This window comes from Nansenia antarctica, assembly GCF_963989245.1.
Source record: "Nansenia antarctica genome assembly, chromosome: 5".
Taxonomy (NCBI): Eukaryota; Metazoa; Chordata; class Actinopteri; order Argentiniformes; family Microstomatidae; genus Nansenia; species Nansenia antarctica.
The window spans coordinates 24,548,707-24,620,795 of NC_137690.1; the positions used below are offsets into that span (position 1 = coordinate 24,548,707).

At 45.3% G+C, this 72,089-nt stretch overlaps 3 protein-coding genes across 4 annotated transcripts; 1 reads left to right on the forward strand and 2 right to left on the reverse strand.

The window, feature by feature from the left end:
• Window positions 1-2,994: 2,994 nt before the first annotated feature.
• Window positions 2,995-20,419, reverse strand: LOC308157905 (protein crumbs homolog 2-like; the record flags this gene model as incomplete). Its single annotated transcript, XM_080531501.1, has 12 exons — window positions 2,995-3,219; window positions 3,474-3,597; window positions 3,746-3,862; window positions 4,024-4,879; window positions 6,681-6,846; window positions 6,998-7,548; window positions 8,063-9,043; window positions 11,107-11,220; window positions 15,526-15,708; window positions 16,630-16,769; window positions 17,523-17,721; window positions 19,876-20,419. The coding sequence occupies 12 exons, from the start codon at window positions 20,417-20,419 to the stop codon at window positions 2,995-2,997; spliced, it is 4,200 nt and encodes a 1,399-aa protein (XP_080387627.1).
• A 7,336-nt stretch (window positions 20,420-27,755) lies between these two features.
• Window positions 27,756-33,535, reverse strand: LOC308158911 (folylpolyglutamate synthase, mitochondrial-like). 2 transcript variants are annotated; one of them, XM_080532626.1, is made up of 14 exons: window positions 33,408-33,535; window positions 32,321-32,449; window positions 32,053-32,106; window positions 31,666-31,730; window positions 31,128-31,242; window positions 30,967-31,044; window positions 30,423-30,484; window positions 30,193-30,295; window positions 30,007-30,084; window positions 29,604-29,838; window positions 29,276-29,426; window positions 29,103-29,178; window positions 28,864-28,930; window positions 27,756-28,625 (listed from the first exon to the last, which is right to left on the reverse strand). In XM_080532626.1, exons 1-14 carry the CDS (start codon window positions 33,417-33,419, stop codon window positions 28,246-28,248), a joined length of 1,605 nt encoding a protein of 534 aa, XP_080388752.1. In that variant the 5' UTR covers window positions 33,420-33,535; the 3' UTR covers window positions 27,756-28,245. The 2 variants fall into 2 exon arrangements, with proteins under 2 accessions (XP_080388752.1, XP_080388751.1); XM_080532625.1 differs by lacking the exon at window positions 33,408-33,535 and adding an exon at window positions 33,063-33,210.
• A 19,951-nt stretch (window positions 33,536-53,486) lies between these two features.
• On the forward strand, window positions 53,487-56,548 carry LOC308157907 (Golgi-associated plant pathogenesis-related protein 1-like; the record flags this gene model as incomplete). Its single annotated transcript, XM_080531503.1, has 5 exons — window positions 53,487-53,493; window positions 53,656-53,865; window positions 54,035-54,112; window positions 54,338-54,484; window positions 56,523-56,548. 5 exons carry the CDS (start codon window positions 53,487-53,489, stop codon window positions 56,546-56,548), a joined length of 468 nt encoding a protein of 155 aa, XP_080387629.1.
• Between the last annotated feature and the right edge of the window lie 15,541 nt (window positions 56,549-72,089).

Here is a 72,089-nt window from a genome sequence, read left to right on the forward strand (position 1 = left end):
CTGATATTGCACTGTTGAAAGGAAGCTTGCAAAAAATAACCATTTCATTGTAGAATTGACATCCTTTATCCTGTGCATATATGATCCATAAATAACCTTTGACTTGACTTGTTGTTGATGAGCCCATGCAGCGTCTAGCTGCTGTACCTGTGTCTCTGCCCTGGTCTCCCCTGGCCGTGCTCCTTTGTGAGACAGCCCCATCCCTGGGAGAGGACAGTGAGGGGTCTGTCTTGCCTCCACTGCAGAGAATGAGAGATTAGTGACATCATTTCAGCCAGTTGCCCTCCAGCGGAAGGGGAAGAAAATTCATTTAGAATTTTCATCTCAGACCGGAAGGGTCCCTCAGTTTCAATATCAGAGGCAAGGTCCTGTCACCCCCTCACGGATCAAGCAAGCGTTTGGAGCTGAGAACCCTATTCTTCTTCTCATTCGGGATGAGAGAATCATTTCCAAGTCAAGTCTAAGGGGTCTTCTCTGTCCTGGTGTTTCCAGCCCATGCCCAGACCCTTTTTGGGTGCATTTTGAGAAGAAATGGATACTGCTCATCAGTTCTTATGATTCCATTTATTTTTCAATCATATACGGAGGTTACAACCATACAGTTTGCAGATCTACCCCCCCCCCTCTCTTCTCAACGGTACACAGAGCTCTCCTGAGGTTACAACCATACAGTTTGCAGATCTACCCCCCCTCTCTTCTCAACGGTACACAGAGCTCTCCTGAGGTTACAACCATCCAGTTTGCAGATCTACCCCCCCTCTCTTCTCAACGGTACACAGAGCTCTCCTGAGGTTACAACCATCCAGTTTGCAGATCTACCCCCCCCCTCTCTTCACAACGGTACACAGAGCTCTCCTGCTGCACAGCAGGAGGGGACCCCCACAGCGACAGATCACACTCACGTAAAGAAAACAGTCATATAGGATTTGAATTGCAAATACTATGGGACGAACAAGCGCTCGAACCCTTGTTGAATATCTGTTGATGTCAGTTATCAACTGTGTTTGTATTGTATTACATTAGAGGTATAAAAATAAAATGAAGCCATATACTTAACGGCATGACTGTACTTTATGATGATTCTATTATTATTATTCTTTACATTATGATAGTGATGACCTCGCCTGTATCCGTTCAGCTCTGGAAAGCAAAAATACAAACCGCTTGAAACAGATTCCATTTTTCACATTGACATGACGTTACATTACAATGCTGCTATCCAATTGGATTGAATGTACAGTAGCCTATACACAGTATCATCATCATCATCATCATCATCACATCTGTACAGATTATCACAGTGTATACACAGTACCAGTGTACCCAGCGTCACATGATCTACAGCACTTTGTTCACAGTACCGCATGAGTAGAGATGAGTCCAGTGTAAAATCACTACCATACTGTACAGAGCTGTCATATCAACATCAGTCTACATTGTTGTTGTAGAGGTGAATCCAGTGCCGGGGAGGCTGGCGGAGGTAGAAATCGGAGGACAGGCTCATTGTAATGCATGGAATGGAATGAGATCAAACACGCGTGTTTGATACCATTCCTAATTCCATTCCATGCATTACAATGAGCCTGTCCTCCGATTTCTACCTCCACCAGCCTCCCCCAATCCAGTGTTTTTCTCTGTAGGCCTATAGCCCTAATACAGCCACTGGAGCAGAGATGATGTCAGTGTTGTAACATTTCTTTTTCCCTGTTATGCCCAGCCCTGCAGGAGTGGGAGGAGGCCTAGAGTTGGAACAGGCAACGTGGTCCCTCATACCGTTCCACAGCATGTCAGACACAGATCCTCATTTTACAATCAATCATCACAGTGAGTTTCCCTTTGAAACATTCTACAGTCGACGTACAAACAGATACAGAGTCCAAATGTGGGGTTTGTTAGTGTTGCATGGGTTCAGGTAAATGTAAGCAAGGCACACTAAAAGTAACTCATAGCATTTACATTTCCCAGACTTAGTCTTCAATAAGCCAATTGGATAATCACATCTTTTAACAATTATGTTCAGCAGGTACATGTCTTGCATTAGCTTGATATCAAGCTAATCTGTCTTAAAATTAAGATTGTGCCTTACTTATGTTTACCTCAGTCGGTGGTGCAGCGCAGCAGGCATCGTCACAGAGAAGAACTAGAGTACAGTGAAATAACTAGAGCTTCAGCACCTTCGGTGGACTGTGAAAGAAAACATGTCCATTGATCACTTGGATTAAAGACAGGAATGGTTTTAGAGTACTGTGTTTTTCTGATCTCTTCTATTGAGTTTGAGAATGATTTTAAGTGGTCTCTCAATCCACTTTATATGGGTTTTAATTTTTCAGAGCACCTTACACATTTGCACGATACAATAAGACTAGACAAAAATAGATAGGCCTACAGTAGATGAGGACATTTGAAAAAATATATTTACACCAAGATGAAAATAGCATGGGTGTAGCGGTTTTCCTGTTAATTAACTTACACCTTAGTGCACACCCAGAGGAAAAATATAATATTATCTACAATCAAAACCAGCATTGGTGTGAACCCACACATAATTAACATGGGGTACAGTTTTAGATTGGTGTCCTTCGGGTCCTGTAGGGTTCAGCACTCCAGGGAGACCAGCAAGCTTAGCACACTCACTGAGGAGACTCAACCCAGCACGGGCGTCTGAGTCTTGGGGAAAATGCAGGCTTCCCCAGCCTCTATTCTAGCTTCCATGTGTCTCCAGCTCAGACCCAGTCCTCTCTCTCCCTGAAGGGATCAGCTCTTGGTTTACTCCGCCGCCCCCCGCCTCCCTCCACCCCCATCCCCCAGGACCCAGCAGCGCTGTGTGGCTCCACTGTGAGGGCATATGTCCACACCACTGGTGGCCTTTTGTCCCCTAGACACCTCATTAACAAGTCTGCTCGGTCTTTATGTCTGTGGCTGAGCCAAGGCCGGTGCGTGTGTGTGTGTGTGCGTATGTGTGTGTGTGTGTGTGCGTGTGCATGTGTAGGGTAGTTATATCAGCCTCTCCTCAGGGGGCACTTTGAGCACGCTGCCCATCTCCAGCCGAGCCCCCGCGACCTCCTGGGAGCTGGGGCTGTAGGTGCCCTCTGACTGGCGCTTCTTGCGGGCGGTCAACACCATGAACAAGAGAGCCATGATGGCCAGCAGCACACAGAGAGAGGCCAGGGGGATGGCTATCACCACCCAGGGGATGATCTCCCTCTGGAGAGCCAGCTTCTACAGAGGGGAGAGAGAGGAGGACCACAGGGTTTTAGTACTGACTCCGGGTCTCTTTTTGTCTAATCGTCATGTTTGTGTAAAGGCCTTTGATGCTCAACTTACATCATTAGGATCTTTTGTTGGCCTTTAGCATTTTACACACTCTTTACTTACAGTAGTTTCCCCTCTCTAGATACAGTTACAGTAGGCTACGTAGTGTTAGGGTGTTAGTCGATGTGTGTACATTACAAGGGGATTTGGAAGTTACTTACATTGCTACACAGTGTGCCACTAAACCCCGGAGCACACACACACTGGAAGCTGTCGAGGATGTCCACACAGCTGGCACCATGGAGACACGGGCCAGACTCACACTCATCTATCTCTGCCTCACACCTGAGAGAGAACATAGAGGGTTAAACATCACACTGGTACAAGACCAGCAGTACTACATCACAGCCTACATTACACTGCCCAGACACTTATGAATATGTTTAGAAAGATACATCAAATGTAGGTTTGCGTATATAGGTAGTGATCTGACCTGTCCCCAATGAAGCCAGGCTTGCAAGTGCAGTTAGCCCCCCACTTCAAGTTAGTGCAGAACCCTCCGTTAATACACTGTACATCCACATCACACCGCTCAGGAGGGAATCTCCACCTGTGGAACACACAGATCATCCGGTCATGACCACTCACATCTATAGACATTAGAAACACACACACATAGAGAGATTATCGGTTATTAAAACTTCTGCACAGACTGTACACACACACACACACATTCCACACACACACAGCACTTCCTGGTCCTACACTCACTGGCAGAGCAGGCCGGAATATTCTGGCGGGCACATGCAGCTGAAGCTTCCCGTGGTGTTTAGGCAGGACCCCCCGTTCCTACAACTCTGCTCCAGGCACATGTCCAGCTCCTCCTGGCAGCTCTGGCCCCTGTACCCTGGATGGCACTCACACCGGTAGTCTGCCAGCAGGTCTGTGCAGGTGCCGTGGCCACAGGGGCCTGAGGCACACTCATCTACGTCTGTCTGGCAGGACTGGCCCTCCCAGCCCGGGGCACAGCTGCAGTTGAAGAGGTTGAAGAGGTCCTGGCAGGCTCCTCCGTTGAGACAGGGCTGGGGCTCACACACAGGGGCACCGGTGCACCCCGCGTCGGGGACCCGGCCACCCTGCCGGACGAAGCGCGACGACTGGGGGGGGGCCTCCTGGTGGTCCGCCAGCGGCAGGTAGACGTCCCCCACCCTCACCTCCCCCAGGCACCCGGTGAAGTTCTCCGCCAGCCACACGGTGGAGTGGTTGAGGAAGTTGAGGTTTCCGCCTGCGACCCAGCTGCTGCCCGCTCTCTGGCCGTCCACAGTGAGGTGCCAGCGGGAAGCGGCCTGGAGGGGGTCGGCCATGGCCAAGTGGAGGTGGTGCCAGGCACCGTCGGAGATGGGCAGCTCGCTGGTGAAGGCCACTAGCTCCAGGCTGTTGCCACTGTATAACTTGACCAGCAGGGAGGAGTTGAGCAGGCCCAGACAGAAGACCTCTGGTCCGCTCGTGAGAATGCCGTCCTCCTCCCGCGTACGCAGCTGCATGGAGACACTGGTCACTGCTACCACCAGCGAGCCGTTGGCCCTGTACTGCAGAGCGTTGTCCTCAAAGGTGGCGTTAGTGAGGCCTGAATGTTGACACACACAGAGAGAGAGAGAGAGTTGAGTCACACTTCATTTTACATCACAGGAATTACAATTTCCAGTGTAAACACGAGCCTGTTACTGTAATATATAAACTCTGATTATATTGTCTATTGTTATTTGTACATTTGTATTTTAATATAATGTAATATAATGTGTTATATTGTAGTGATGTATTGATGTTGATTGTTTTCTGCGCAGGGACTACAGATGAAGATTTGCTATGTAGCCTACTATCTGCTAGTTTAATCTGGTGCAATGACATTTTGTACATGGTCCCTGACAAATAAACAAATAGGGGAGAGTGGGGTAAGATGAGCCAGTGGTTAGGAGGCACCCATCATTTCTATCTGGCTGTGATGGAGAGAAGCACATGGTAAAGTGGTACATGTTTTTTTACAAGAAAGCTTGTCAAAGTACATTTTCTACATGTCAGGTATAATGATTGTTATGCAAAAGCAAATGTATCCATGTCTAAAAATATACATCATACATGTTGGTGATTTGCCAATGTATACAACCATGTAAATCATTTAGCTAAAGATTTGCCTGAATTGCTAAGCTAAGCAGTTCTTTCCAGAATAGTGGCTGTGGGGAAAAGTGAGCCAAATGCTGTGGGTTAAATTGAGCCAGTGGTTACCCCACCATGAGGCACTGAAGTTAAGTTAAGTCTCTTAAGTATAACGTGGTATTTCAATGTAGTATTACACAACTGATTTGGTTTTACATAGTTTAAACATTGTACAAAAGCCATCATGCCAAGAAAGTACAAGGGAAAGGCTGACACCCACTCAACACTCCTTAAGGAGATAGAGAGAGCAGCCACTGATGTCAAGGGTGGAAAATATTCTGTGGTGTCATCGCTGACATGAATGAGGCTTTCATGTAAGTAATGACACCACAGAATATCACTTCTGGATTCAGGTTCACATGGATTTTCCCTTACAACAGAGACAGTTTCTCTGAGTTTGAGCCACCCATGGTATCAGACAGGGCAAACCCTGAGCTTGTTATAGTTAACTTCCAAACCAAATGCAGGAGCTACTATTACATTGGCTTGGTTGAGAAACTTGAGGGTGACGAAGTGAGAGCAAGATTTCTCAGAAGAATCCGGGGTAGTACCAGCAATGAGAAACCCACTTATGTATTCAAAGAAAATGATGTGGCATTTTTCCTACAAAGTGAGGAAGTGCTGAAGAAGCTACCTCAACCTCAAAAGGCTGGGGGAACTGCAAGGAAGGAGCAACACTTCATATGAATGTTGAAGAGTCGTTGAAATGTCAAACAGATTATGTATGAAAATTGTTTCACTACTTTCAAATGTTAAAAGATTCTGAATAATACACTTTATTTGGTTGCTTTTATATTGTTTAAAGTTACCTTTAAGAAAATAAATACGACTATTTGGAAAAGGACCATGTGTTATGTCTGTAAATATCTTTTTAAAAGTTATGCTCAGGCTTAAACTTGAAAACGTCAATTGGTAAATTTACCCCCAAATGGCTCAATTTACCCATTGACTAAGATCAACTTACCCCTAAGCTGGGGCAAGTTGAGCCACAAGATCACTTTTTTTAAGTACAATTTTCACAGTCCTTTGTCATAGATGCATTCTTATAATTTCGATTGACATCCTGAAATAAAAGTAGATCTTTTCATTTGACTTCTGTCTCATTTTCCCTTGCCTAGAGGACAACATAAGTAAAAAATTAGCTCATCTTACCCCACTCTCCCCAACATAAACAATAGAGAGAGAATGGATACACTTAAGACAAGTCAACTCACACTCATAACCATCAGGTAGGTCCAGACACTGGCTACCCATCACACAAGGGTCGCTGACACACCAAATGTGTGTGTCACATGTCCTGCCTGAGAAGTTCAGAGGACAGCCACACTGAAAGTCATTCCAGGTGACCGTGCACTCCCCTCCATTCAGACAGGGTCCCCCCTGGAGAGGAACAGAGGTAGAAGTGTACCTGATATTAATCCAGCATTAGTTTATTCAAACAGTTAGACGCATACCAAGGTCTACAGTTACAGTACACAATTACATCTGTCCTTTTATATCTCACTTATGTTTCACCTGTCTTTGACTTTACCTTGCATGCGTTATCACTGACACAGCCATCTGATACATTCTGAGCTGTGCGTAAGGCATATTCCTTGTCTTTATTGTGGTATCCCTCTTTGGGTTCCAGGTGCATGTGGTCCAGACGGACATCCTGGAGGCAGCCCTTGAAGTTCCCCCCCCAGTAGGAAGCATTGTTTTCCCCAGTTGGGAGGCCCCCTACGTAAGCGACGTCCCCTGCCTCCACGCTCACACTGCCCAGGTAGCGCTGTGTACCAGCCTGGGGGAACACCACGTGACCCTGACGCACCACCACGGTCACCAGCTCCTTCTGGCCCGTGGTGAGGATCCTGGGCTCGGGGAGCAGCAGAGTGGTGGGCGGGCTGTTGAACGCCATGGCTCCCTCGCGCAGGTAGAGGGTGAAGTAGGCCCGCTGCTGTCTCGTCAGCTGGAAGAGTACGCCGCTGGGCTTGAGGGAGCGTAGGAAGAAGGAGATGTTGAAATTCTGCCCGTGGCTCTGGTCGATGTTGTAGGAGGCGTAGCTGTCTGCGTCCTCGTGGCCGAATGTCGATGAGATGTACTCTGGGGGGGAGGGGGGGGAACAAAGGTCATGCTCTCTGTGTGAATAACAGACTCTGCGGTTGCCTGAAACCACAGTATATGTGACAGCAGCTGGTGAAACCGGGAACAAGTCGCCAACCGACAGACCGTTCAGACTTTTATTCTGAAAAAAGTGTAGAGTAGTGGGGATTACTCACTGAATCCATTGCTTTGGCTTGACTGGTCATTGATTTTCAACAACGCTGAAATGTATTTAACATTTTCTGAATAAAGGTCTGAACATTTCGATTGGTTGGCGACTTCTTCCCGGTTTCACCAGCTGCTGCCACATATAGTTGAAAATGTCACAAATGTGGCCCTTTGAATGATCTTCTCAGTGAACGGTTCCTATTTTCTCAATAAAAAATCAATATGAGAGAACTACGTTACATTTTGTTCCACGTAGGTTGCTAGAGTTGTGATAGCAGAGACATACAGCCCTGCTATTGCTCTAATGAACGGATGAGTTTGTTCTCTTTGACGTGAGATCTCTTACCTTCTTCACAGCTGTCGTTGTAGAAGGGCCGGTGACAGTCGCAGCGGAAGCTGGTCCACAGGTCAACGCAGCTGCCGTGCTGGGAGCAGGCGTGAGACTGGCACCACTCTGTCTTGTTACAGCCTAGCTCCATGTCGCCGGCCTTGTCTGGGGAGAGGTCCTGTGGCAGCACCAGCTCGTGGTCCACCTGAAGGTCCTCCATGCAACCAATAAAACCCTTCCTGCTTCCTGTATTGTTCAGATAGTCCTCGGGTACGCCCCCTACATACACGTTAGGGAACTCGCCTCGAAGGAGCAACGTCCGTCGATCGCGTCCTTTGTCCTCCACCGTGCATCCCGCATCTCCGCCACAACCCGCCCCCTTCACCGCCATCGCCAGCTTCCCGTCCAAGGTCACGACGGCCTCGTTCCAGTTTCCGTCAGTGACCGGGTGTGGATGGGCGACCTTCAAGACGTTCCCTGATATGACTCCTCGAGCCTGCAGGAGACCCCCCACGATCTCGAGGGAGACGAAGCGGTCATCGTCCCCCCGGTAGAACAGCAGCATGTCAGGCAGCGTGGTCCTGAAGCGCAGCTGGACGTGGAGCTCGTGGCTCCATGGCCTTTGGTGGCGGGGGAGGTGGTCGGCGACGTCTCTCCTGGTCCTGTTGCCTCCAGACAGCTGGATGAAGATGTAGCCCTCAGTGGAGAAGGAGAAGGTGGTGGTGGTGTTGCAGAGTTCCCCAGCGAAGCCCGGAGGACAAAGGCAGGTTTGGCCGTGTCGGTCTCCCGTCAGCACGGGTACGCAGGTGGCTCCCTGCTCACACCGGTGCTCCCTGCAGCCGATCAGCTGGACGTCACAGTCGCGGCCACCCCACGGCTCCCCGCCAGGCTCCGCCCCCACACAGCGGCAGGTGTAGTCGTTGACGCCGTCCTCACAGGAAGCTCCGTTCTGACAGGGCTCGCTCTCACAGTCATCAATGTCCACCTCACAGTGCCCACCTGAAAGGACAACATCAGACCTCAGTGTTAGAGACAGTTTTCACAGTGTTCATGTCACCAAAAAGTATCTATCCACTGAATCTGCTTTGTGTGGTTAACGTTGCCTTTCTCAGGAACACACAGATTCATCAGGAAACTGTGGGTCTGGGTTAATCAGATTTGGAACCAAGCAGGAAGGACTTGATTAGACTGTAATTTGCCAATTAGGAAATGACTTATACAAAATGGTCTGCTAATGACTCAGTTAGTGACTAATTTAATTTAAATGTATTCCTTAACACAACCAAAGTAATGACTGTAATGACAATCGAATTGAACAGACCTGAGAGATGTTGACAACAATGTACAGTAGTCATGTGCATGCAGTCTATTTGTATTATTTTCTTTCTGCATCACAGAAAATCTAATGCTGTTTGAATAATCCAAGATTGCCTGTTTCACAAAATAAACAAGCATAGTGTGATCCACTCCTCTAACCAACCCCTGATCAATAGTGAGCTATAAGCCCAGTGAACATGTCCATCAAGAAAGCCCTCTAGAACAGGTGTCACCATACAAATGAAAGCACAGATCCCCTCCAGCCCTCCACCCCACCACACACCCAGCCTGTCCCAGCAGCCCCTCTCCCTCAGACGGTTACCTGTCGGCCCCCACGGCCCACACCCTACAGCCAGCAGCAGCAGCAGCCGCCTCATTCTCCTCACCCTCCGCAGGACAGCAGCACCAGAGAGCAGTGACCACACACACATACAGGCATACGCGCGCTCGCACAGCCGACAAGTCCAAGAGAAGTGATCCAACCGGTGCCCTCTCTCTCACACACACACACACACACGGACACACTGTCCCGGGACGCTCTCCTCCTGTCTGTACCAGGCAGAAGTGATACGAGAGGAGCCCAGCCCACCCTACTACTCTCTCCCCTCCCTCCCTCCCTCCCTCCCTCCCTCCCACCTTCCACCTCCCACCTCCTCCTTCCTCATGCCTGCAGCCTCCCCTCTGCAGCCCTGCCCTGCCCGGGCTTTAAGCCTTCCTCCCAGCTGGCTCCTGTCACTGCTGACAACAGGAATGTGGGGCTGCAGTGTCTCCCCCTGATCGATGGCTACTCTGCGGATGCCCACTAGATAGTGAGATACAGCGTTCTAATCACAGGAAATGGGCTTCTGGGGGGGCTTCTGAGCATGACTGAGCTCCACAGGGATGGTGAGGAGTGGATGAGGTGTTAGGGGGTTCATGTAATTGGCTTAGCTCGTTTGAGAGGGTGTATATTGTTTGTGTGTAAAGGAAAGTCAGTCTGTAGTATTTTGTCTTGCACATGTGTTTGCGTATGGTATTTGCTCTCACTTTCGTGGTGCGCACTGAGAAGGTACAGAATGTTTACCAAGGAAAATGCATGAGTGGCATTTTGAAACACAGTTGACAATGATTTGTGACAGGATCAGTTTTTTTCTGAGGAGAACCTTTCATGCCTGCTTTTATTCATTAATGGTTGATTAATCTTAAGAAGTTTATCCGTAATCCCCCCCGCCCGATAAATTTCAGGAGACAACCCAGTTAAATGCCGGAGCAGGACAGTGGACATAATAGCAGGTTTCAAAGGCTTTGTTGTTGTTTTTCTGCTTTGCACCTCCATATGCCCCTCCCCCCCACACACCCCCTTCCACTCCTCCCTGACTGCGGAAGACCACCCAACTGTAAGTAAATGTTTTGTTTCCACTTTGCAGTTTGTTCATTCCTGTCCGATAATCCGTAATCCGCGTTTTATGTTAACCTCTTAAGGTCAGGCTTTTAATGTGTTTTCTCTGTGTTTTGACTGATGGTTGACCAATCCTGACTAATAAGGTATCAATACCAGGGCAGACCAGGAGCAATGATCAGCAGTAACAGGATTAATTTAATTCATGTTTATGCTCAGCAAGAGAATACAGACAGCTGTAGTATCACTGTGTGGGACAGTATAGGCCGGGGATAGAGAGAGATAGAGTAGAGGCAGTATCTGCAGAAAGAGATGGGCTGTTCACACAGTGACAAACAGAGAGAGGGAGGGGGGGTGGGGGTCTTACCTGTGAACCCAGGTGGACAGACACACTGGTAGGCATTGACCAGGTCTTCACAGGTTCCTCCGTTCTGACACGGGCCAGACTCACACTCATCCACATTCAGAGAGCAGCTCTCTCCTGCAAGAGAGGAGACACACACACACTTTTACTTTATCACTTGCTCTAAACTCAAACAGAACATATGTTCTAATTATGTTATAATGTTTTAAGATGTCTACTCAATGAACATGTACAGTGCCTTGCAAAAGTATTCACCCCCCTTGGCTTTTAACCTATTTTATTACATTACAACCTGTAATTAAAAAAAAAAAAAAAAAAAAAAAAAGATGAATCTGCACAAAATAGTGTTAGTTTTTAAATGAAATGAGAAATATATATATAAAAAAAGAATAAAAAAAATAAAGAACTGAAAATTGGCATGTGCATAATTCACCCCCTTTGTTATGAAGCCCCTAAAAACTTCTGGTGCAACCAATTACCTTCAGAAGTCACATAATTAGTGAAATGAAGTCTACCTGTGTGCAATCTAAGTGTCACATGTTCTGTCAGTATATACACACCTTTTCTGAAAGGCCCCAGAGGCTGCAACACCTAAGCAAGAGGCACCACCAACCAAACACGGCCATGAAGACTAAGGAACTCTCCAAACAAGTCCGGGACAAAGTTGTTGAGAAGTACAAGTCAGGGTTGGGTTATAAAAAAATATCAAAATCTTTGATGATCCCCAGGAGCACCATCAAATCCATCATAATCAAATGGAAAGAACATGGCACCACAACAAACCTGCCAAGAGAGGGCCGCCCACCAAAACTCACGGACCGGGCAAGGGGGGCATTAATCAGAGAGGCAGCACATAGACCAAAGGTAACCCTGGAGGAGCTGCAGAGTTCCACAGCAGAGACTGGAGTATCTGTCCATAGGACCACAATTAGCCGTACACTCCATAGAGCTGGGCTTTATCGAAGAGTGGCCAGAAGAAAGCCATTACTTTCAGCTAAAAATAAGAAGGCACGTTTTGAGTTTGCAAAAAGGCATGTCGGAGACTCCCAAAATGTATGGAGGAAGGTGCTCTGGTCAGATGAGACTAAAATGTAACTTTTTGGCCATCAAGGAAAACGCTATGTCTGGCGCACACCCAACACATCCCATCACCCCAAGAACACCATCCCCACACTGAAACATGGTGGTGGCAGCATCATGCTGTGGGGCTGTTTTTCAGCAACAGGGACTGGGAAACTGGTCCGAGTCGAGGGAAAGATGGATGGTGCTTACAGTTTTTTACGATTGCTAACTCACCATGTTCAATACTGAAACCACAGTTTCACAACTCTTCATACAGTCTGCAGAGCAGAAACCCATGTGAACAAAACTGTGACTCTTTCTCTGTGATTTGTGCATTGCTTTCATACAGAATGCATTCAATGACTACGTTCTCCAAATGCCATAACACTTCTCTCATTCAAACTCCCCCACCTGCAAAATACTATGTATTTGCAACACATTTTTTCATTGCTAACATACTGTGTTCAAAACTCTGAAGAACACGTTCAAAACTGAATTATTTGGTGCAATTTTGCAGTAATCATATTCCTATCATATATGACAGAAAGCTCGCAATAAACTGTTTTTTTGCACAGTGTTTGAGTGTGCAGATGCTGTTATTGTGCACTCTATTGATACTCTTCTTCAGTTCCAGCACCTCAGCAAAGTCTGATAACGGATGAGCGTGGTATTTTCACTATTTGCAGTAATCATATTGAAATGTCTTGAAAATATTAGCAGAATATATACAATGAAATGAAATAGACTAGATGCATTGCCAGGGAAGACATTAGATGTGACCAGATGCAGACCAGAGGGTGGACCAAAACCCTCAAGAGTGAGACATTTTTGGTGTGATTGCTATTGTATTGTAGCCCTGGAATTTCTGTTTTTATTTTTTACAGTATTTGAACTTTGCATCTTCCACTTTATTTTTCACTTTTCATTTTACACAAGTAAATGTAGTGTACTTTGAAGTAAATGTACCGTAACTTACTTTCTGCAAAGATACTGAAAAAAAAGGATAAAACATAAAGGATAGAAGCAAAAGATAGAATACTGTAAAGGATAGAAGCAAATTGTGGCATTTCTGATTCATTATTGTTGCCTAATACTTTACAGTTGTACAGTCAACTATTCTGTCTATGATTACTATAAATCAAACCATTTTTATAATGAAATATTCATTCTTGTGAAAATCATTCAAACTATGTAATGCTCCCTGTTGTTAGTATTTTGTAAGTCAGAATGTTATGAATGACAGTGTATGCTTCTGAGTGAACATTGTTGACAGTGTGTGGTTGAACGAGCTTCTTTTGAGACATGAATGAAGTCATTGGCCAACATGAGTGTTACGAATGCAGACTGTATGAAGAGTTGTGAAACTGTGGTTTCAGTATTGAACATGGTGAGTTAGCAATCGTAAAAAACTGTAATACAGGGATATTCTTGAGCAAAACCTGTACCAGTCTGTAAGTGATTTGAGACTAGGATGGAGGTTCACCTTCCAGCAGGACAACAACCCCAAGCATACTGATAAAGCAACATTTTTTATAACCCAACCCTGACTTGTACTTCTCAACAACTTTGTCTCGGACTTGTTTGGAGAGTTCCTTGGTCTTCACCTTTCAGAAAATTTACATTTACATTTTTGGCATTTAGCAGACGCCTTATTCCAAAGCGACTTACAATCAATACATTTGAATACTAAGCATGTGAATCAGTAGTCCACTATTCGTTGCAGGAAGAGTACTCTAGCTCGGGCCCGGGGCCACTGATAGAAGGAAAAACCTTCTCCCTATTATCGCCTTCTACTAAATTTTTTTTTTTTTTTTTTTTTTTTTTTTGGAGAAACTGAGAAACAGTACAAGGGGGGCAGTGGAAGTTCTTAGGGACACAGTAGAGGGGAAAGCGGGTGTCTTTAGGAGACGTAGTGGTGAGGGTCAGAAGATGTCTCAGGAGGAGCAGTTAAGATGTAACCTGAAGAGATGGGTCTTCAGTCTACGACGGAAGATGGGTAGTGACTCTGCCGTTCTGACGGCCGTGGGGAGCTCAATCCACCAGCGGGGAGCCAGTGTTGTGAAGAGACGTGATCGGGCAGCCCGACTGCTGTGTAGAGGAGGTGGGGCCAGTCGGCCAGCCGAGGTGGAGGAACGGAGTGAGCGGGCAGGGGTTTGGGGGGTTACCATTTCCTTCAGGTAGGCAGGGGCTGTCCCTTTAGCTGCCTGGTATGCAAGCACCAGGGTCTTGAATCTGATGCGAGCTGCTATCGGGAGCCAGTGCAGGGTGCGAAGGAGAGGGGTGACATGCGAGTATTTGGGGAGGTTGAATACCAGCCGGGCAGCAGCATTCTGGATGAGCTGCAGAGGTCTAATGGCTGAAGCGGGGAGCCCAGCCAGGAGTACATTGCAGTAATCCAGGCGGGAGATGACCAGTGCCTGGGTCAAGAGTTGCGCTGCCTCTCTGGTAAGGAATGGTCGTATCCTTCTGATGTTGTAGAGGAGGAATCTGCAGGAGCGAGCCGTTGCTGCAATGTTCTCCGCACAGGATAGTCGGTTATCCAGGATCACTCCAAGGTTCTTGGCTGTCAGGGAGGGGGTTACAGTAGAGTTCTCCACTGTGATGGAGAAGTCTTGGAGAGGGCAGGCTTTCCCGGGGATGAAGAGGAGCTCGGTCTTGTTAAGATTGAGCTTGAGATGGTGGTCAGCCATCCAAGTTGAAATGTCAGCGAGACATGCTGAGATATGGGTTGCCACGTGTACATCAGACGGGGGGAAGGACAGGAAGAGTTGAGTGTCGTCTGCGTAGCTGTGGTAGGAGAGCCCATGTGAAGAGATTACCGAGCCAAGAGACTTGGTGTAGAGGGAGAAGAGTAGGGGCCTCAAGAAAAGGTGTGTATATACTGACAGATCATGTGACACTTAGATTGCATACAAGTGGACTTCATCTCACTAATTACGTGACTTCTGAAGGTAATTTGTTGCACCAGAAGTTTTTAGGGGTGAATACATATGCACATGCCAATTTTCAGTTCTTTATTTTGTCAAATTCTTTTTTTATATATATATTTCTCATTTCATTTAAAAACTAACACTATTTTGTGCAGATTCATCAAATACAATTCTGATTTAAAAAATGTTTAAACTACAGGTTGTAATGTAATAAAATAGGTAAAAAGCCAAGGGGGGTGAATACTTTTGCAAGGCACTGTATATGCAAATATGAGTGTTCATATACAGTATATGTTGGTTTTGGTCAAATCTATCGCAATGTTCTTTTAAAAGTGTGAATCAAAATTCTGTGCATATCTGAACATTTTTGTTTAATTTCTGAGTGGAGTTTCAATGAATTTCCTCAAGGGACTGCCAAGTTGAGTCTCACCTGTAAAGCCAGGGGGACAGTGACAGAGATACCCTGCAGCCTCGTCATAGCTGAACACCATCACCAGCTCAGGCAGAACGCCATAGAGCATCATGTCTGAACGCTGGAAACACTCCCCTCCATTCTCACAGGGCTCCAGCTCACACTCATCTATGTCCACCTGGCAGTTCTCCCCTTCATAACCTGCAACACACACACACACACACACACACACACACACACACACACACACACGCACGCACACACACACACACACACACACACACACACACACACACACACACACACACACACACACACATAGTATTATCACAACAAGAACACACCCAGAATTGCATCAACCTGTTCAACACACACAGGTCATTGATATGTTCATGTATACTGTTTACAAATCAACACAGTACAGTAGTTGCCATGCCAGTCTTTAGTGGATAACCATGCAGTTGCCCTGGTCCTACACTAGGTGGCATTGTGGTTTAATGGCATCCCATTCTCTACCCATCTCCCCAAAGACTCCCACTCATGGATTTACAAAGGAAGGACTGGTGTAAGCAATTTCATAGAAACTCTTTGTAGCTCATGTGTTACACTAATCCAATGCTTTTAAATCCATTACAGGAAGTGAAAAGGAGAGGACTGATAAGTCAACATTTATGTCTCCTGTAGTTCCCCCATGTTGGCCTCTTAACTGCAGGCCTGTAACATAACTTCACTCTTTATCTATTTGATTTATGTGTGGGGAAACTCCAAGAGCAGACTCTTTCTAAGAGCAGGGTTTTAAACGTTGGTTAAATGATCTGGAGTCTGAAGTATTTTTCATGTTGGCTCTTCATTTAGTGTGTGTGTGTGTGTGTGTGTGTGTGTGTGTGTGTGTGTGTGTGTGTGTGCGTGCGTGTGTGTGTGTGTGTGTGTGTGTGTGTGTGTGAGCGCACGGGTGCGTTCTTGAATGCATGCGTATGTGCATGCATGCTTGAGTGTGTGTGTGTGTGTGTGTGTGTGTGTGTGTGTGTGTGTGTGCCTGTGTGTGTGCATGCATACTTCAATGTATGCGTATGCGTGTGTGTGTGCTTGAGTGTATTTGTGTGTGTGTGTGTGTGTGTGTACCTGGCCAGCAGAGGCAGTTGTATTGGTTTACTCCCTCTAGGCAGGTGGCTCCATTCTGGCAGGGGTCCGAGGCACACTCTGGGATGTCCTCCTCACAGTGCTCTCCAATGAAGCCTGTCCCCCTGCAGTCACACTCATAGCTGTGGAAGAGAGGTATGATTTAACAGACACCTTCATGTCCCATAGGGACTATTGTCCTTTTTTGTTAATCTTTCTTATGTTAAAACATATGTTAGACCTCAGCACAGACAATTTCATGAAAATAAACGGTGCACAACATCAGTAGAACAGATTGTAGAATATCTCTCTTGTACGTGTTAATCGGACTTAACTGGAAATTATCTGGAATCAAATGATTCACTCTAATCGTAGGCATTGTTTTGATTCACAAAAACAATTGGTTCACTTTAAATAAAGACTTGGCCGCAGCCTTGAAGCAGCCATAAGTGCCGGAGATTACCTAAAATACTGCACTGTACAAAGAAGCAAGATATTCCACTCGTGAGTAATTCCATAGGCATCTGAACACGTGCCCACACTGTGATAGCTACGCTACCAAAAAGGCTGCCAAGTGAAACATCTCTCTTAGCGCGGTCTTCGTAAAACCGCTGAATCTACCTAATGTATCGACGCAGTCACAAATACTAACACACCCACTCATGTCTCATCAGAATCTCTTATCAGATTTCCCAAACATGTAATGACTAATCAACATGACCATAAGTGATTAATCCTTATCCTTATTCCTGATTAATCCCTATCCCTGGCCTTTAGTGTCTGAAGAATCCCTCGGCTGACGTGCTCCTGGGCGACACATTGGGGTTAATCTGAAACAGCTCATGCCTTGCCATGGAAAGAGAGAGAGAGTGTGAAGTGTGTGTGGCCTCCTTCACCTGTTCACCCGGTCTACGCAGCTGCCCTCGTTCAGACAGGGCGCACTGGCACACTCGTCCACGTCGACCTGGCAGTCATGACCTTGGAAGCCGGCCACACACTGGCAGCTGTAGCGGCCCACGTGGTCGTGGCACGTGGCTCCGTTCTTACACGGCTGCTGCTCCTCGCACTCGTCTATCTCCGCCTCGCAGTTCACCCCTGCGGGGAGAACACAAGGCCGCAGCTCATGGTGACGAGAAGGAGACAGACCGTACAGTTGGGATACTATAACGAAACACGTACAGTACTGGGACTGAGCTCAAAACCCTTCAAAAAAACAAACGTAAAAACACCTAGCCTCTCCACGTTTCTTGTGTATTGTAGATTGTGTCCAACATTGAGGCCTTGGAAGCGTCTCACTGCTCTGCCTGCAGAGTGTGTGACTCGAAAGCAAGGTGACCATGACTTTGAAGTGAGCCTGTTAGAAAGGTTCCAATATTCTAAGTTCATGATTATCAGGGCTGCCAAGTTTCACCAAAAGTTTGGAGTGAGATTTTTTGGCGGTGGAGCGACCCAAAACTGTGCACGTTTTGGCAGCGGCGGCCTCCCTCTCCCACCCAATTATTTGTGCTAGTTTCCTGCAATTTTACATGTTGTTCATAATAAACCAGCACAAGAAATGAAAATAATAAATAATAACATTTTATAAAACAAGAAAAAAAATCTGACAATATATCATATTTATGAAATCTTAATAAACAAATAGGCCTACAGTAGCCTACAGACTCTAAAAGAAAAATTGGCCCCATCAACAGGACTCAGCCCCTTGGTCAGCAGCAGAAACACCCGTGGTCATCATCTTATATACAGTGCATTGCTCATAGATGGCTATCATGTTATACAGTACATACCAGGGTTTTTCCTGGGTCAGAATGAGGGCTTGGTGGGTGATTTTGTGCGCGCACAGCGCGCCCACATTTTTTTGGAGGGACCCCCAATTGTTGTATTGTATTGTAAATTGTAATTATTAATAATAATTATTATTATTAATGTACCTGGTTATGTTACAGTAGAGAAACAAAAAACAGTTACCAAAACGGAGTATTTACTAGCTAAGATTGGCAAAAGATTGGCGTGGTGCAACCGAAATTAGTAAACAACTAGTTTGAAACTAACTAGTAACAACTAGGGGTTTAGTAACTACTTACGCCATATTGGTGCAACCCAGTCCAGTAGGCTACCAGATACGATGTTGTAATGTATGCACATATTTTGCTACCACGGTTGCCAGATGGAATTGACAATGTCCAGCCCAACCGGTCTAAAAGCTGCCGAATCCACCCGTCCAGTGTGACCAAAAGTAGCCCAATCTGGCAACCCTGCTTGCTACGTTCTTGCAGCTCGCGTGAACACAGGTTCTTCCATCAGCGCTCGCCTGCCGCTTCGATTGCAGACTCAAGTTAACGCGCGTGCAGAAAGATGCCACGAAACTCATGTCCGGTAGCTTTCTTTCAAGGAATTTCAAAAATAAAAGTCCCGTAAAAAAAATGTAAAAAAAAAAAATTCTCGCCGTGAGAAATAGAGATGCGGCGTGAGAGCGTGAGAACTGGTGGAAATGCGTGAGTCTCACGGTGTTTGCGTGAGACTTGGCAGCCCTGAATGATTATTATATTTGGTTATCATTTCCACCTTAAGAGCTAAGCTGTGCGTAATATCACCTGCCACCTTATGTGCGCAGTGCATTCTGGACCGCATTGATTCAGATCGGAGAAGAAGTTGAAAGTACCACAAGTTTCTCGTGTTACAACTCCAATCAGTTAGCATCGTTGTGCAGCATTACAGTGTCAATGTGCGTCACTGAACTACTGTAAGTACAATGTTTCACCCAGTATTTAGGTTGTACATATTTGTTGTGTTGATTTGGATACTGCCGTTTTCTGCACTCTATTAGCACTAGCAATTAGTCTGGCCATGTGCTTTCTATGGGCGCCGCTATTGCGTGCTCTTCAATGAAGCTCGTTTGGCGCAGTTCACGCCGCAGAGATTGTTATTCGAGTACTGTCTTAAGTTGGTGTTATAATTCAGATTAGTAACAACATGTGTACTGTAATACCTCTTTCTGTTTATTGCAGAACCACACATACACACTTTGTAGTGTTTGCAATCATTCTACCCATGCCTGAACTGTACCCTGCCTGAACCCACTAAAGAAACCTGAACACAAAGTCAATCTCCTGTCATGTGTGTCCTGATCGACGCCCCGGGGGCGAATGGAGCATACTCTCATTGAACTATTCACCTTATACAGTCCTTTACCATAACCTCCCTAACAGAGCCAGTAGCACTTGGTCAAAGAGAGAGAGACCGCCTTACCTTTGAACCCCAGCGCGCAGACACACCTGTACCGGTCCACCTGGTCGATGCAGGTGGCGTTGTTCTCGCAGGGCCGCGAGGAGCACTCGTTAATATCCAGGTCACAGTGGTAGCCTTGGAAACCAGGGACACAGAAGCACTGATACAGGTTGACACCGTCTTTGCAGATGGCTCCGTTATGACACGGAGCAGACCGGCACTCGTCGATGTCCTCCTCGCAGTCCGACCCCTCGTAACCCGGGGCGCACCGGCACTCGTACCCGCCGGGCGTGATCACACAGGTGGCGTCGTTGCGGCAAGGCTGCCCAGAACAGTTTGTCACCCTCTCCTGGCAGTCCCGGCCTCCGTAACCATGGGGACACTGGCAGGTGAACTGATCTGTGCCCAGGGCGCTGGTACAGTTGGCACAGGGGGCATCGATGCAGGCGTCGTACAGCTGCCCACAGTCCTCCCCCACGTACCAGACGGGCTCTCTGGGACAGACACACGTGATGTCATCGACAGAGACCTGGCATGTTCCTCCGTTGCGACAGGGGGACGACATACAGTTTTCTGCTGTGAATGGTGTCCCTGTACAAGGAAAGAGAAACCCGGCATTTTAAACATGCATGAGAGATGATGAAGAGCATTCTTGAGTCATCATAGGTCACCTTGAAGGAGGTGAGGGCATTAAGAGGCTTGACTTGAGATAATGCCGTATCCTATCCTTTGACCGTCCCTTTTGTGTTTGGAGGCGCTTAGAGAGCACTCTCTTAATGAAGCGTAGAAAGGCTCCACTTTTCGTTGTACTTAGAGTAAAACCAGATGGTGTGAGGAGTAAATGTCTTATATTCGCTGAGTGAACAGCTGTCACCCGATGAGTCTCCTTCACTTCGTCCATTGCCTGACCACTTGGTCATTGTATGACACATTGCTTCATATTGTCATTCACAATCACGGTGGCTATAGTGACATTTTCCAGGAATATAGTGGTTGAGAACACAGCACAATTTCTCTCACCCAGAATATCCCTTATGGAAAATTCCTTTGCCATAAGTAAAAATAATAAGCTTACAGTTGGACAACCTTGGTATGAAGGATAGCATGGTGGAATTTGTTCATGCTGTGTGCCCACATACTTGACTACGTGGTTCCTAATGAAAACATCATTATGATTGTGGAATGTATGCAGTCTTAAATCCTGAGTTGATTAGATTACTAAAGCTCAACTCAATGAACACACGTGTATAGCTCCTGTCTTAAGTTATTAAGTGAGCTATTAAATGTATGCATAGTGTGAATTATAAACATAACAGCATGGCTTAGCATATCTTAGTTTTGGGGGGGGATTTACATGTCTTTGCATGTCAGTTTCCATAGTGACCGCAACCTACAACATCTGCCTCCATTCATTCATTTCCCTTTATACTCAACTTATACTACAGTAACCCTTTATATCCACTTTAACACCATAACACCTACCTGCCCCTTTAACACCTCCAAATCCCCCCAGGACCATCCCTCACACCATAACCCCTACAACACCTATCTCTCTCTCTTATCTCCATGCACCCAACACCCTTATTTAACAACCATCACTGAATAGACTCTCACTTAATGTCTTGCTTCGCTTCCTCTGCTTTTATCTGACTGTTAGGAACATCCTCCCTGTGTCAATCTAAAGCCCTGACACGCTGGGACAACATTGCCCCCTTCAGTTGTATCTGCTGCTTCCTCTTCCCTTCTCTACACCTACCAGATTGTTCTTATCTCACAGTGTGTAATAGACACTGTCTAAGATTTCCTTTTAGTGATTGTGTAAGATCTAGGCCTACATAAACAGACGTGGACTCCAGTACACACATTAGCATGTTAGCATGCATTCATTGTGCTGTACTGCAGTGTATTGCCCGCTAACTGTTGGTAGTAGGCTGCACCCCGTGTTAAGAGTAGAGGAGTGGGGGGGGGCTGGGCTGAGACGTAGAGGAGGGAGGTGTTATAGGCTAACACAGTGGGGGTCTCTGACCTATCCTACCGTAGCCAGTCAGCCCTGACACATTCCAATCTGCTGATGTCACTGCCTCCCATGTCATGAAACAGTTCATAGATCATGGTTATGGGCAGATTGCGCTGATCTCTGGCACTGGCCTGTACCAGCCACTAAACCCAACAATAACAGAGACCAGAGCCAGGTGATTCTCATTGGTCCATCTGAGTGTGCAGCAGGTAGTGGAATAGAGAGCTGTTACTATTGGCAACCAGCAGAGTCTGTTCAGAGACGGTGCCCCAGCCCTCGCCTCTCAAGTCTGAGAGCTTCACAAGCATCCATCCTCTCTTTATGAGAGAGAGAGAGAGAGAGAGAGAGAGAGATAAATAGGGTAAAGGGTAGGGGTACCCTTTACCCTATTTAGAGGGTAAATAGAAGAGCTGCCTCAAAGTTGTTGTTATGTTGGACGTTTGTCAAATGAAATTGAATTTGCTGTGCCCTAATGGTACGAATTCCTAAATAGGATTACCGGTAGTCTGAGTCAAATTGCCAATTGACAATTGGGGTCTGTCGACCAGCGATGCTGTGTGTCTCCCACAGAGATGGGATGCCCCTGGCTTTCACACAAAGTTCTGGTTAGTTCTGGTTAGAGGAATTCTATTTGGTCTCCACAGGGGACTGGCAGCCATGCTAGTGTTGTTCTTTGTCCTCTGAGTGTTCATACTCTGAAGCAGCACTGCAGGGTTTCACTTCATGGCAAATATCACAAATCCTTCCCATTTCCCTCACAGTCATCCTGTGATCTTAGTCAGAGATTCGAACTCCTGTCTACCGTGTAGGGTAAGAACTGCGGAGGAGACTGCTAGTGTCAATAGTAGTGGTTCCAAAGCAGCAGATGGTTCCACTACAGTCGTAGAATTTAAAAGCACTAGGTTTGTTGCCACGCTTCTTAGAACACTCAGGGCCGCCATTCAGAGTGAAGACAAAAAGCAGTGCGGGTAGACGCCAAGCCTGTCACCATGGTGACGAGTAACAATGGCCCCTGCATGCGATCCACCCTAGCCACCCCGTCAGTCTGTCCATATTTTAACGAGGTTCAGACGCTTCCCACAAGCAGGGCTGCGGGAACAAATGAGTCAATGCTGCGTTATGTGGGGTTCAGAATACCCACCCCCCGGCGCGACCCCACCCTCTCATTGTACGTTGTATCAATGACTGTAGTCTGACTGCTCTTATTATAGACAAATCAGAGAACGATAGAAGCCAATTATCACACTGCGTGAGTTTTTTGTGAGAATCATTTATTGAATTAAATAATGATGATCACACAAGCCAATTGTCTCATTTTCTTTGATAGTTAGAGATTATTAATTACATTGTTTCTTTTTTGACACATCACTTTCAATAATAAAATAAATAAAAACGTTTTTTTTATTTAACGTATACAGTTGACCAAATGTTGATTTAATGAATATCAGAAACAGGTGGATTGCTTCCCTAACGACTTTACAAAGTTGAGTTTCCAGTTATTGCAGACATAGTGATAACAATTGCGCCCTTATTTCTCTCTCCACCTGCGGAGCTTACATATACTGAAAAATTATTCCAGATAAATCATAGATTATCTTTTGATAGAATCATCAGATTATCACCAACTACAGACAACTTGGCTGCCAGCTGGCTGCACTCCTTTTACACCTTCCCTCTCGCTGATATCCATGTACAGTACTGAACCCTGCCGCCTAGACACACACACACACACCCACACACACATCCATTCATACTCACACTCACACATACACACACAATTCACATTACCAAGGCACTCAGACAGACTGTCCAATCAACAAACACTCACACATACACTTCACACACCCTCACAGAGAACACTAACATCGGCAGTAACATGAATATACCTAGAAGTTTGAAGAAAAAAAAGCAAGCCCTACCCAATTTGAACATCATCACGGTGAGGAGCACAATCTGTTGGTACTTGGAGAGAGCCCCCCCAAGCTCCATGGCAAAGATGGGACCCGCAACTTCCAGCCTGTACAACTGCTGTCACTTCACAGGGTCCCCGTCCAGCATACTGGCCCAGCCGATCACTGTTCAGATGGAAGTTAGCTGGAAGCTAGCTTCAGACTCTCCATGCTTGGTCAGTGCTGTGTGTGTGTGTGTGTGTGTGTGTGTGTGTGTGTGTATGAGTGTGTGTGAGCTCTCTGGGGACAGCGCTTGGCTAGAGTAAGGCAGTGTAATCACCCCAGCAGAGAGGGAGGGCTGGAAAACGTGGGTCGGATGGACAGACATGGATTCTACCCTCTCTCCCTTTTCTACCCCCCTCCTCCTTCCCTTCTCTCTACTTTTCACCCCACTGACTTTCAGTCTCTCTCTCTCTCTCTCTCTCTCTCTCTCTCTCTCTCTCTCTCTCTCTCTCTCTCTCTCTCACACACACACACACTTTATCTCACTTTCTTACTCACTCCCCAAATCATTGTATAATATCAGCGGGTACCAACAGCAAATCCACCTGTTGAATCAAATGAGGACCATAAAAATGAATTGATTCTAAACCAGATTTGTTTTTTCACACAAAATGTATCCCCTGCCTCTCTTACAAGCATGGTAAGCCAGAACCCCATATCAGTGTAGTCCTGCACCAGCATTGCCACCTGCAGTCAGTCACACCAGTCCCCGGGGGTGGTGGGAGGGGAGTAGTCCAGTCCAGGTTTAGCAAGTGTGCGCGGTGTCCATCAATAGCTAGCCGGGTCCTTTGTGAGTGGGGGGCTTATCCCGCCACGCTCTAACACCTAGTGGAGTAGCGGAGCCCCCTGTCTGTGGCAGCTGGGCCGCCCCTGAGCCCCCCGCCCTGAGCCGCCAGGTTCTGAGCCCGGGCCAGGCTTAGCTATAGCGTGCTGGGATTGGAATCACAGAGTTTAATTAAAACACTTGGCATGGGCATAGAGCAGAAATAAGTCTCCTCCATTCACTCTGACCCACACACAAAACTGGCAGCCGCGTGGACTGACTGACGGACAGACGGACAGACCGACCACCGGAGAGCACTGCTCCACATTCCTGACTGACTGACTGCTGCTTTCATTAAGCACCGAGACAAAAGAGAAAAGACAGAGCACTGTCACAACAACGAGAACAAGATGGTAGACCAGCTCTAGAATAAATACAGGCCGTTGAGAAAAGTCGGAGGGAGATACTTTGTATTATTCACTATAAATTCTCTGTTTTCAGTTACAGTGGATGTTCTACTACGATATTACCAATTCATTAAATCATTGTGAGAAAAAAACGAACACATAAATACATCTTTTAAATGGCTTAATTAAACATCAAGTTCCAAGGACATCCATCTTATCTATCTAATGTTATTGTTGACAATCAGCTGCAGGCTGATCATCAGATTTAGATAGCTGTGTCTGTGGGTCCTGCTGGGTCATCTCTAGATCCCTGGACCAAGGCTTGTGTATGTGATAGTGTTCAACTATGTGTGGGCGCATGAGATTGACGAGGGGATCCCCAGCACCATTTTGTGAGTAGAAAGAGAGGAATTTTAATGAAATTAATGAAATCCAGACAAGACTAAACTTGTGAAATAAGACCCTTAAAGAAGCTGTAATGTTCACAAATCCTGATTCATCCCAGAACAGGGGTTTACCGTGATAGGGGGTAGAGTAGATAACCTATACCCTAAAAAACAAACATTCTATCCAGATTAGGGCTGGCAAAACAACAGATTATCTGTCTGCCCAGACTACCAGTGATACCATACTGGCCGAGGGTTGGGCTATTGATATAGAGGGGGGGGGGGGGGGGCTCTGGGTCCCTTCTGAGTTAAGTCTATGGGCAAACAAACATCCCCAGGAGTCCATGATTAAAACACATCCCCTTTGTCTCTCTGAGACAAGATACGGCTCTGACAGGAAGACTGCAGCACCTTATCATTGACCGTAGCATTGTGTGGAAATGTGGCGAATGACATCTTCCTCTCTACCTGAGTGTCGCCTCTTGACATGACACCATCTTGCTCTCATCCTGAACTACAGGTCTGAATGGTCACGTGCTGTGCTGTCATAACGACCAGGGTTTAACAGGGGGGTCTTTTACAGGCGGTGGGGAAAGCGAGTGAGGGGTGGTAATGGGCGACTAATGCTAATTCGACAGTTAACCAATAGAGGTTTATGGTAGTCTATCTCAGCCCCACTGGGTGTGCATCTGTTAACACTTTTACTATTACTGCCATTGAGACTGAGGCAGAGCATTCATGAGTGAGTTGGAGAGAGGGAGAGAGGGAGAGAGAGAGAGAGAGCGATGATCTCTGTGTCTTCACAGGCCCATGTGACTGACCACCTTTCTTAGAGATGGGGGACGATCAGAATTTATGAGCCTCTTTATAAAGCCCTGGTCTGAAGCTTTATCTGCCTGCTCCATCACACACTCTGCGCTGTCCTCCCTAAAGAGAACAAACACACACACACGCGCGCGCACGCACGCACGCACGCACAGACACACTCAGAAACACATTCACATGGGAACCGCCCTCTGCTGTGGAGAGACTAAACATCAATTCACGCCTGACCCTAAACAACGTTGACATCTCAAAGAGATCCAATTGCCTTGTGACCCCCCAACTCTAGTGGGCTTATAGTTTCCCACTTTTTTATTCTATCAACAAAGAATGCAGAGACAGCCATGGGCTGGAGGGCATTCAGACTTCATTTGACAGATAATCCACCATTCCCTTTGTTGCCTCAGGTTCATCTGCATCAACAACAGTTGGTGAATCGTTTTTACGGGCAATGTTTTTCTCCTCTAACAGAGACCTTTCATTGACTTCAAGACGCTGCAATGTTGCAATCTTGCCACCACCCTCCTCCAGATATAACTGGCTCTGATAACTGCAGTACAGCAGTTTACTGCAAGAGTGCTTTTGGTCAAGGACTTGAGAGGCCCTGTAATCGGATTCTAAGTAGTGCAAGCTTCTTAGAGAGCAGCAGAGCAGATACATGATCAAATCCCTGCAGTATCCCATTGAAGGAGAGAAGGAGATGTCTGCCAATAGTGGCCAGGTATCCCTGTCTGCATACTTTTTGTAATGGTTGTAAACCTAATTGACTTCATCCATCATACTTTATGTGGTTATAGTCTACCCCTTTCTTCTGTTTCCAGCTCAACATGGCTGTACTGTCTGTACTCATTTTCAAGGAGGATTTCAGTCTGTGGCAACATACAGCAGAAATATCCAATATACTGTACCTAAGAGGATGTAGCATAAGCCCCCAGGGGCACTTCTCTGACCTCAACATGAACATGTTTGCTATTTTGATTAAGAATTTTCCTAATTATATTTTCTCTGAAAGTATAAGCAGGTTGTAGACCACCAATCTGCCCTCTTCTCCTCTGACCTCCTGTTGCTGGCGTAATCTTGATGAGTGGCTAATAAGCAGAGAGAGAGAGAGGCACTGGTCGTCGCCCCCCCCCCCCCCCCCCCCAAGTGGCGCCCCTGAACCCACAGCAACATCCCAGTTTAACCCTTCCTCACCCAGTCCTGGCCATAGGGCTGCCTCCTGAAATGCTGAAGTAATGAAAGGGATTGAGCGAGTCTAAGGGGATTGGAGCAAACTTCCTTTTTGTAATATTTTGAAGGGAAGGCTAATGGCAAAATATTGCATTCCGTTTAGCTTTTAAGATTGTGTCTGTCTGTAAGCTTAGCTAAGACGTTACTGGGAATTCACTGAGGGGGCATGCAGACAGACAGACAGACAGACAGACAGACAGACAGACAGGCATGTTGTTCTGTTTAGGTCCTCCTCTGTTGACGGTCAGGGAATGTAGGTGGAAGCCTGTATGTGTGAACAGAGAGAGTGAGCATCCCTATAAAGGATAATCAAGTATCAACAGATGTATTTGCCTTTATTCATGATTAATACAATTTTTAGAACATATTTACAAGTTATTTGTCTACTTTTTCACAGTACCTTCCAGTAATTAAAAACCATGCATCCTTCAGCATTATACATTTATTTTAAAAAATATATCTAGAAATGTAAGGTACAGCAACAACGTAAATGTATAGAAGACAGAGAGATGGCCTGTATCAATGACTCATCATCCTGTACACACAGAGACAACATTAGGCTACAAAACCGATCAAATGGAGAGAGAGATTAAAACAAGCCCTGAGACAACTGAAGAACTATGTGAAATCACAGTACGTCAGCCTTGGGAATATGAAACTCTTATCTGCACTCATCCGGTGAGCAAGATCCTAATTATGTGTCAACACTCGCTAGTGTACAAACCCTGCCAGACACAGAGTCTAACTTTGTGTTTAACTGGAAACCAGCCATACTGAGGTTCTCTACAAAGAGAATCAGCTAGGCTAAGGTCCATTAGGAGGCTAGGGAGGGGTCCAGGTGTTTGAGAGCCCCTCCTACCAGGTGCAGGCTGCCTGTGACCAGCACAGAGACGTGGGCTGCTTGTCTCAGCGGTGCTGCTTTCGCTGTGACACCTGGCTGTGCTGGGAGACAGGGGCTCTTTGCAGCAGCCAGCACAGGGTCCCTTCCCTGGGTGATCCACCGGAGGGCGCTGAGGATGCAGGGGAAGACCAGGGTGTGTGTCCTGGCCTTGGCCACCAGGGGGTGCTGGCGGTTGTGAAAGAGCAGCTCGGCACCCTGCTGTTTCTCCGGCCCACTCAGACTCCGCCAGCTGCTCTGGTTGTCCAGACAACGGGTCAGTATGTTCTCCACCGACACATTGAAATTCTGCTGATCTGTCTCACACAAAGAAAGTCAAGCACCACACGTGTGTAAGACATTCCTCACAGGAGCATGTAGGTTACCAAAGTGCTAAATGAGGGGATACTTAATAGAAATGCAAATATCATCCCTCGTGGTTACTTTTGGAGTAAATATTATTGTTTATTATGCGTATATCTCAAAGGCATTAAACCTGCCTTTTGATTGATTAACAGATTAGTGAATACAGAGAAAAAAGAACTCATATCTCACCTGCATTGCTTGCTGTAATGGTTTCAGTGATGTTGGGACAGAATACAGCAAAGTCAAACTTGCAAGGCTGGGAGGTGGTGGGGGCGAGCAAAACACAGAGAAGCTGTCACTTATCCTACCCTTACGGGCTGAGATCTCAGCATTGCCTCAGAAACATCCAGTGGTGTGTAGACTGATATGGAGCTGCGGGGTATACTACAGCACCAACTGTCTGATGTCAGAGCTGTTCTACCACTCACCAGTAGGAGCTTGAGCATGGCAGCACAGTCCCTCTCCCCTGTAGCGTTGAACAACAACACTCTGACTGTCGAGCCCCTATAAGCAGAGGGACACACTGAGCACTTGACCATTAGCCACCTCACACATGGGTGGGGGGTGGGGGGTGGGGTGGGGGGGTCACACTGAGACTCACCTGTGGTCCCTCTCCGCCTGCAGTGTCTCCTGGCTGAACCAGTGGACACAGGCCTGCATGCTGCCTATGGTGTGGGCCCCATCCAGATAGTATGAGACAGGGCCGTGTCTCAGAGTCTGAGACCGACCTGGCCACTCAGTCTCCTGCAGCCCTGGAGAAAGATGGAGAGAGAGAGAGAGTGAGAGAGAGAGAGAGAGAGAGAGAGAGAGACACCCAGAGGGAGAGAGAGAGAGAGAGGCAACATGTCTATACCCACGTTTCTCTTCTATGTTTGTCAGTGGGTACAGTATACAGTACACATGAGAACGAACAAACAGCCCACACTGACCTTCAACCATGACGGCGGTGGGCTGGAAGGATGCTGCTTGGGAGGAGGCCAGTCTGTTCTCCACTACTGGAGCTGACAGGTAGCCACCAGATTGTTGGTGACGCTGTAGCCAGCCCCTGCTGAGCTGCAGGGCTAGTGAGGCATTGCAGCGCTGCTGTTGTCCTGCCAGACCCAGGCGGAGAGGACCACCCTCAGCCTTATATTCCTCCAGCTCCGGACACACCCATAGAGGGCACTACACACCACACACAGAGGGGGTAAACACAACATAGTTACACTACTTACTTAACCTCGGGCACAGTACAATGTATACACAGACACACAGGAGATGGATAGTAACTGCTCATCAACATTAGCTGTGCTATGCTAAAGCCAGGAGAGACCACTTTGTTTGTTCACTTACCCCAATCTGTTTAGCTCTGTCCTGCAGAACACTTAGGGGACTTGTAGGCTGTCTCACAGTGAATGCAGGAACCCCTGGCTGGGGGACAGAGACAGGGATCTAAACTCCTGTACATCGCAAACTCAAATACTAGGCAGGTTATTGTGAGGATAATGCCATAGGGAAGGAGCTTAAAGGATCTCTTACTTTAAATATGCCGGCTTTCTGCCAGGCTATCTCTTCTATGGTGTCTCCTAGTACACTTGTGTGATCAATTCCTAAGGAAGAGATTCCACAAACCCACGGCTTCCTGTTGACAATACATCAAAGAGAAACGAGAAGTGCCACGGGTTCGAATCAAACTTGATGTCATTGTTTCGAAATGGAGCGCGGCATACTGTATACTGTACCCACTGACAAACACACAAAGCTTTTACCTGATGATGTTTGTACAGTCATAGGCTCCACCAATCCCGACTTCAATGACAGCTAAATCCACCTGTCAGACAGAGAAAATGTCATTCAGAGAGGCATAAGGCTGTAACCTTTGGACAATTAGTGTTTGCTCTTATGTTACATGTCAGGGCAGGTAGGCGATGTTTGGTATGCTGTGGACGAGGTCTGTGGTGTGACAGGCTCAGGGATCGGAGCGTATATCTCGAGAGTATATCTCAATGGAAGCTGGTGGAGCAACACATTGTTGACACACACGCTAGTCAAGCAAGCAACATTGCAATGCAATGGTTTCGGTGGGTAATCCCCAATACTACCTTAGTTAGTGTAGCGTAGTGGGGATTACTCACTGAATCCATTGCATTGCAATATTTTGGCCTGACTAGCGAGTGGGTCATTCATTTTCAACAATGTTGAAATGTATTTTTATTAAAATGTATTATTTTTCAGAATAAAAGTCTGAACATTTTGATTGGTTGCCGACTTGTTCCCACTTTCACCAGCTGCTGTCACATATCGGAGACTCACCCTCTCCTGCAGGAAGACATGGAAGGCCAGGCCAGTGAGGAAGCAGAAGTAGGCCGGCATGCCTTCTCCATTAACATCCTATGGAGTGACACAATCACAACATGAAGCGGAGGGCTCAGTGAATTCCAGACCATATAAAAAAACTATTCATGACAACTTACTTTCGTGGCATTTAACTGAGCATAGACCTCCCAGAAGTATTTGGTAAAAAGTTCTTTGCTGATTGGCTGCCCATTGATGCGTATTCTCTCTCTGACTTGTACCAGATGTGGCGAGCTGTAAAATAAAGGGATTGTTTCCACACTGCGTACAGCAGGTAAGACACAACATCTCTTATGATAGCTACTCTAACTTACTACTTCATCTCTGGGAAGGTTACAAATGCTGTTCCCATACACTGGTTATGTCAACCTTCCCCCCAACACTACAACATACAGAGTGGAGCTATCACCAACTCGTAGATAAGCATGGTAAACAACAGACAGTTGTAACAACATTGGTTAATCATTCAATGGGCAGTGAGCCAACATGGCGCAAAGTTCAGAATTAGTCTACCAATGTTTCTGCATCCTCAGGACCCAGACTACTGTAAGTCATGAGGCAATCGGTCAAAAATCGACAAACCAAACACACTTATCTGAAAGTACATACACACTGTGGGATAATCCAGACCAACACGGGTCTTCTTCAGTGACGTACCTAAAAAATCCAGTGCGAAATCCATAGCCCCGGAGGATTCTCTCAGTAAATGCACAAGTTGATCCCTGCCAGTGCAGAATGTTTTACATGACAGTTTTATATCAGTGACAACCATTTCCATTCCATTCCAAAAATAGAATTAAATAGATAATGAATTCTTCCTTTTTTAGCATGGTAACTGCCAATGGCCCCTGGTCATAGCATAGATTACTTTTTGTTCCGATGACTGATAACATAATACTTACTTAGACATAATTCACTTACTTAGACAAATGTAAGTCTGCTAAATGCCCAAAATGTTAAATATAAATTGTTTCTCAGTAATTTTTGCCACAAAGTAAGACCTTTTCAAGGATATTAGAAGTCCAAAAACCAAATTCTCAGTACCTTGCCCTTGGTCCCTGTCACATGGATTATATTGAGCTGATCCAGGTCGTCCACCTAAAAAACATCCAATCGTGGAGTAAGAGAAAGTTGCCCCTGGCTCACATAAGTCAAAGGGCCTGAGAGATTCAGCCAACGACAGAACAGGTGACAAAAGCCACCGCAGGAAAGAGAGATTAGCACATGAACATAGTAGAGAACCACACACATAAAACCTATATGTTAGGTGTGTGATGGGACAACTGTAAATTGGAGTGTGTCTGTCACTCACTGTAAGCCCTGTGCGATGGAGGAGGCTCTGCATACCCTGGAGCAGCAGCCCAGAGGCACCCCGCTCCTTACGCGCCAGCTCCAGCACACTAGCATTGGTCTGCAGAGTGTTGAGGGCAGACACTGCTTCCTGTGCAACACACACGCACACACATGCACATAGTACATCCAGATGTATAAAGCATGCATGTTGTGTGCATGCACACACACACACTCTCACACACACACACACATGGGAACCGACACACATGGGAACCACGTTCTGCTGTGGAGAGACTTAACTTTAATTCACGCCTGACCCTAACCAACTTTGACATCAGGCAGGGTACTATATCAGTTAATGCCAGCCTCAGGACATTAGGTTGTGTTTAAATGCTGCAGATCATGCTGAGGCAGTGGCAGCCCAATAAAAAACAGATAGGCTACAACTGACATGGCATGCAACCATGTGTCAACAACTTCACCTCTGGCAAGAAGTTATAACACTGACAAATAACCTGCTACCATGTGTGAGAAAGTGAAATGGAATACAGAAAATAATCCACTCATCACTAAAGGAAAATAACTTCTCACGATCAGATCTAATACGATTCATGATTTCTAATGCTCATGTTATGAAACAGGCTAAATAGAATTATTGACTAATCTCCCTCTAAACTTGGTTACACATTCTTTCATTCATTTACGTCTGAGAAAGAAACATTGCCTGACAATTATAGCCTACTTCACAACTGTATACGCACGTAGAAACATTTAGTCCTCCTCAAAGCCACAGATATTGCCATGGTGTTCAGTTGATTTGTAAGTCACTTCTGTAGTTCCCGTTGAATTTATTTTTTTAAAAGGAAAAAAAATAGTGCCTCAAGCCATGAATAAGCGACCACTACGCTGCTATAGTACAATATAATGTGTGTGTGTATGCATGCCTCTTCAGCGAGATCCATACGAAACCGCCGTGATCTTGTTCCAGACCTTCCTCGGCATGCAGGCCAGTTGTTGATATCTGATTTATGGTTTGTCAAGCAGTGAGGTCAGAGGGGCCCCACTCACTCAGAGAGGCAACGTAAAATAAATAATAACAAACCTACCTCATAATCCATCAGGTCAAATTCTTTCAGATGAGTTTGTGAAGTGTGAACCAGGCGGGTTTGTAAGAAATGTCAGTAGTTAGACTATTGTCACCAGCAGCTGCCTTTACGCAATAGAGTGGTAGACTACTGGATCTGTCTGGACTGTCAATCATTAGAATATATTGATTTACCAGCCACTCCTTTTATATGACGTTGTAAGGCGATAAACTGTCACTTACTTCACTGGAAAATAGGATAATATCCTGGAGCAGCTGATTAGTAAGAGTAGTAGAAAGTGTCTTTTGTTTTGTTTAATAGAAAATTGTGTATTTCAGATACTGTAGTGGAAGATATTATCCTCTTTTCCAGTGAAGTAGCTGCCATCTAGTTGTGACATTGTTGTTTATCCCACCCCTTCATCACCCCGCGTTGATGACCCTGATGGTTCTGGTTACACTGGTATGAACGCGGGCTCGTTCGCCAGACAGCACCAACGTTCGGAGGTTCCCGAACGCGAACCGACGCGGTTCTTTGCCGGTGTGAAAGCCCTAAGAGATGCTTCGTTTAGCTTCGTTTACCTCAAGTAGGCTATGCTGTGTTGTCTAATCGCGAACGCCGGAGTGCTATCCGAATAGCATGCCGGCGTTCGCGATCAGACAACAATAAACAGTGGTTCTGATACATTTTGCATTTGGTGTAGGCTGCTTTGTTCTGTAGGCTACTTTCTGTAGCCTATTGTTTGTTTACTGTACTCCTTGTCACGCGAATAACCGTCGGATAACACAGTCATTATTGTTTTTGTTATTCATATATCGAAAATGGTCTGTCTGCATATCCCTAATCAAGACATACTTAACCAGGGCTGCCAAGTTTCACCAAAAGTTTGGAGTGAGATTTTTTGGCGGTGGAGCGACCCAAAACTGTGCGCGTTTTGGCAGCGGCGGCCCCTCTCTCCCACTCTCTCTAGTTTCCTGCAATTTTACATGTTGTTCATAATAAACCAGCACAAGAAATGAAAATAATTAACATTTTATAAAACGAAGAAAGAAAAGAATTCAGACAATATATCATATTTATGAAATCTTAATAAACAAATACAGATAAACAAATACAAACTTGTAAGGTTTGGGGGGTCGCTCTTATTGTGGAGCGACCCTTTGGCGTCCTCTGGTGTTTATGTATGTATTTTTGTCTGTCCTAATTACGTTAATTGCTACCTGGTGTGTCTTGTTTAGCTGTGGCTATTTCTATCCCTCTGTTTCCTCTTGTTGTCGGTTGTTCACTATTTGTTGTGTTCATTATGTGTGTACGGGTCTTCGTAGCCTTATCGTTCCTCGCCTGATTAGGAAATAAGTATCGTTTGACTTTTGTAAGTACATTGTCCTGCCTTGTTCTATTGACTGCGTTTTTGGGAGACTAAAGCCATCTCCCCTTTTGTTTTGTTGTTTTGTTTCCTATTATGATTTAAACGTTTATCTGAGACTTGATTTCTCCTCTTTTGTTTCACCGCTTACTGAACGGTTATTATTAATTCCTGTTTGCTCAAAATAAAGAGTACCTTTATTTTTGAATTATACTCCTAATATACAAATACAATTTGATTTGATTTGATTTGATTTGAATTATACTCCTGCATCCGTCTACTCTGTTCTACTCTGCACCTGGGTCCAAATACATTATCCCATCGTAACAGAACAACCGACCACTATGGACCCAGCAGAGGCAGATCAGATTCGCACGGTGCTGAATACCCAGGGGGCTATGGTAGCCCAGCAGGAGCGGAACCAGCTGGCGATGTTAGCTGAGATCCAAACGCTGACCATCGCCGTGAATAGCCTGGTGGCCGCTCAGGCCAACCCCACTCCACCAGCGGCAGTAGCAGCAGCTGTGCCTCCTCTACCTCCGGTGACCACTCGGGAACCCCGACTACCTCCTCCCGAACGCTATGATGGACGTCCAGAGGGCTGCAGAGAGTTCCTGACTCAGTGTTCATTGATCTTCAGCCTGCAGCCCCTGTCCTTCCCCACGAGCAGTCCCGAGTGGCCTACATCATCACCCTGTTGACGGGCCGTGCCCTTTCCTGGGCCACGGCCGAGTGGGAGAGTCAGTCGCCGGCGTGCTCTGACGCTACAGCATTCACCCGGGAGTTATGCAAAATATTCGACACCTCCCGGGTGATATCGGGGCACAAAGCCGGTCGGCGGCTCACGGCGTGTCGACAGGGGGATCGCTCGGTGGCGGATTATTCCATCGAGTTCCGCACTCTAGCTAGGGAGGCTGGGTGGGCGGAGAATGCCCTGGTCGTACTCTATACCCAGGGGCTCTCGGAGGCGATGAAGGACCAACTTGCCCTCCGGGAGCTCCCAGAGCGGCTAGACGGCGTAGTGGAGCTCTCGGTGCGTGTGGACAATCGGCGCCGAGAGCGATCACGTGAGAGGGGCTCGTCGAGGGGCGCTCCGTCCCAACCTCCTCCTGCTAGGGAGGCGGCTCGGTGGTTCCCGGAGGAGACCACGGAGGAGGAGGAGGCCATGCAGCTGGGCGCAGCACACCTCTCCAGCACAGAGAGGCGGCGTCGGCTGGACGAGCGGCGCGGCGTCGGCTGGACGAGCGGCGCTGCTTCCGTTGCGGTCGCAAGGGTCACCGCTACAGTGCCTGTCCAGGGACCTCGGGAAACGGGGCAGCCCGCTAGTGTCGGGAGGGGTACTAGCGGGTGGGGACATACCCTCGGGTTTTAATGACCCACAAACTTTTTTTTTTGTTAAGGTGCGGTGGGGACACTGTACCCAGCGAGTTCGGGCTCTGGTGGACTCAGGGGCAGCGGGGAATTTAATGCACGAAGGCCTGGCATGGGGTTGGGGGGTTCCTTTGGAAGAATTGAAGGAACCGGTTCCTGTTCGAGCCCTAGACGGTCGGCCATTGGGGTCGGGGACCATTACCCAGCGCACTATGCCAGTACATATCCAGGTGGGAGGGGGTCGTTGGGAACTCATTTTTTTTTTTATTGTGGCCTCTCCTGATTGCCCTATTGTGTTAGGTCACCCCTGGTTAGCTTCTCGCAACCCCCGCATAGACTGGTCCACAGGTCGACTCTCCCTTGAAGCAGGCTCCGTCACGGTGCGTACTGAGTCTCCGCCCACGACTCTCGCATCCCCGTTGCAGTCCCAGTTCTCGCCTCTCTCCCATTCCACCCCTCTTCCTAATTCCCCTGGCCCTTCTTCCCTTTCCAGCCCCGACCTGACAGGTGTGCCTCAGATGTATTGGGACCTGGGGGAAGTTTTTAGTAAATCTCGGGCCGAGAAATTACCTCCCCATAGACCCTATGACTGTGCCATCGATCTGCTGCCGGGTACTGTGCCGCCGCGGGGACGCCTGTTTTCCCTCTCCCGCCCGGAGACCCTCTCCATGAACAAATACATAGAGGAAGCACTGGCCGCGGGTCATATCCGTCCTTCCACCTCGCCCGCTGGCGCAGGCTTCTTCTTTGTGGCGAAGAAAGACGGGGGACAGCGTCCCTGCATCGATTACCGCGGACTTAATGAAATTTCCATCAAAAATCACTATCCCCTTCCCCTCATGGATACCGCCTTTGAGTCACTGCAAGGAGCAAGGGTGTTTACCAAATTGGATTTACGGAATGCATACAACCTGGTGAGGATTAGGGAGGGGGATGAGTGGAAGACGGCTTTTAACACGCCTAACGGACACTATGAATACATGGTCATGCCCTTTGGTCTCGCCAATGCACCCGCAGTTTTTCAGGCCCTTGTCAACGACGTACTGCGGGATTTGATTGGTCATTCTGTGTTTGTTTATCTTGACGATATCCTTATTTTTTCTAAGGACAATACACTTCATCAACATCATGTACGTCAAGTCCTCCAGCGCCTCCTCCACCACCAGTTATTTGTCAAGGCAGTGAAATGTGTCTTTCACGCCGACACAGTGTCATTCCTGGGGTTCATTATAACACGGGGGGATTTACACATGGACCCTGCCAAGGTTAGTGCCGTGTTAGACTGGCCCCGCCCCTCCTCCTTTAAACAGTTACAGCGGTTCCTAGGGTTTGCTAATTTTTATAGACGTTTCATTCGCAATTTTAGCGCCCTAGCTGCCCCTTTAACTGCCCTTACTAGCTCCACCCTCTGTACGTTCGCCTGGTCCTCGGAGGCGGAGGGCGCCTTCATGGACCTCAAGCAACGGTTCACCTCTGCTCCGGTCCTAGTCCATCCGGACTCGGAAGTGCCATTCCTGGTGGAGGTGGACGCCTCCGATGTCGCGGTGGGGGCGGTGCTCTCCCAGAGGTGCAGGAAGGATGGGAAGGTACATCCCTGCGCCTTTTTCTCACGTCGGCTGTCCTCGGCAGAGCGTAATTGCCTGTCCATTTCTCCATCTCCTTTAGGCCGGGGTCCAAAAACGTCAAGCCGGACGCCCTGTCCCGGCAGTTCGATCCGGCGGACCGGGAGGAAAAACCCCACCCCATTGTTCCGGAGGCCCTTATTGTTGCCCCTGTGTCGTGGGGGATCGATAAAGTGGTGAGAGCGGCGCTCAGGCGGGAGCCTGATCCGGGGGGAGGACCCCCAGGGAGGTTGTATGTGCCCAAGACTGCGCGCTCACGGCTGCTGCAATGGGCGCATGCGTCGTCCCTCACTGGCCACGCCGGGGCTGCCAGAACCCTGGACTTTATTCGCAGGAGGTTCTGGTGGCCCACAGCGGAGAGGGATACGCGCGCCTTTGTGGCAGCCTGTCCTGTGTGTGCGCACAGCAAGACCTCTCGCCAGCCTTCAGCGGGGCTACTCCGACCCCTCCCCATCCCCAAACGCCCCTGGTCCCACATCTCTCTTGACTTCATTTCAGGTCTCCCTCCCTCTGACGGGTTCACTACCATCTTGGTGGTAGTGGACCGTTTCTCCAAGGCGGCCCACTTCATCCCCCTCCTCAAACTCCCCTCGGCCCGAGAGACGGCCGACCTGGTGGTGCAGCACGTCTTTCGGGTGCATGGTCTCCCGCAGGACATGGTGTCGGATCGGGGTCCTCAGTTCGCTTCCAGGTTCTGGAAGGCGTTCGCGACCATGTCCGGTAGCTTTCAAAAATAAAAGTCTCGTAAAACAATTGTTATTTCTCGCCGTGAGAAAGAGAGGTGCGGCGTGAGAGCGTGAGAACTGGTTGAAATGCGTGAGTCTCACGGCGATTGCGTGAGACTTGGCAGCTCTGTTAATTATGCTGCAACTCAAGCAAATAAAGCAAAGGCTTAACAGAAGTTTTAGTAGCCTACCCAACCGTACTTCAATAATGTTGTCGTCAACTTTACCTTAAGTACAGAGCTGCCAAGTCTCACGCAATCGCCGTGAGACTCACGCATTTCAACCAGTTCTCACGCTCTCACGCCGCACCTCTCTTTCTCACGGCGAGAAATAACAATTGTTTTACGGGACTTTTATTTTTGAAAGCTACCGGACATGAGTTTCGTGGCATCTTTCTGCACGCGCGTTAAGTTGAGTCTGCATCGAAGCGGCAGGCGAGCGCTGATGGAAGAACCTGTGTTCACGCGAGCTGCAAGAACGTAGCAAGCAGTGTTGCCAGATTGGGCTATTTTTGGTCACACTGGACGGGTGGATTCAGCAGCTTTTAGACCGGTTGGGCTGGACATTGTCAATTCCGTCTGGCAACCGTGGTAGCAAAATATGTGCATACATTACAACATCGTATCTGGTAGCCTACTGGAGGTAGGACTGGGTTGTAGGACTGGGTTGCACCAATTTGGCGTAAGTCATTACTAAATGCAGGCATTTAGTAGTTACTAAACCCCTAGTTGTTACTAGCTACTAGTAGCTAGTTAGTTGTTTACTAATTTCGGTTGCACCAGGCCAATCTTAGCTAGTAAATACTCCGTTTTGGTAACTGTTTTTTGTTTCTCTACTGTAACATAACCAGGTACATTAATAATAATAATAATTAATAATAATTACAATTTACAATACAAATACAACAATTGGGGGTCCCTCAAATGTTTGGGGGGATCAACAAGATCACAAGATCAACCATCAAGCCCTCATTCTGACCCAGGAAAAACCCTGGTATGTACTGTATAACATGATAGCCATCTATGAGCAATGCACTGTATATAAGATGATGACCAAGGGTCTTTCTGCTGCTGACCAAGGGGCTGAGTCCTGTTGATGGGGCCCATTTTTCTTTTAGAGTCTGTAGTTTGTATTTGTTTATCTGTATTTGTTTATTAAGATTTCATAAATATGATATATTGTCTGAATTTTTTTCTTGTTTTATAAAATGTTAATTATTTTCATTTCTTGTGCTGGTTTATTATGAACAACATGTAAAATTGCAGGAAACTAGCACAAATAATTGGGTGGGAGAGAGGGGCCACCGCTGCCAAAACGCGCACAGTTTTGGGTCGCTCCATCGCCAAAAAATCTCACTCCAAACTTTTGGTGAAACTTGGCAGCCCTGATAAATAATGTCACAGTCCAATCATACTTTGTCTTACTTTGATAATCCCAATAAACCGCCATGCCATGTCATTCAATAAACCCAGACAAGCCAAACAAAAAAGTAATCTCAGAACTTTGATCTGTGTGTAGCCTACAGAGCATGCCTTCATCTTGCAAGTGCAAGTTCTTTTAGCCGACTACATAACTAACAGCACATTTCTGTTTCTGTTGCTTTTCTTTAGATACTTTGGTGGTCCTAGCCATAGACCAGGCTGCAGAGAAAGAACCCCAAACACCCACCCTATTGTTGACCCAACCCAAACAATTGGAATTCCACAAAATGTAAGTTAATAAGTTTATCAGACACTTAACTACTCTACCTAACCATACATTTTGATACTGTTTAATTTACAATCCCCCCACTCTCACTTCTTACAGAGTCCTGAGGACGACTTAACACTCTCTCAGCTCCTCTCCGACACCTTTCACACACCAGCCACACACAGACACACAGAGGACATGATCTCCGTCCAGCAGGAGCTACTACATGAGATCAGAATGCTGAGGAATGTCCAAGAGCAGCTCCTGCAGGTGGAGAAGGAGAAGCTGCTCATCGAGACAGAGAAGCTTAATCTTGCCAGAGCAAAGATTTTCTTTTTAAAAAGAGAAGAATTTTGAAACTATAATAAAATACGAATTGCTCACATAGTTTTTTCATGTGTTGTTTATTATGTTACACGAATCTCCTCCTTATGAGGTCTTGTCTCACTTGTATGCCAGAATTACATGGGGTGGGGACTGGGCCTGGGATATCTCCCTCAGGGTCATGGTCATCTGGGATGTGAGAAAGTGGCAAGCGGTACACGATGCAAATGTTGTGGAGGATGAATGCACAGGTGAGGATTTTACACGCCCTTTCAGGAGTATTGGAGCACTCCACCAGAACGGTCAATGCATCTGAATCGGGATTTTACTACCCCAATGCACCTCTCCACAACACCCTGGGTTTAGCGTTCTATCTTAGGAAAAAGCGTAAGAATAAAGTTAAGAAAAAACTAAAGAAAAGATAAGAATTTCTTCATGAATACCAAATCTTCTTACATTTGCATTTGATGTAGGCTGCTTTGTTCTGTAGGCTACTTTAGGTTAAGAAAAAGTGGCACTTAAGAAAAATATTATTCTTAAGAACGCTTTGTGAATCCGGCCCCTGAACCTTTTTTATCAGAATAAAAGTCTGAAGAAAAAAATATCTGAATAAAGGTCTGAACCTTTTTTTTCAGAATAAAAGTCTGAAAACCTTTTTTTGATAGAAATTTGATCTATATTTGACCTATATTTGACCTAGGCCTACATTGACTCCGATGTGAACATTCCACGGCCCTGAACAGACCCGCATGTGCAGAAGGACAGGGCACTGTTTACAATAATAATAATACTAGCGCTTTTCTAGACACTCAAAGACGCTTTACAAACTGAAAAGATCGAGTAGTAAAATAAAAAGAAACGTTTTTTTTAATAAAAGAAAGTATAGGGGCCTAATTAATTTGTAGATTACTAAATCTAAATCTAAGTGTCTTTGTAGGATACAGGTCTACTCTGTATACTGTCTGCAAGTATATCTAGATTCATGAAATATAATATATATGATAACATGATAACATATATAGGATAACATGATAACGTTACAACCGGATTAATTTTCAAGTTTTTGTGCAGCGGAAGCCGGCAAAGATATGAGCAAGTGGGTCTAGAGTGCAGGGTTGCCAAATGGGGTGGGTTACCGCCGAATGGGCTACTGGATTTATCGGTTATAGACTGATTAGTCTGTAAATTGTCAATCCCATCTGGCAACCCTGCTAGAGTGACGTAAAAGTCGCATTAAAAGCGACTTGACAATTCAGACGGCGGGCGCGTTGCTAAATATCAGATATGTATCCGATGTAATACCACCTCTGAACGCGACCCAGGTCAGATTTTAAAAAGTCAGATTTCATGTGACTTGCGCTGTTCCTTCATGCATAAATCAGACCTGAGTCGCGTGTCGGCAAAAAAATCGGATTTGGGTCACATTTCACTGCAGTGTGAACGTAGCCCAAGTGGGACGGCTTGACACACCATTAAACACAACAATCCTCGTGCGGAGAGCGCAACGCCTCCCGCTCAGTGGATCACGCCACCTGCGGCAGCTGCAGCAGAGGCACAGGGGAGGTCCCGACTACCTGCCTTCACACTGCTGGCTCCGGCCCACCCTGTGACGATGGACCGGGCAGCCCTGGAGGCAGACCCCGGGACCAAGTGCACCCTTCAGGAGTTCAGGGGGAAGGGTCATCTGTGAGGGTCATCTCCCCTGTATGGAGCCCTTCAGGACGGGGGGTAGAGGGCAGGTGGAGAGTGTCCAACTACAGTCCAGAGGGCAAGCAGATGCTGTCTGTGTTGTGTAAGATCACCATGGACAGGGAGGCCCAGGGTGGTGAGGAGACTAGGGGGTCTGGGAGGCCCCAGGGCCAGGGGAAAAGGAAGGCCTGTGAGGAGAGCAGCAGCTCAGAGTACGGCCCTCCTTCATCCAAGAGGCCGATGAGACTATGAAGGAGTCATATTATTAGTATTTGAAATAGTATTGATGTAAATAATATTTAAATAGTATAGATGATAAGAAAGGTAAGCTTTGAATAATACATTATTATCAATAAGAACTATACAACTTTGTCACCTTGTCATTACTATAGGATAGAATAGAATAACTTAATTTTTCCCAGAAAGGAAGTTTGATTGTAATTGCACATTAGTTCCTACATTAGTAGTTACAATGAAATTACATAGAATATAAAAAAAATATTGATATAAAAAAAACATTTAAAGTAATATAGCCTATGTGTGCGTGTCTGTGTGAAGGGACGTTTAGTTGTAGTTGACAACAATCAAATGATATAGACAGTAGGGGCGAATTGTCATTGTGGACTTCAGGAAAACTAGGGGCTGCACATGTAGAAACATTTAGTCCTCCTCAAAGCCACAGATATTGCCATGGCGATCAATTGGTCTGTAAGTCACTTGTAGTACCTCGTATGCACACCTATTTTTATTTGATTTTTATTCTGTGTGGTCACTCCAGGGCTCCGTACTTATGTAATTCCCGTTTAATTATATATAGGAAAAAAAACTCAAGCCATGAATAGGCGACGACTACGCTGCTATAGTACAATATAATGTGTGTGTGTACGCATGCCTCTTCAGCGAGATCCATACGAAACCGCCGTGATCGTGTTCCAGACCTTCCGCGGCATGCATGCCAGTTGTTGATATCTGATTTATGGTTTGTCAAGCAGTGAGGTCAGAGGGGGCCCACTCACTCAGAGAGTTAACGTAAAATAAATAATAACAAACCTACCTCATAATCCATCAGATGAGTGAAATGTGAAATTGTGAAATGTGAACCAGCCGGGTTTATAATTTGACCACAAGAAATTACAGTAGGCTTGGTCGCTATAGACTATTGCCACTAGCAGCGCATAGGCCTACATGGCGTTATGCAATAGAGTGGTAGACTACTGCACCTGTCTGGGCTGTCAATCATTATAATGCATTTGTTTACCTGTCCACTCCCTTTATAATATGTTCTAAGGTCATTATCTCAATCGTGTTCTTAGGTCAGGTGTTCTTGCGATGACTAATGGATAGATGATTCACTTACTTGTGATGACTAACTCACTTAAGTCGTTTTGGATAAATGCCAAAAATGTAATGTAAAGGGGTTGGATTTAGCGTTAGGTGTTATACAGTTGGACCTAGGGTTATAAGTGCAGTCGATTTATGGCTGTTTTTCTGTTTGTTTGTTTTTTCAAAAAGTACTTTTACTAAAATGTTACTCTTGGATGTAATAAAAGTCATTCTGATTCTGATAATTGTATAACCTATAGTCTTAAAACTCTCCTGTGAGAACAAGGGCATAGGAGTCAGCTGGACATGAGCTGAAACATTTTGTTAGGGGGTTGCAATTAAATGTGGAAATGTGTCTCAACTTTGGACTGGTACTGTATTTAAAATTAAACAAACCATGTTAAGTACTCTTTCCCTGCTACTGTACAAAACATCGGTATCACTTTTTCACAAACTACCCAACATTAGTTACTACTAGCCTTATGTTTACTGTTTGTTTTGTTGTTGCCTACAATTACTTTACCCATTGCCAATTAGTTTTTAAAAATAAAAGTCCTGCAGCTAAATAATCCTATTATTATTGTCGATGAGAACTGCTCCTAGCATGTGCCCCCAGTCCCCCCCGTCCCCCCGTCCCCCACACACACACACACACCCCACTCCACCCGGTCCCCTATACGCCCTTGATTTTATGGTAGGAAGTGGCCTCTTTTGGCACATACCGAGACCCCTCAGCTATATCTTGTAATTGTCTGGATTCCAGAGCTTTAACGAGTCATTTGCCTGCCAGAAGGCAGCAACAAAACACTAGCAAACTTTTGTTTCCCTCATTACTGGGTGTTTCTACACAGAGTAACTGCCTTACCAGTAGGCCAGGTCTATACTGTATGGTTCTCCAAAACCAATAACAACACAATACACAACACAGTAACAATAACAATGTCCTCTGTTTATAACTTATAAACATAATTTATAACTACCTTTCTCCTGTTTTGAATTGCAGTTGAAGTCGTTTTTATTTTTATTTGTTATTTTTATAGTTATAGTTATACCATGTACCGGTAGTGCCATTGCAATAGAGAAAATAATAGCTTTGAACCAGCCAGCCATCAAGCTACTGTAGATCTTTACTATTCCTACTACTAAGCTATATTTATGTTAAGTCCCATAAGCCCATACAGTGGAAGCATTACTTTAGGCTACATATCATAAATTCCAGTCTTTAGGCATCGTGTTTATAATGTCAGCAATGAGCTGTAAGCCTCTTATGGTATATCTGCTCTATAATGAATGTGCTTACAGAAGGCCTCCTGTATCATTACCATGAACGAGATGCAACAAATCTCTTTTTTATGTTACAGTTTTTTACGATTGCTAACTCACCATGTTCAATACTGAAACCACAGTTTCACAACTCTTCATACAGTCTGCATTCGTAACACTCATGTTGGCCAATGACTTCATTCATGTCTCAAAAGAAGCTCGTTCAACCACACACTGTCAACATGTTCACTCAGAAGCATACACTGTCATTCATAACATTCTGACTTACAAAACTAACAACAGGGAGCATTACATAGTTTGAATGATTTTCACAAGAATGAATATTTCATTATAAAAATGGTTTGATTTATAGTAATCATAGACAGAATAGTTGACTGTAAAACTGTAAAGTATTAGGCAACAAGAATGAATCAGAAATGCCACAATTTGCTTTTATCCTTTATCCTATCTTTTGCTTCTATCCTTTACTGTATTCTATCGTTTATCCTTTTTTTTCAGTATCTTTGCAGAAAGTAAGTTACGGTACATTTACTTCAAAGTACACTACATTTACTTGTGTAAAATGAAAAGTGAAAACTAAAGTGGAAGATGCAAAGTTCAAACAAAAAAGAAAAGCTGAAATTCCAGGGCTACAATACAATAGCAATCACACCAAAAATGTCTCACTCCTGAGGGTTTTGGTCCACCCTCTGGTCTGCATATGGTCACATCTAATGTCTTCCCTGGCAATGCATCTAGTCTATTTCATTTCATTGTATATATTCTGCTACTGTAATATTTTCTAGACATTTCAATATGATTACTGCAAATAGTGAAAATACCACCGCTCATCCCTTATGAGACTTTGCTGAGGTGCTGGAACTGAAGAGTATCAATAGAGTGCAAAATAACAGCATCTGCACACTCAAACACTGTGCAAAAAAACAGTTTATTGCGAGCTTTCTGTCATATATGATAGGAATATGATTACTGCAAAATTGCACCAAATAATTCAGTTTTGAACGTGTTCTTCAGAGTTTTGAACACAGTATGTTAGCAATGAAAAAATGTGTTGCAAATACATAGTATTTTGCAAGTGGGGGAGTTTGAATGAGAGAAGTGTTATGGCATTTGGAGAACGTAGTCATTGAATGCATTCTGTATGAAAGCAATGCACAAATCACAGAGAAAGAGTCACAGTTTTGTTCACATGGGTTTCTGCTCTGCTGATTGTATGAAGAGTTGTGAAACTGTGGTTTCAGTATTGAACATGGTGAGTTAGCAATCGTAAAAAACTGTATTTAGCGAGTACAAGCCTAGAATATGCCTTGATTTTGTTTCTCACACAGCAAACATCACTCGCAGTACCAAAAACAAACAGTCCCTTGGCTTCCATGACTTCTGAATGTCAGGTTCAACTTCTTACACGTCGTCACCTGTGTGTGTATATATATGTGTGTGTGTGTGTGTGTGTGTGTGTGTGTGTGTGTGTGTGTGTGTGTGTGTGTGTGTGTGCGTGCGTGTGTGTGTGTGTGTGTGTGTGTGTGCGCGTGTGTGTGTGTGTGTGTGTGTGTGTATGTGTGTGTGTGTGTGTGTGTGTGTGTGTGTGTGTGTGTGTATGTGTGCCTGCGTGTGTGTATGTGTCAACATTAAGGTACAGTAAACAAACTAGTCTTCAGGGTATTTAGTGAGGTTCTTTTTCTAGGGTCAAATCTTGTGTTCTATGGTGTCCTGACAGGTTCAAACCTTGTGCTCTATGATCTCCTGACAGGTTCAACTTCTTAGCCACAAGCATCTTGACCACATAGACGGCATTTCTAAAACACGTTAAAACATGGCCACTGACAGCCACTGTATGCAAATCAGCCTCCTGAGGCATGCAAATAGCACAGCATTCATCAGTTCAGTCTTTTTTTTCCTTCTCCTTCTTTTTTTTTTTTTATCAAAAAAGTAAAACAGCATTAAATATAATTTAAGTTCTATCAGATAACATTGCTTGCATAATTTCTAGTCCCTTTTTATTATTTAAAAGATTGAAGGACAGTACAAAATAGATGCTCTATTAATTACATCTCCTTGTGGCAGAATCTGCACATGGCTGACTGCTCAATACCCTATGTATAGAATGAGCATTCTCTTTCTAGAAAGAATAGCAAATTCTAGCAATAATTTTATTTAAGTAATAGAGTAGAGTTAAACTTGAAAAGAACAAATTGTGTTGTATATTAAATCTTAAACCCAATGATGGTTATTGGAACATCAAAAATCTATTCACAACTATCTCGAATTTCATATGACGTAGTTGTCAAATCTTTTGACCTTAAGGGTTAAGCGTTAAGGGTTAAGCCATCCCTCTATGGTCTCCTAATAGCAGGTTCAACTTCATAGCCCCAAGCAGGGGGCTTAGACTACATAGATGGCATTTATAAAACACGTTAAAACAGACAGCCACTGTATGCAAATCAGCCACCCAGGGCATGCGAATATGTCCAGTCTTTTTTTTTTAATTCTTAGAAATATATATTTTTTTTACATTGCACAAATTGCTGTGTCAATTGGGACATAAAAAATCATACATTTGATACGGCATAGTTGTCAAGCCTTTTGACCTTACATGAAATGTATAAACTTTACAGTTTATATTAATCATTTTATGCCATGTGTGGTTTTTAAAATGTGGCAGACAAACTAATTAATTCCTTCCATTTTTAAATATATTTTTTTTAATAAAGTTGCTTTTCCCCCCCTCATGGTTGCTTTAACCAGTCACCTTATATAACAGACCGGTCCAGTATCAGCCTCACTTATGTCCTGCCGCCCATATGGATCTGCAATCAGTTACAGTACTTCACTTAGATAATATCAGGGTTGTGGATTCATCTAATCTTGATGAATGAGCCTTTTTGCTGGATTTGCAGTAAACCTACCCAAACATTATGACCCAGACTTGCAGCTTTTTACATCCACTTATGAGACCCAGGTGCTTTTGAAGTCGTCTGTTTGTCTGCATTTTATTCTGTCACTAGCTCATTAAACCACTTCACGTGACTGAATACAAACTGTCAGAGGCGGGAAGGACTGACATTATGCTGTACAAAATAAGTGCTTCACAATAACTAATTGGAACCAACACCTGTAAGGGTGGAACATGTATTTAGCGAGGGTAGTACCTTGAAAGAAGAAGAATAGTCCAAAAATCTTGATCTGGCTGCTGAAGAGCTCTGGAGACCGCAGAAATCCAGTAACACCAGGTCATAATTACAGCCTCTGCAAAACATACATCATACATACCGGCACATTTATGTCAACATGCTTTATTAAAACAAGGATGGCTGAGCACATATTATTACGGAACTACATCCAAAAATGAGCCACTGATGGACAGTACGAAAATAAATGATCCATTGATGCTTTTTCCTCGTGGCAGAATTTGCACAAGGCTGACTGTTCAATGCCCAATATATTGAGCATTATGCATAATGTGTGGCTAAATCATTCCCTAAGTATTTGCCTTTTCCATTTTGAGGCAAAGCTGCAGTGAGTTGATTATACATTTATTTTGAGCATACACCTCCATATGCTTTTATTAGCTGCTTGTGTGTGTCATTATGTCATTAATAATGATGTCATCATGTCAAATTGAAGTAAAGGTCAATAAGTATAAATGGTATGAAATAATTCAAGCAAGGCAAGTTACACATGTCTGGGTATTTAAAAGTTGATTTGAAGTAAATAGGTTAACAGGCTGTGCACACGGTGGTACGAATAGTGTAAAAAAACAAGTTAAGTGTAAACACTATCAAACATCTGAATGGAAGTTATTTAAGTGAAGTCAGTCTAGATGTTTTTTATGCTCAATGCTAAATGGTATGAAAAGAAAGAGGTTTATTGGATAGATACTGAGTGAAGCAGTAGTGACTGGTGAAAGGAGGAAAGGGTGATGCTAGGAAGTTGAAAGATTCAATAGATAATAGTTTGGAAAGATAGAATGTTAGATAGATAGAATGTTCGATAGATAGAATGTTAGATAGATAGAATGTTAGGCAGTAAAGGTGGGGGGGGAAGTCTTTGCCTTAAAATGTGTCCACATTCTATGAGATCCAATCAAAGTGGCCAGGTGTCGACAATGAAAGCTACATTCCGAAGGAAACTGGTCCAATCACAGAACCACATTCTACGACATGGTTGGGAGAAGAGGAGGGACTGAATGAAGTATGTCTACATGCATATCATACCATGAATTCACCTTCCTATCAACAGATGTACCTTCTGATTTACTTCTTTACTACCAATTGTATGCCATATTTTTGTTGATCATTCACACCTTTGTAGGCATATGTGCCAGTAGATCTAATCCAGGACCCAGCTTGTATAATTTACTACAATTATAATTTTATCTCAAAACACATCTCATTATCCTGAAAGGCAAGGCAGGGCATATTTATTTATATAGCACATATTCATACAATTTAATGCAAACTGTGGTTAATATAAAAACATGCAATAAAATAACAATGAAAAAGTTCAAATAAAAATAGGTCATCATTTAAAATACAATAAATTAAAAGCCGAATAAAAGAAGTGTAGTAAAATTATAATTTAAAAGGTTCAAGTTAAAAATCAAAAGCCGAACAGAACATAACAGTCTTCAGCTTATTTATTTTTAATTGATAAAGATGGGGCTGAGCTAATGTTTTGTGATAGCTTGCTCCAGTTTTTTGCTGCATAGTGAGTGAATGCAGCCTCTTTTGGTGCTCACTCTTGGAACAGTTAAAAGGCCAGCCTCAGATGATCTTAGGGATCTAGCAGGTTCATAAGGCACTAATATGTTAGAGATGTATTTTTGGCCTTAAACCATTCAGAGATTTGTAGAGCATGATCTTGCTAGAGCATGAGCTTGCTAGATAAGGTATGTTTTTCAAGATCATGCTTGGACATATAAACCCTAATTCTCACTATATTTTGTATGATGATAATAAGCTATTTTTGTTGTTGACTTAATGTGGGAGGTAAAAATTAAGTCTGAATCTAAAATGACACTGAGATTTCTAACCTGATCTTTACATAACAACAACATTACAAAGAGATTATAGGTGAGCAACAACCACTAGCCTCTTCTTTTTGGCTCCAAAGATAATAGTCTCAGTTTTGTCTTTGTTTAATTGTAAGCAATTCCGACACATCCGGTTATTAACTCAATCGATGCAGCCCATTAGGGAGTCAATTGGTGCAAATGTATCTTGAGAATGGGCTACATAAATGTGTTTGTCATCAACACACATGTTATAAGCAACCTTGTTATCCTGAATACGGGCATGTATGAGTTGAATAAAAGAGGCCCCAAAATGGAACCTTGGCGAACTCCAAACGTCATGCTTGTGCAGTCAGATATATAGTTACCAACTGAGACAAAGTAGTCCCTGCCCTGTATTTAGGACCTGAACCATTGTAAGACTGTGTTAGAGACTGTGTTAGCCTACCCACTTTTCTAGCCTGAGTATATTATGATCAACAGTATCAAAATGGTGCACTAAGGTCCAATAGCACTAGGACTGAGACTTTTCCCGCATCAGTGTTAAGGTTAATGTCATTTAAAACCTTAATAAGAGCTGTCTCAGTGCTGTGATTAGGCCTAAACCCAGATTGAAAGTGATCGAGAAGGCTACAAGAGGTAAGGAATTAATTAAGCTGTTTTCTCAATTACTTTATCTATGATAAAGAAATGGGCCTGTAGTTATTCATTACGGAGGAATCTAAGCTGCTCTTTTTTAGTGGCGGTTTGACCACGGCAGTTACTTTTAGTTTTTGTTACTTTTATGTTTTTGGAAAAGTGCCTGATACAAGAGAACTATTTACAATTTGCAATAAATCCACCGCAAGACAGCAAAAAACTGTTTTGAAACTGTTTTGAAACAGTGAGGACCCATAGTGGTCTACATGTTGACTACAGGCGTATTGACACAGAGAATCAGTCTCGTTTCCTATGTAGTATGATACTGACTACTGCTTCTAAACATGTAGTATGATACTGACTACTGCTTCTAAACATGTAGTATGATACTGACTACTGCTTCTAAACATGTAGTATGATACTGACTACTGCTTCTAAACATGTAGTATGATACTGACTACTGCTTCTAACCATGTAGTATGATACTGACTACTGCTTCTAAACATGTAGTATGATACTGACTACTGCTTCTAACCATGTAGTATGATACTGACTTCTGCTTCTAAACATGTAGTATGATACTGACTTCTGCTTCCAGAAATGTGGTATGGTTAGGTTGGTTGATTGGATGCATGAATGGATAGATGAAAGAGCTGATGGATAGATGAGAGAGGGGAGGTAAAGAAAGAGCAAAACAATTAATGTTAATCAGTATGGGTTATACTGAGTGAAGCAGTAGTGTCTGGTGAAAGTAAGGAAGGATGAACATTAGATAGATAGTATGTTAGAATGTTACAGATAGAATGTTCAAATGATGGATAGATAAATAGGATGAGCCAGGTGTAATTCAGTGGAGTGGGTAGAGATTTCCTTGGTTGAGAGTGGTAGAGCTGTTTGGTTAACCGGATGAGAGTTTTTGGAGTTACAAGAAGCTTAATATCTTTATATTAGGTGTCAGAAAGCTTTTTTATCAGTGTTGATGACGAGTTTCTGGGCAGTTGAAATAAAAGTGAGATAGGTTGGTTAGGTTGCCTGGGTGATTGATTGGATGTATGAATGGATAGATGAAAGAGAGGATGGATGGTGAGAAAGGGGAGGTATAGAAAAATCTAAACAATTAAGAAGTATATGGGTTATACTGAGTGAAGCAATAGTGACAGGTGAAAGGAAGAAAGGATGATTCTAGATAGTGGAAAGGTTAGATAAATGTAAGGCCAGATAGTATGTTAGAAGGTCATAGATAGATATATAGGATGAGCCTGGGGTACCTCAGTGAACTGGTACTGGTGCATTGTTGTGTAATCGTGTTCTGCAGGCCTCTTGTCGCTAAAGCAAGCCCACCGAATAAGTTTGTCAAAGAACAATAATTGGACTCGCTGAAGCAAGCCCACCTAATTAAGACAAGTTAGCAAGTTCTAGTGGCAGCTATGCATGCCTAAACCTAACACCCCCTGAACCATGTTTCAAAGATTTGGTGTTATGCTGTAAATCTTGGGCAGATCATTTTTTCTCCAAACATTCTTCTTGCAATAACTCTGGTATAAGACAATAAGAATCTTGTCTGTCCACAAGACCTTTGGCCAGACCTCTGCCGGCTTTTTATGTATTTTTTTTTGCAAACTAACCTGACTAACTAAACTAAACTAAACTAAACTTCCTGTTTCTTTAGTAGTTAGGCTGTTGAGGTATTCTGCAGTGGGTAGTCTCTGACACTTTCACCCTGTCTCATGGAGAGTGCTCCTGAAATATGGTGAGCATTCTTCTGTCATCCAGGCAAACCATTACTTTTGGGTACCCTAAAATAGGAGGAATATGCATGAAAAGTGTTGTCTGAATAGTGAAACCAATATGTACACAAATACCATAAAATAAAAGCTGAAACTCTCTACTTTAACCTCATGGTAATTAATTTATGTGATTTGAAATCCAATCTTTTGGAGTGTAGAGCTTCACTGTCCCATACTTCACTGTCATCCATAAGTATGGGTCTGCAATCAGTTACAGAATTTCATTTAGCCAATATCAGGGTTGTGGGTCTTGCGGAATCATTTCATCTTGATGAATGAGCCCCTTTTGCTGGATTTGCAGTAAACCTACCCAAACATTATGGCTCTAGACTTGCAGCTTTTTACAGCCACTTATGAGACCCAGATGCTTTTGAAGTCTTCTGTTTGTCTGCATTTGATTGTGGCACCAGCTCATTAAACCACTGGTGACCGAACACACACTGTCAGATGGTGGGAAGGAATTCATGGTGTTGTACAAAAGTCTTTCCCAGGAACATGTGTTTTGGTTGGCCAAGGGTGGTGCCTACATTGAGCAATATTAGAAAGAACTCTACATTTAGCTTTTGTCTTGAGAGCTGGACACCTGAACAACCAGTAAGGGCTGGTCATAATTACAGCCTCTTCGAAACATAATTAGAGATGATGGAATGTTATTTACTAAAACAGGTTGGATGAGCAGATGTATGTAGTATGAATGACAGAAATGCATTTTACTCCACTGTACAAGAATGCATGTATTTGCCCACCTAATTAATTTTGACCTAAACATTTTGACCTGCAGAGTAATAGTACATTGAGTATAAGGCATATACCGTACATATATCATTGATTGTGTCTGTCACCTCTCTGTAATCTATTCTCTTTTTCTGCGCTTAATGTTTCTACACCATCATTTGGCAACAGTGGAGCCCACTGGTACAAGTCAGATAATGACAGGGTGTGGAGAGAGGATGAGTCTCCTCCTACGTGCAGTTAAAGGGGAGCTGTCAAGCTCATGTATATAAGTGCTCCCTCCAAGACCATAACGACACCTCCATCTCAGCATCGTCATCGTCTAAGTAGGTGAGTGATGGTATATGGTATATGGTGAGTGATGGGATAGTCAACGTTTGGTATAGTACTTTTAGCATCACTCTCAGCATCACTATCTCACCATTGATACATTTTTCAGAACATATTGACAAATTATGTACGGTATATCATTTTTTCCATGTTCTATTAGACTCAATATGAATACTTTTGTCTTGTAGCTATCAACACGTCAGGAGAAATGGCAGGTGAGTTTCCAACAAGCATTTTTTTCCTCTGCATTATGCATTTCATTTAGAAGTTGAGAATACTGCTAAAGGGTTACTCAATTTCTCCCCAAGGACTAACTTTAAAAGATTGATGTGAACTGAAGTAATCATACAGACATTTTTTTCCTCATATTTTTGCAGATCAAAGCTTTAAAGATGAGTTTTTGGCGACCCACAATGCATACAGATCAACGCATGGCGTACCTGCACTGACTTTCGACGCAGACCTCTGCAGCTCTGCTCAGGCATGGGCTGACCACTTGGGTTCTATCAAAAAATTGGAGCACAGCCAGACAGATAATGGCGAGAACATCTACTCTTCATGGAGCTCTAACCCTCAGACACTGACGGGTAGGTTATATAGCCCATATGGGTCTTTCATACAGAATGACATGTCTCCATATTTAATTCTGATACTTTTTTTTGTTTAGTCATATGGTCCTTGTTGGGGAATCAATAATTGGAGACAGGTATATGATTTTTGCTTTCTCCTATTCATGTTTGATTGTGTACGTTTTAGGTAAGGAGGCAGTAGAAAGCTGGTACAGTGAGATCAAAGACTACAACTTCAGCAGCCCTGGATTTGGCTTCAACACTGGTAAATAGCAACCTTCATATTAACCCCTTGTGGCATCAATACATTTTGAACTGAATTAAGAACTGATCTGTACATCTCTCTGGGAAATCTGTGGTTTTTCAATAAATGGGTTCATAATGTCTATAATATAACACTTCACTGAAAGCTTTCAGGTACTGTAAGAATGTATGCCAAGACATATAGACGAAAGACCATGATGGAACAATGCTGTTGTGTTTCTCTCAGGTCATTTCACTCAGGTGGTGTGGAAGGGTACTACTAAGTTGGGCGTGGGCATGTGGAACGAGGACGGTAGCGTCTATGTGGTGGGCCAGTACAACCCAGCAGGAAACATCAATGACACAAAACACTTTGAGGAAAACGTCCTCCAAGGTAATGTAACAATACATCCTCTCTCACCTTTTACTCTCTGGGTCTACTGTATGTCTACTCGCCAGGGGGCAGTAGATTATTTGTATTCAAGATAACAAAAGGAATATGGGCCGGGTGTGCTGGTGGTGGGGCGGGCTGGGTGTTTGGGGCGGCGGGGGGTCCACCGCTGGGTGCTGGTAGGTAGGCAAACTGGTAGTAGTCGCTCTATGAGTAGAGGGCTGCAAGGGAATTTTAATTTAATTTAATTTTAATTTTAATTTTAATGTAAAGCGCATTGAGTCGCATCTTGTGAGAAATGCGCTATACAAATAACATTTGATTGATTGATTTGATATGTCCTCTGTTACAGATAGGGCATGCAATGCGGTTCTTGCACTAACCTCAACTCATTCATTAACCCAACATTCCAACTGCAGGCACAGGCTTCACCATTCTTTGTTGTTTTTTTCCTGTAGCATAAAAAAAGCTGTGCATTTTACAGCTGGCAGCGGGTCGGGTGGTGAAGGATCCTCGAACAGCAAAAAGTCGCAGTGCACGATGCTGTAGAATCCGGAATATCTGCTCTCTTCAGTCTGTCCTTTTTTGTTTTTCTGTATTCGAGAACTACACAACTACAACTGGCTTCAGTTTCAACATCCTATCATTCTCAACATCTTTCATTGTAAACAGAACTCTCCAAACTGTTTTTTTAAGTCCCTTTCTTTCTCATGTTGTATCTTTATGACAAACATCTACTGTTGTACATTCTATTTTCGAAAATAAATGTTTATTAATCCGTCAGTGTTGACATGTCATGTTGTCATAAAATAGACAGATGCGGTACATTCACTATATAGGTTACCTGTGGAGATTGCATTGTCATTGCCATTGTCTTGGTGGAAATGGGGTGTGAAGTTAGATTTGTTTTACATTTACATTTACTTTTACATTTACATAATTAGATATCTCAACCGACATTAATACACAAAGTAATGAATTGGTCTATAGACCGCAAGTCTCTACTTTGCTGCTTAAGATAAACGTTACGCAAATTCAAGTAATATTCAAACCATACAGTCTGTGCGCAAGAACGGTTCTTGTGCCACTTGTTGATGCTGTGTTTCAACACAGCCAGAAGATGGCAGTATAGGTCAATATAATGTGATCACTCTTATGATGTGTGTTTTCGGAAGTGGGCCCTGCACATGTGTATAAAAACTACAATGGTGTGTTTATGGTAGCTTCCTAAAATGGACTGACTAGCCTTATTCCAAAGCGCTTTACAATGGCCATTCACCCATTCATACACACATTCACACACCAAAGGCGGCAAGCTACAATGCAAGGCGCTGGCTCATTGGGAGCAATTTGGGGTTCAGTGTCTTACCCAAGGACACCCCGACATGTGGCCAGCCGGGGTTCGAACGGCCGATCTGCCGACCTTGCAATCATTAGACGCCGGCTCTACCTCCTGCACCACAGCCACCCCTCAAGTGGCTGGGCAGAGTCTGCTATGAAAGATTCTCAAATCAACATTTGTTTTCTTTTAGTCTCTGGTTCAAACTATCCCACACAGTGGGAGAAATAAGTATACAACACATCAGCAATTTTTCTATTCAACATATTTCCATTGCAGCTATTCACCAGACGTTTTATTATGTTTTAACTCGATAAAACTGAACAGCTAAAGAAATTGTGACACAATTGTGACAATCCATCCAAAATTGTATGTGCAATAAAGGGGAATGACACAGGAATAGAAGTATAGAACATGCTAACTGAAGTTTTTGGTAGAGGCCTTTGTTTTCAATGACAGCTTCAAGACGCTTCCGCTTACGGAAAAACTAATCTCTCACAGTGATCAGGTGGGATTTTGGCCCATTCTTCAACACAGACGGCCCGCCGGTGAATCTTGATCTTCAGTTCCTTCCATAAATGTTCTATTGGATTCTAGTCTAGTGACTGACTAGGCCAGTCCAACACCTTTATTTTCCTCTTCTTGAACCAACTGAGAGTCTCCTAATGTTTTCTTTGTGACAACTGTACCCACTGCTTCCAGGTCTTTCTGGAGCTCTGCTTGAGTAGTCTTTGGCTCTTGGGCTACTCTTCTGACTAACTTTCTCAATTTTCAGTCAGAAAAATTGCAAGGAGCTCCTGTGCGTGGCTAATTGATGGTTGAGTGATGTTCCTTTCACTTGCGGATAATGGCCCTAATGATGCTTATAGGAGTTGAGAAATCTGTCAGTAACCATTGCCATTATATTACTATGCTGCTCAACAATCTTGTTGCGAAGGTCTTGGGAGAGCTCTTTGCCTCTACCCATCATGAGATGTTTCGTGCAGGAAAGCTTGGTGACAAATGATTTGTTTACGTGCATTCAGAGGTGGACTTACCCACCAACATACACTAACACAGCTGATTCTAATTATTCTCAGCTTTTGTTTGATGATATTTGTGTACATATTGGTTTCACCATTCAGACAACACTTTTTATGCATATTCCCTCTATTTTAGGGCACCCAAGAGTATTGGCTAGACAGGTGTTTCTGGTTAGTCAGGTGTGTTCCATCACATCATTTGTGCAGGCATGAGAGAGCTGTCAATGTGTAGTACTGATTCTAGGCTTTTCATTTGTCTTTGGAGTCTGCTATTGGTATCTGTCGACATGAGGACCAAAGAGATGTCAAGGAAACCATTATGAAGCTGAAATATCAGAAACATCAAGCAGAAAGACAAAACCTAGACTCAACCTTTTGTAACATCATTAAAAAAGAAAGAAAGCACTGGTGAGCAATCACAAACGGGCTGATAGGCCACAGTCGATGACTGAAGAATGCTCACCATAAATAAGAATTTAAAAAAGGACTAACTGCTGGACACCACATAAGTCCATATTTATTTGATGAAGTTTGAAATTCTACAATGTCAAACGATCATGGCTCTCCCTGTTGAGTACAATCATGGTCTCTTATTATTAATCATGACTATATTCAGATGAGAGGTTTTGTGTCATATTTTACCCTTTCAGTTCAGTCTTCAGCGCATTGCCACGTCGCCCTACTCACAAGTATTAAACCTTTTCAAACAAGATGTCGTAGGAAAAATGTAAATGCTGGTTTGGGAGAAGCACAAAAGTAGATTTTTCTAATAACTGTTTTGATTTATTATTTCGTTCAGGTCATGAAATTAGCCACAAATCTGTCTGCCTCCCGCCCCTCAATCTGCTGTCACTCATGCGAGTTCACTATGTTGTTAGTATAAAGTCTGTGTAGTCAGATACAGGGGCAGAGCCCCTATACTGTGTTCTTTTTTTTTATTTTAAATCAATACAAAAGTTTGGAAAAACATATTTCAGGCAGCATACATGTGGAGAAACCAAAGCCAGTGGCATTTCTGTGTTGTAATACTCAACTTTTATTTTCACAGTTATTGCAAGCATTGAAGAAAAAAAAAATATATATAGCATTTGCTCAAATGTACAATTGGTTTCACATTTCAATTTGAATTGGTCATTTATGGTTATAAAAGTCTTTGTTTTGATATATGGTAGCAGGTATTATATCTAGTATAGTAAAATATATCGTTTTTAACCAAAGACCTGAAGTAAACTTGTTTTTATCTAATATTTGATGTTTATCATGGATTTGAAGCAGTTCCATTTATTCTTCTGTTGATCAGTTGTCATACCATTGTTCTGGTCGTAGCCCGTCGGCGTCATATAGTGGTCGATGGACCCATCAAGTACCTCAGCCTAGCATCTTGATAGGTCACTAGCAGTGCCAAGGGGGACCACTAGTTATCCTAAAAACGATGGTCAGGTTACAGTTTGATAAAAAAAAGTATCTAAAAAGCATGCAGAGGTCTGGAAAACGATCTTGTGAACAGATAAGACATGATCATGTACCAGAGAGGTTGCAAGAAGCCCAATATTTACAGCATTATTATGTTTGTGTTGTGCTAAGAAACGTAGATCCACACGGGTATACAAACTGAGCTCCGTTTACTGTCAAGTGCCATTCACTCTGACAACACACACACACCGTCGTAAAGCTCTAACAGACGTACGTAACGTGACGTCGTAAAGGGCAACAAAGTGCTGCAAAGACAATGACACTGTCGTACATAACATTTCCCCCCCCTTTCCAAAACTCAAACAACTAAAGTAACAGTCAAACAGGAGTAGGGCCTGAAGGCCTATGTGTGAAATTGAGTGACATAGTCCTGGAGGTGTGCAGGGCGAGCCCGTTCCCGCTGTGGCCTATCGACCTCCCCCCTGGGCTGTGACCCTGCGAGGAAGCCAGGGTTAGGTGGAGGAGGGTGAGGAAGAGGAACAGCAGGAAGAGGCTGAGCGGGTGGAGGCCACATAGGCAGTGGCTGCGGCAGAGCCTGGGGCGGCCTAGCTGCCCTTAGCAGTACAGGACTCGAGGCCTTTGAGACAGTTCTATCTGTCTCTGCTGCACCGGCTGCTGGCAGCAGTGTGGCCATGGCAGGCCCAGGAGGACCAGGCACCCTCCGCAGTCGGCTGGCGTGCCAGCGGGATCCGTCGCTCAGCAGGAACGTGGCTGGCCCCAGCTGACGTGTCACCTGAAAGGGCTGAGACCAGAAAGATGCCATCTTGTTATGTCGCTGGGGCCTACGGGCCCGAACCCAGTCGGACACCTTGATGGTGGTGGTCTTTACTCCACGTTTCTTGTCGAAGCGTCGCTTCATCTCCCCCTGATGTGTGGCCACTGCTGCTTGAGCAGCATCTCGGGTGCTGCCTGCTGCAGGTGTCACTGCATCCCGGGACCTGAGTCTGTTCAGTGGCAAGTCCATCTCACGGCCAAGCATGAGGGATGCTGGAGAGGTCTGCGTTGTTGCATGCTGACTAGCTCTGTAGTGCAACAGTGTTTGGTTGAGTGCGGCCTGGAATGTGCACCCCTGGAACAGATGTGCTCGGATCCCATTTTTAAGGCTTTGGTTGAAACGTTCCACCCCCCCGTTGGCCTGAGGGTGGAAGTATGCCGTGCGGATGTGCTTGATCCCCTTGGTGCGGAGGAAGTCCGAGAACTCTGCTGAGATGAACTGGGGCCCATTATCTGTGGTGATGGTGAGTGGCAGACCCCATCTAGCAAACAGGCCATCCAGGATGTCAATAATGGTCCGTGTTGTGACCGTTCCTGCTGGGACCACTTCAGGCCATTTGGAGTGGAGGTCGTATGCCACCACCAGAAAGCGTTGGTGGTGCGGGACCCCTCGGCCATGGATCTCTCCACAGATATCAAGCTGGAGATGCTCCCATGGGCGGGGCGGCCATGGGGTAGGCTGCAGGGGTGTTGAGGCTGGCAACCCACTTTTCCCGCTGAGCAGACATGGTGCACAGTCCTTGACCATTGTTTCGATGTCACGGTCGATGCCTGGCCACCACACCAGGTCGCGGCATCGTTGCTTGACCCTCACTATGCCCAAATGACCTTCGTGCGCCATGGACATGACACGCGCACGCAGGCCACTTGGGATCACAGTGCAGAGGCCCCTGGAGACACAGACGTCCCCCCAGCATGAGAGTTCATGCCGTACTCTAGCGAACGGGGCCAGATCCTCCGGCACCCGTGATGGCCATCCGGTGCGTATGTAGGTGCGCAGGGTGGATAGCAAAGGGTCCTGTTCTGATTCCCGCTGCAGCTCCTCTAGTGACACTGCTGTCTGCAGGGGCCCATGCAACATCTGGATGAGCTCTGGCTCTGTGTCGTCATCTGGAGAGACAGTTGGGGTGGGGGCCTCGATAGACCGAGAGAGGAGGTCGGCCACTACGTTGTCCCTCCCCGGGGTGAACCTGAGCTGGTAGTCATACTGCCTGAGCCGCTCCCCCCACCTGTGCAAACGGAGAGGCCTGTGCCCACTGCCTGAGGCTGACAGCAGTGTGGTCAGGGCCTGGTGGTCTGTACGGAGGGTGAACCGCCGGCCGTATAGATAGAGGTGCCACCTCTCACATGCCCAGACACAGGCTAGAGCTTCGCGTTCGCCGACTGAATACCTCTGTTCGGTGGGGCTAAGAGCCCTGGAGGCAAAGGCAACTGGCCGTTCGACGCCGTCCTGAACCTGTGAGAGCACGGCACCCACCGCCCCGGCTGAGGCGTCACAGGTGACGAGGGTAGGGCTGGACGGGTCAAAGTGGGCCAGGATGGGGGTTGTGGTGAGCTGGATCTTCAGCGAGTGGAACGCCCTTGAGCATGCTGCAGTCCACTTCCATGGCTCCTCTTTCTTGAGCAGTTGGCGAAGGGGAGCTGTGGTCTGAGAGTAGTGGGGCAGGAACCGTAGGTAATAAGCTGTCATGCCCAGGAATGAGGCTACTTGGGAAGCAGAGGTGGGCTCCGGAATCCGGTGTATGGCGTCGACATTGGACAGGAGAGGTGTGATGCCCTTTGCTGTGAGGCGAAACCCCACAAAGTCGATGGCGGTAGCGGCGAAGGAGCATTTCTCTGTGTTCAGGGTCAGATTATTGTCCAGGAGGGCTGCAAACACCCTGTGAAGCCGCTCGTTGTGTGTTGGCACATCTGGGGCATGGACCACGATGTCATCCAAGAACACCGCGACCCCAGGGATACCAGCAAGGATGGTGGTCATGACCTTCTGGAAGCAGCTGGGGGCGGAGCTAAGCCCGAAAGGCATTCGGGTGTACCGGAAGACCCCAGCGTGCGATACAAAGGTTGTCAAGTCTCTGCTGGCTGGGTGGAGGGGAACCTGGAGATAGCCCTGGCGCAGGTCGAGCTTTGTGAAAACCGTGGAGCCATAGAAGTGGGTGGTCAGCTCCTCTGAGGTAGGCAAGGGATATTTATCTGGAATCACCGCCTTGTTGACAGACCGCAGGTCCACACAGACTCTCAACCCCCCTGACTTTTTCTTAGCGATGACCAGGTTTGAAATCCAGGGGGCGGCGTTGACCGGCTCGATGATGCCTGCCTGCAGCAGCATGTTGAGTTCCTTTGTGACATCATCCCTCAGAGCGAGAGGGATCCGGCGCAGGGGCTGCATGACTGGTGACACCTCTGTGTTCACCAGGGGTCTGTGTGTGAAGGCTGTGAGGCAACCCAGTCCATCGAACAGCGCTGGCCATTTCTGCTCCCAGGTGGAGGTGACATGTTGAATGGCTGACCCACTGTCGTCATGCAGTGTGAATCCCAGGCCCGTGAACAGGTCGAGGCCCAGCAGATTGGCACCCCGCTTAGCGATGTGGAATGGGAATGCAGACATGTGCTTAGATCCATAGTGCACTGGTACCTGAAGGATGCCCACAATCTCTATCTTAGAGCTATCATATCCGCACAGAGGAGTGGAGGGCTGCTGCAATGGCAGGTGGGCAAAGAATTTGTTGTAGGTGCTGAGATTGAGAAGAGACGCAGCCGCGCCTGTATCCAGTAACAAGGGAAGGCTGACCTCACCCAGCTGCACTGTGCATGTTTTAAAGCTCACATGGTTTGTAGACACAGTTCTAATTTCAGTATGGTCGCTGCGAGTTGAGCGGGGTCTGGACTGTGGGGGATGAGCCGCAGGAGCAGACCTGCACACTTTAGCAAAATGGTTGGGCTTCAAACAGTTCCTGCATGTCTGCCCTCGAGCTGGGCAGTTAGGAGCCCGTGCATTGTGTGAGCTAGCCCCACAGTTATTACAGCTATCAGAGCTACGTGTGTTCCCCTGTCTGCGAGCTTGCTGCACTGGGAACCACGCATCTGTGTCCTCTTGGCTGTCCTGGTAGGCAGGCTGAAGCTGTTGCGTGAGTGAGGCCGTGGGGGCGGAGTCGGAGCGTGAGCTGGCAGTCAGCATGCTAGTACACTGTAAAGCTGATTCTACCTGCATGGCTTTAGCTAGAGCATCATCTAGTGTTAGCTCATCTGGCTCCAAAAGTAATTTCTCCCTGATTTTCTCACACAATGTCCCTTCAATAAGCTGATCCCGTACGATTTGATCGTGAATCACCCCGTAGTTGCATTTTCGCGCCAGATCCCTGAGATCGGTCACGTAGCTCAGAACAGACTCACCGGGGCGTTGAAGCCGTTTTCGTAGCTTGTACCGCCGGAGAAGCACCCGTTGTTTGCCGGCAAAGTGATTAGTGAGGAGAGCGACAGCTTCCTCGTAGGTCTCAGCGCAGCCGAGGGCTCGGAATATCCTCTGACCCTCCGTACCGAGACAGTGACGGAGCAGCGCCATTTTCCGCTTGTCGGACATTTCTGTGAAGTCCATGGCGTCTAGGTAGACAGTAAAGTCATCCAGCCATCCTTCCCACGGAATCGGAGGCTCGCCGGGCAGAGACAAGAAAGGTGCCGGTGGTGGCAAAGTAAATTCAGCCATCTTCGTCGCCAATATTATGTTTGTGTTGTGCTAAGAAACGTAGATCCACACGGGTATACAAACTGAGCTCCGTTTACTTGCCATGTGCCATTCACTCTGACAACACACACACACCGTCGTAAAGCTCTAACAGACGTACGTAACGTGACGTCGTAAAGGGCAACAAAGTGCTGCAAAGACAATGACACTGTCGTACATAACAAGCATCATCTGTGAAACATGGTAGAGGGGGTGCTATAGCTGACACAAGAACTGGCTAACTTGTCTTAATTGATGATGTTACTGCTGACAGCAGCAGTAGAATGAATTGTTACGTGTACAGAAACATGTCGCCTGCACAAGTACAAGCAAATGCCTCCAAATTCATTGGATGGTGCTTCATCATACAGTAAGACAGTCCCCAAACATACTGTCATAGCAACTAGGGAGTTAGCCCTGACTGAAGATTTATTGACTGGCCAAGTCAATCTTCAGATTTAAATCCAATTGAACATGGATTTAACTTCCTGATGATAAGATTTTAGGCAGAAAATACCTCAAAACAAGGCCTGGCAGAGCATCATTATACTCAGAATATACTCAAATACAGATACAGTTTATCAATCAACAATCAAGTTTCAGAAATCAATGCTAATTCAAAAGCCCTATTGATGCTGGCACAACACAATAAAAACAATATTATTTGTCATAATGTTGAATCACTTAACAATATTATTTCAGTTACAAAATATGATTTGCCTACTGAGAGGAAAACATTTAATAAACCACACTCTGTTCATATGTGATTGAAGATTGTGAGAGTACAATGTGTGGTTCGGGTTTAATTATGTTTCATCATGTTATGTGTTATAGTCCTTGTGTTGCTCACTGTCCTATAGTTCAAACCCTCAAATATTTGTTTAGGTTGTTGTAAAGTGCCCTCTAGTGGGCAAGTATTTAATAGAAGATTTAGATAGTTGTATTATAAGAATCATTTCTATTGCATTTAGGAAACAAATAGTCCTGTAATGTTTAGACCACCTACTGCCACCCGGTGGTAGACTCGATACACTGTCAAGAGTCAAGACCCGGTCATGCGCAGTCCGGAGTCAGTGAATGCATATGCTGTAATGCGTGCACATCGAATAACTAAAGAGTCCAATTGATATCCAGTGTGTGTCTCATCATTTATACATTATATTCTTGCTACACGTCAGAATATCACAATGGCGACGAGGATTCAAAGTGGAAACGCCACCAGTGTCGATTTTTGAAGGAGGAAGAAGAAGAATCCGTCCGGAAAAGTCGAAGTGAGTAGTTAGCTAGCAAGAAGCTAAGCTAAGCTACCCAGGCTAACGCTAGTATCATGCAGTCGGCATTTTCGGGCCACATGGCCATACAGCCATTCGACACAGAAACCGATCCCAGTTCGCTTGGAACGCGATGGAACAAATGGATCAACCGATTTGAAAATTACACCGTAGCCACAAACATTACTCAAGAAATAAGGAAAAGGGCACTGCTGCTTCACTTAGCTGGAGAGAGAGTCCATGATATCTACGACACGCTGGCTGACGACAGTGATGACTATGAAAACACAAAGACGAAGCTCCACGGATATTTCTCACCGAAAAGAACACACACTACCTTGTGTACAAGTTCAGACAAGCCATACAGCTTCCCGGTGAGTCTTTAGACACATTTCATACCAGACTGAGGATGCTAGCTAAAGATTGTGAATTTGCAGATGCAGACAGAGAAATAGTCGCGCAAATAATACAGAGCTGTACCTCATCACGGCTGCGCAGGAGAGCGCTCAGAGAGCCAAACATGACTTTGACTAATATGTTAGACCTAGGGAGAATGTTAGAGATCTCTGAACAACAGGCAGAAAGCATAGAAGAGAAGGCTGTCACCGCAATCAATGCACTGCATCTCAAGGGCGCCAAACAGCAACATGCAGCATACAGGCACAAAGAGAAGAGCTTGCAATGTAGAAACTGTGGAGGAAATTATCCACACGAGGGTGACTGTCCAGCCAGAGGGAAGGACTGCAGGGCCTGTGGAAAGCCTAACCACTATGCCAAACACTGCCGTGGTCAGAAATTTGCACATCAAAGCCAAGAGGAAGACACAGCTCACTACAAGCAGCGGAGCACTAAGAAAGTGAACCAGGTGACAGCATGCTCCGAGACCAAATCAAGAGACTCATCAAGTGGAGACGAAAGGTATGTGTATGTAATCAACAGCACAAGTATACAGCAACCCCAGACCAACATCAAGCTGAATGGTGTCAGTGTTAAAATACTGATTGATTCAGGAGCAGCTGTCAACATAATTAATGAAGATGTGTTAAACACACTTGACCCAAAGCCTATGCTCAGCACAGCCATGATCAAAATATTTCCATATGGGTCCAACAACGCTCTACCTATCATTGGTAAATTTGCATGCAAAGTACAGGCTACTAACAAGCGGACAGAGAGTGTGTTCTACGTTCTCAGAGGCGACGCCGGACAATCTCTGCTCAGCTACGCAACTGCCAGTGAACTAGGGCTGATCCAGATCATCAATATGGTGAACACGCCGCCAGTGATGCCACCCAGTGGGCGTACTGTCGCAGATTAGCTCGTGCAGAGCTACCCAGAGCTTTTCACCGGAATCGGAAAGCTGAAAGACTTCCAGGTGAAACTGCATATAGACCCCGACATCCAACCGACGTGCCAGCCGCACAGACGGGTCCCTTTCCATGTCCGTCAGAAGGTCGAGGCGGAGCTTCAGAAGCTGGAGAACGACGGTATCATTGAAACTATATCTGGACCAACACCCTGGGTTTCCCCGATCGTCACACCACCGAAGCCAAAAGACCCTGATAAAGTCCGAATCTGCGTTGATATGCGTCAGGCGAACACAGCAATTCAGCGAGAACGACATATCACCCCAACAATGGACGATGTAATACACGAGCTGAACGGTGCCAAGGTATTCTCGAAGTTGGACCTCACAGCAGGCTACCACCAGCTCGAGCTGCATCCAGAGAGTCGTTACATCACAACGTTCACAACACACCTCGGGCTAAGAAGATACAAACGCCTGAACTTCGGTATATCATCCGCCGCTGAAGTGTTCCAGAACGCCATCTGCCAGACGCTGCAAGGTATACCGGGCGTGAAGAACCTCAGCGATGACATCATCATCTATGGCGTCTCTCAGGAAGCACACGACGACACTCTGAGAGCAGTGTTTAAAAGACTGAAAGACAGTGGTTTGACACTCAATCGCAACAAATGCGAATTCAACAAGCAGCGCCTTGAATTCTTTGGGTTCATTTTTTCTGCCGACGGGATTTCTGCAGATCCAAAGAAGGTGTCAGCCATTCACGACGCCAGCGACCCCAAAGATCCAGGTGAGATCAGAAGTCTTCTGGGCATGGCCAACTACTGCGCCAGGTTCATAAAGGACTACTCAACCATCACTGCACCGCTACGTGGGCTCACGAAGAAGGACGCTCCGTGGCAGTGGGGCAGTGATCAAGCTACGGCACTCCAGACGCTCAAGGACAGCCTGACGAGCGACACAACAATGTCATATTTCGATCCCAGGAAGGAGACGGAGCTCATTGTTGATGGAAGTCCGGTGGGGCTAGGCGCCATCCTCTGTCAGAAAGGAGGAGGGGGAGAGAAGCGCATCATAGCCTACGCCAGCCGCGCACTCAGTGATGTAGAAACGAGATACTCGCAAACAGAACGTGAGGCCCTAGCCATCATCTGGAGCTGCGAACATTTTCACCTGTATCTGTATGGACATCCATTCACCATGGTAACCGACCACAAACCATTGGAGATGATATGGAATAACCCGAGATCAAAACAACCTGCACGGATCGAGAGATGGGGCCTCAGACTACAGCCGTACAACTTCAGAGTGGAATATAGAAAAGGAGCTGACAATCCAGCTGACTACATGTCTAGACACCCTCTCCCGGTACAGTCGTCACAGAACACAAGAGCATCCAAGGTTGCAGAGGAGTACGTTAACTTCGTAGCACTTCAAGCAACACCCAAGGCGATGACACTACAAGAGATACAGCGAGAGACATTGAAAGACACACTCCTGCAACAGGTCAGTGCACACATCAGAAATAACTCATGGCGTTTAATCACAGACCGCTCACCAGGTGCTGCTGCACTGAAACCATACAAGCTCGTCAGTGATGAACTCACAGTGTCCACAGGTAACGACATCATACTGCGAGGCACCAGGATTGTCATACCTGCAGCTCTACAGCAGAGGGCGCTGCAGATTGCTCATGAAAGCCACCAGGGCGTAGCTAAGACAAAGGCCCTACTCAGAGAAAAGGTATGGTTCCCTACCATAGACCAACAGGTAGAGACCATCACCAAGACCTGCCTCCCATGTCAAGTGAACACTCCAGTTACCCGGACCGAACCACTCAAAATGTCTGAGCTGCCAGACGCACCATGGCACAGTGTTAGTGCTGACTTTTATGGCCCACTCCCATCGGGAGAATACCTGTTAGTTATAGTCGATGACTACACACGATACCCAATTGTTGAGCCAATTCGATCTACCTCAGCAAACACAGTCATACCAGTCATGGACAAAGTCTTCTCCATGTTTGGAATCCCAAGAATTGTTAAGACTGACAACGGACCTCCTTTCAACAGCAACCAGTTCGCTGAGTTTGCCAACTACCTAGGGTTCAAGCACAGGAAGATAACACCTCTATGGCCACAAGCTAATGCCACAGCTGAGAGATTCATGCGCACCGTCGGGAAAGTACTCAGAATCGCCCAGATGCAGAGGATGCCATGGAAACAACAGCTGCACGTCTTCCTGCGTGAGTACAGGTCCACTCCCCACAGCACGACGAACACGTCACCTGCCGAGTTACTATTCCAACGGAAGATGACCACCAAGCTACCCTCAGCAGACACAATCACCATCCCTGCTGACGAAGAGATACGCAGAATCGACAGAGAGGCCAAGGCAAAGATGAAAGCTCTCTCAGATGCTCGACGACACGCTACGCCTTCTGACATCAAGCCAGGAGACACCGTCCTGTGTCGTCAACCAAAACAGAACAAGCTTACTACGCCTTACCACGCAGAACCGCTCACAGTAATCGATGTCAAAGGTTCCATGATAACAGCTGGAAGAAGTGGTTACACCACCACTAGGAACAGTTCATTCTTTAAGAAGATTGTCCGAGACAACCCAGACACTCTAATGGACTTAAGTTCAGAGGTCAGTGAGGAAGTAGGCCCAGCTACGCCTCCACCCGCACCTCCGCCGAGGTATCCAGTTAGGGAGAACAGACAACCTCCCGCATACCTGCGTGACTTCGATTAAAGAGCAGGAGTACCAAAGGACTGTTAACATGTTCTTCCGAGTTAACAATGTTCCAAGTTAATGGACTGTTTGAATGTTATGCACTTTATCATTTATTAAAAAAAAAGGAGTGATGTAATGTTTAGACCACCTACTGCCACCCGGTGGTAGACTCGATACACTGTCAAGAGTCAAGACCCGGTCATGCGCAGTCCGGAGTCAGTGAATGCATATGCTGTAATGCGTGCACATCGAATAACTAAAGAGTCCAATTGATATCCAGTGTGTGTCTCATCATTTATACATTATATTCTTGCTACACGTCAGAATATCACAAGTCCTATCTCAAAAATGGGTATCACAGAGCTGTGTTATATCAGAGCACCTCCAGATGGCCAAACATGGACCCCTGCTCATCCTTAATCAATATATACCCAGGCTAACCCAACCTCCTTTGTTTGCTATTCTACCACACCACACCCATTATCCTCCATCTTGCCAACCACCATCTCCATCTGTAGCAGTGTAACAACATTATGAGTCTAGTACATATTTGTAACATGATATCCAGTTTTGATTAGCGCCTGACTTCCCCAGGCACAGCTGAGCTATTCTTTAAGTATCATCATCAGTAACCTCAGTGGGTGAACATAGTCTAGGGTTGAGTGAGTGTCTGGCTGCATTAGCATCAGCTGTGCTTCCTGACTGTTCTCCCAGGAGACTGGCCATGGAGACAGAGATGGACAATTTAAGGCGTGGCAAATCGCATTGGCATAGCTCTGGAAAATCAATGGGAGAAGAGAATGCGTTTCCTCTCTGCATCTGGTAACCACTCCATTATTCATACAATAGCTTACTCCTCAACTACTGTAGTAGTAGTAGTAGTAGTGTCTGCCCTCCTCCTTTACAACAATGGATCTCTCCCATCCACACCCAGATCAGATGCATGAACTCAGAAATGCCAGAAATGCAGTGTTTGCTCCCGTATAAAGCATTTAGGTATCATACCTATCATTGATTGTAAGTAAATACTGTGAAAACACAGAAGCTGACGACGAAATGAAAATGACATGTCAGACGCACTGCTGTGTCCTGCTGTGGCATTTCTGGGTGAATGCTAATGCTATGGAGAGTAACCTGATATGTGGCTGAATCACTGGGCTCCCTCTGAGCAGAGCAGACATACTGTACATGAGACGCACAGCTGTTCCTGCCCAGCACCTGCCCTGCCTACAGCCCCACCCCCATCCTGCTCACACAGACCTTTGTCTGGTTCTGGTTCTGACACAGATTCTATTCTATTCTCTAAGGTGTGTGTACATTATTCCAGTGTTTCATAGTATATGATAGATTATATATTATGATATATATATATGCTATAGCGAATGTGCATATCTAACATTCCAATTCCATGTTTAACATAAGTAACATAAGTAACATATATACATATACATATATATATATATATATATATATATATATATATATATATAACCATAAGCAACATAAAGAGGGAGATTACAGATTCCTGGTGTTCTCTACTGAGCCTCTATAATGTAATAATAATAATGAATGAATGAATGAATGGTCTTTATTGTCATTGCTATAGTACAGGTACCAAACAACGAAATTTGGGAGGGGTGGCTCCCCTGGTGCTAGGAAAGAAAAACAAAGGGAAAGGAGCTGGTTTACATAAATAGAGGCTATGTACACTATCCACTATACTATACTGTACAGGTAAGACGACTAGGGTTGTCATATTGCACATAGTGTTATTGCACATTCATTTAAAGTGTCGCAGTTTGCAGGCTTGAAATGTACACATTTGTGCCTCAGCACTACACCTGATTTTTTCAATTATTATTATGTAATAATAATAACAATGACAATAATACTAAAAACAATAAAATCCTGGATCTATTGATGAGACGAGTGACAACGTGTGCTTGTTTTAGTAGCACAGTAGATACCTCTCTGGGTACAGGGCTCAGTTATGCGATCCACAGGACCATGATGTCGTCTATCTTTTCCGTTCTGCTGAAGAGTAATTTTTGCATGGTCTTAGTCTCTTTGTTGTGAACACATGATAAGACACATAGTGCAGACAGACACTAGACACTAGTGCTGGTGATGTGACCGTGAGCCACTGTAACATCATCTGGTATACTGAGCAGAGAGAGGAGAGAATGCAGGGCGGTGGGGGGAGGATGCTGAGTCAAGAGAGGGCCATTTAGTATAATGCTCCAGCAGACCTAAAGAGGAACAGGAGGCATTGTACTGTAAGCTCATTTCCTGCATTCCTATGCAATTTAACAAGACTCATTAGCAGGTCATTGAGAGGACAACAAAAACAAAATACATTCGTATAGACATATTTTGTGGCACCTCCGAAAAAAAGCTGGTGGAAAAGTGGAATTATAAATCAAACATATTCTGTAAATGGTTTCTTCTCATATATGATGCTGGTCTTTTTGTAGGCAAGGATCATAGTCTATATCTAGAATTTGGGTTTTAAATGCAATCACTTGGATACAATGTTAAAAAGTGTCCCAAGCATGAGGTAACATTAGGGCCAATTTTAGAAAATTGCTACATCACAAGTCCATAAAGAGCCCAGCCCAGCAAACATACCCTCCCCCGACGATGAGTGTCTTTTATGCTGATGTACAGTAGAAATGCTCAGCCTGTCAGCCTGGCTCCTCGTCACCAACACGCCACTTATTGTAGAGTCAGACTCTACTCCCCCTCCACAAACATGAATAATGTATTTGATGCAGAGCTCTAGCAGCTGCAGAGGAATAAAAATGGATCCAGATCAAAAGGAAAGTCAGTGTTCCCGTCCTGAGGCTGTCTGTTTGATACGCCCAGCCCTCGCCTGTTTCTACCTTCCACAGACATTGGGTTGGACAGTGCTTTCTAAGGCTCAGATACAGTAGTGATGGGACCTTGATTTCTGTGTGTGTGTGTGTGTGTGTGTGTGTGTGTGTGTGTGTGTGTGTGTGTGTGTGTGCGTGCGTGCGTGCGTGCGTGCGTGCGTGCGTGTGTGCGTGTGTGTGTGTGTGTGTGTGTGTATGTGTGTGTATGTGTGTGTGTGTGTGTGTGTGTGTGTGTGTGCGCGTGTGTGTGCGTGTGTGTGTGTGTGTGTGTGTGTGTGTGTGTGTGTGCGTGTGTGTGTGTGTGTGTGTGTGTGTGTGTGTGTGTGCGTGCGTGTGTGTGCATAGAGAGAGGATGGTTTGGGAGAGTGGTTGTGCCAAACATAATGAGCTGCTGTTGCAGAGCATTGTCCATGAAGATGTCTTTGTGATTTTCTTCTTTTGTCCCTTTGGCACTCCTTCAGCCAGCCCTCTCACTTGGAAACCCCATTGCTTTTCCCCTTGTTACATTCACCCACCCATCTCTGTAACAGTGGATGCTGGAGGATATAAAGAGCACAGAGACACTGTCGATTAAATCGGATACTTTATTATCCATCAAAACTGACATGTAGTTACATTTGGTAACATCAGCCAACATACCGTAAGCAGGTGATCCATGGGCGTGGCACAGTATAAGAAAACCATCACAATTACACGTACAGGCCTATTCATTTAAGATTCCATACAGAAAAACTGTTGCGACTTGTTTTGCCTGGCTTAATCCTTTTCTCTGTCACGTAGCCGACACTCTTTGGGCACAGAAGGGAATGTCATTGTATGCTTCTGTATGTATGCATCCTTCTGGGGACGCACGACAGTATACGGTGACCCAGTTAGGGCAAGCACAGCCACAGCAGTAATGTTTCTACCAAGGCAGCCATGGCTCCGCTGTGAGAATAATGTACAATATGTTCTGTGCTCTATTGACATGCAAACAAGGGCCTTTGTTTTTGAGAATAGCTATTCATTCAGCCTGAACCCAGATACCTCTGATCCCCACTGAATTCTCTATAGGCTTAATCTGCATGAGAAATGCATGTTATGCATCCAG

Coding starts and splice junctions, on each gene's coding strand:
- LOC308158911 (XM_080532625.1), bottom strand. CDS start 33,104: ATGGCAATATCTGTGGCTTTGAGGAGGACTAAATGTTTCTAC. Junction 31,731..32,052: donor TGACAGGGACCAAGGGCAAG/GTACTGAGAATT, acceptor CTGCACTGGCAG/GGATCAACTTGTGCATTTAC. Junction 29,179..29,275: donor CAGGCGGAGAGGGACCACAG/GTGAGTCTCAGT, acceptor CTCTGCTTATAG/GGGCTCGACAGTCAGAGTGT.